Below are 72,089 nucleotides of genomic sequence, written 5' to 3'. Positions count from 1 at the left end.
TACTGTCGTTTCCTTTAATAGCATGAACAGACAAACGCTCCTTAGACCAGTTCTGGAGTTCTCTTCTTGCCTCATCTCTTTCTCTTCTTGCCTCATCTCTTTCTCTCCTGAGATTGGCAACCTCTATGGCAATGGAAACCTGCTGCCTATGTAATACTGGCGTGTCACTTAGTTCATAATGATCAGAGGGCTGAGGAAGTGAATCCACAGTGAAAGGGGCTTCAGGATAAGCTGTATCAAAATCTTCAGGAGTTTCAGTAGGTGAAGCCTCTGTAGGTGGCTTTATTCGCTGCCTTTTTGCTGGCAGTGTTACGGCCTATAGGATTTTGGACCCCAAAGCAAAAGACTGGAGAGAGATGGTCGATAAACAAAAAGATCTGGCGTGCGGTGGAACGAACAGCCGACCCGGTGGACAACCCTCAGGAGCTGGATGGTCCTCTTGTGCCTCCAGGACCACCCTCTCAACCTCCCACCTGGCTACTCCCACCACACAGGAGGATGGAAGAATGGTTCCTGCGGATGGCTCCTCAACCGGAGGAGCGAACTGACGTGACAGGGCATCTGCCTTGATGTTCCGTGAGCCTGGCCGATAGGTGAGGGTGAAGCTGAACCGGCCCAGAAAAAGTGCCCATCGAGCCTGGCGAAAGTTGAGCCTGCGAGCAGAACGGAGATAAGCTAAGTTTCTGTGGTCCGTCCATACCACAAACGGATGAGTTGTGCCTTCAAGCCAGTGCCTCCATTCCTGCAGGGCTAAGACTACTGCCAGAAGCTCCCGATTTCCCACATCATAGTTTCTTTCTGCCGGGGAGAGCCGGCGGGAAAAGAAGGCGCAGGGATGCAACTTCTGGTCGGAGGCTGAGCGCTGGGAGAGGACTGCCCCTACACCAGTGTCGGAGGCATCCACTTCGACCACGAAAGGGGCTGAAGAATCAGGGTGAGATAACACAGGAGCAGAGGAAAACAAACACTTCAACATAGCAAAAGCAGCCTCAGCTTCAGATGACCACACAAAGGGAACTTTAACTGAGGTGAGCTTGGTGAGTGGGGCGGCTGCTCGACTATAGTCACGAATAAACCTGCGGTAAAAGTTGGCAAAACCAATAAACCTTTGGAGTTGCTTTCTCGTTGTAGGAGTGGGCCATTCGGCCACTGCCATGACTTTGGCAGGGTCGGCTCTGACCTGTCCCTTCTCCACCACAAAACCCAGGAATGAAACAGAGGAAACATGAAAGGCACACTTCTCAGCCTTAACATAAAGTCTGTTCTCCAGGAGTCTCTGCAGCACCAACCTCATGTGTTGGACATGTTCTTGGGGGTCACGAGAGAAAATGAGGATATCATCAAGATACACAAAGACAAATCTGTTAAGCATATCACGAAGGACATCGTTAATGAGTGTCTGAAACACAGCAGGGGCGTTAGTTAACCCAAAAGGCATAACTAAATATTCAAAATGTCCCAGGGGCGTCTTAAACGCAGTCTTCCACTCGTCTCCCGCCCTTATCCTAAATAGGTGGTAGGCATTTCGGAGGTCCAACTTAGAGAAGATAGTGGCTTGATGGAGGAAACCAAAAGCTGAGTCTATGAGCGGAAGAGGATACTTATTCTTTACAGTAATGTCATTCAAGCCCCTGAAATCAATACAGGGGCGTAGAGTCTTATCCTTCTTGTCAACAAAAAAAAACCCTGCCCCCAATGGAGAGCGAGAAGGGCGAATGAGACCAGTAGCAACAGAGTCAGTGATATAAGTCTCCATGGCCTCCCTCTCCGGCTTGGAGATATTATAAAGTCTGCTCGAAGGCAAGGGAGCACCGGGGAGCAAGTCAATGCCACAGTCATAAGGTCGATGAGGTGGTAGAGACGGGGCACGATCCTTGCTGAAAACCTCCTGGAGGTCATGATACTCAGAGGGAACTGACGTGAGGTCAACAGGTCTGGGGGGGGGAACAGGTTTTGAAGTAACAGTGGTGGGTATGGCAGAGTGTAAACAGTGAGAGTGGCAGAACAAACTCCAATTGACGATGGATAAGGTGGCCCAGTCTATGCGTGGGTTGTGGAGTTTAAGCCAGGGGAGACCTAACACCAGCGGAGAAAGGGGTGAGGGAATGAGATACAGGGAAATGGTCTCGTGATGATTACCTGAGAGTAACAATGACACTGGGGCAGTACGGTGAGTTACACGGGCAAGAAGCCTACCATCAAGTGAACAAATGTTCTTGGGCTCGGGAAGGAGTTCTGAGGGGAGATTAGACTGGAAAACCAGGTCAGAGTCAATAAAATGTTCATCAGCCCCTGAATCAACTAAGACTTGGAGAGGAAGGGAAACTTGAGAACTAGAAACCGTTTAATTGGAGATGATTAGCGTGGGAAGGGGAAACAGAAGTATGGCTCACCAGCGCCCCTCCCCCGGCTGCTGAGCCTGCTCTTTTGGCCGAGCGGAACAGTTGGCTCGAATGTGGCCAGTCTGACCACAGTATGTGCAGAGCCTCTGGAGGAAACGGCGTTCCCGTTCAGCAGGTGAAAGCCTCATTCTCCCCAGCTGCATAGGCTCCTCTGGGCTTAGGGATGAGGAGACGGTGGGTGGGTCCCGGTAGGAGAAAGGCTCCAGGCGTTGGTGAGGAGGTGCAGACTGTCCAGGCGGACATGGTGACTTGGGTTGGGAAAAGGGGAGAGGGAATCTCTGCCTGTCTGTTCTCTCCCTACGCCTCTCACGGAGGCGATTATCTAAGCGAATGGCCAAAGAAATTAACTCCTCAAGGGACGAAGTCTCATCTCGAGCAGCTAGCTCGTCCTTTAACTCCTCGTTTAATCCACGGGAAAAAACTATCTGTAGAGCCGTCTCATCCCACCCGCTCTCTGCTGTGAGAATGCGGAAATCAATTGAGTAAGTGAAGACTGACTCAGAACCCTGGCGTAAAGAAAGGAGCCGATTACCGGCCTCCTTACCCTGAAGCGGGTGGTCAAAAACTCGATACATCTCGGTCTCAAACACAGGAAAGGAGTTATAGATAGCTGGGTTACTCTTGGCTATGGCTACCACCAATGCAGCTGCTTTACCCGATAACAAACTCATAACGAAAGCTACTCTAGTTCTGTCAGAGGAGTAAGTTAAAGGCTGCTGATCAAAAACTATGGAGCACTGGTGAAGAAACTGACTGCATGTCCCTGAATCACCTGAATACCTCACAGGGGTGGGGATGAATGGTTCACGGGGTTGGCCGGGATGAATGACTGGAATCTCAGGAGCTGGAGGCGGTGGCGCAGGAGCTGGAGCCCTCAGAGTGTTGAGCTGGGTGAAAGACTGGTCCAAGCGGCCGCTGAGTTGAGTGAAACCGGTATTAAGGTTGTGGAGGGATTCCATGATACTTTGTAGGGCTTGTTCGTGCTGCCCCACACGAGCTCCCTGTGTCGAAATAGCTTGCTGCAATCTCTCAGTCTCTGCGGGGTCCATGCTTTGGCCAGATAATTCTGTTACGGCCTATAGGATTTTGGACCCCAAAGCAAAAGACTGGAGAGAGATGGTCGATAAACAAAAAGCTTTATTCAAGCAGAGAACAAAAAAATATGGCAGTGGAGTCAGGAAGTTGGCTGGCAAAAATCCAAACAATAATCCAAACATCGAGGAGAGCAGCGAGACACACCGGAGGGTCGAAACACAGAGGAATTATCTGGCAGGGAAGTGGAATGAGGACCGGGCTTTTATATCTACAGGTAAAGAGGTGAGTGGAAACAGGTGTGCCTCGTCTGCTACTGGGAGGAGCCAGCCAACTCCCTGTCACACACCAGCCCTGCAGAGGAAAACAGAGAAGAGAGGGGTGAGACAGGAAATAGCACACAAAAGCACACAACAAAAATACAACTAAACAGAATCATAACAGGCAGGACCTCATGCTGAGAAACAGCATCTCTCCTTTGGTATCGCTTTAGCCTCTTTGAGCCTTCTGAAGATGGTCATTGTGGGAATATGGATGGGACATCATCTGGATGCTCGCCGTCATTCACATGGTATCCTTAAACCATGAAGGTAGGTGTTAGCCAAATACAGAGACAAACTTGACAGTTTTTTGGTTAAGTTCACTGCGCCTATAAAATATGTAGATCATAAAATAATTACCATAATGACTGTTTTGATAATAACCCACCCCCCCCATTTCGCTCAATATTCACCAATTTTAACTTTTAAAGGAATGGTATGCTCATGACACTCATTTTTAAATAATTACCATCCGATAAAACAGACCAGTCTCTGCCAGTCTTTTTTTTTTTTTTTTTAATCCGACGACATTATCAGTGATTTTAAACTGATTATATACCGAAATAACATCAACACTGTGGGCGCCGCCATTTTCCGGACGTGACGTAAACCATGCGTTTGGTTTTCGAAGACACGTTGATATCCATGTTATTTACTGTAGTTTCTCTCTTCAAATATGCCTCACTGTATCGCGAAATATTGCCACAATTCTGATAGGAACAATCCACGGAATTCTCGGTTCCATCTGTTGCCAAAAGGTAAGCGTAAGAAGTACATTCGGAGGCAGTGGCTAGCGAAATGTGGCCGGCCCGAACCGAAAGATTCACAGGCTCATGTATGCAGCGAACATTTCAAATTTCCGGACGACTACTCTGAGAGTATGATAAAACATAACATGGGATTTATGGAACAACCATTACGTAATGGAGATGCAGTACAATCGGTCTTTCTGGTGTCATCACCGACCAGGACACCAGTTCGGTCAGTTGAGAAATCGCCCTCTGCAAGTGTGAAGCGACGGAGGAGCAGAAGTAGTGCTCGGAGTAAGAATAAGGTATGTTATAGCGCATTTCCATTGCAGCGGCTAGCCCCGTTTTAACGTCCTTTAGCGTCCAGGCCAGGACAGTTTTTGGTGGCCTTTCCATATAGCGTAGTACCGGCTAGTGTGTATTTTCCGGCCCCATAAAATCGTGATTCTATGGCCAGGGACAACGAAGCTGAGTATGCTAAACTAGAGAGGGAATCGCTAGCAAGGGTGGTACTACATGCATACATATACAGTAGTATCTTATATCATCTTCCTATTATACACACATGCATTTCCAAACATTTGGACTACCTATGTTGCAAATGTATTATCTTTTCAATTTACACACGGCATCTATTGCACGTCTGTCCGTCCTGGGAGAGGGATCCCTCCTCTGTTGCTCTCCCTGAGGTTTCTCCCATGTTCCCTTTAAACTGTGGGTTTTCTTCGGAAGTTTTTCCTTGTACGATGTGAGGGTCTAAGGACAGAGGGTGTCGTATTGTCATACTGATATGTATTCCCCCATCCAATCTCTTCACATTGGTCAAAACTTCTTCCTCTGCTGACGAGTCCGAACTAAAATACTCCGCCATGTTTCCGTGTGTTGACAAAGTGAACGCATGGATGACGTCACGACCATCACGTGACTACTGAAAATGGCAAAAATGGCAGCGGCCAGACGGAATATACAGGTTTTGATAAAAAAGAGCTATAACATCATTATTTACCGGGGAATATCGCTGATTTCTTCAGGGTATGGTTTAAACATAATGTTTCACTAAATACTGACGTTTTGATTAATTATCTAATGAGTGGACCATTCCTTTAAATGAATTGATAAGTTTTCTTCAGTCTGAGCCAAATGAGCTGTTCTCTAATGTCACCCTGTGTGTACAGGCAGCAGGCTGATTTCCTTGGTTTGTCCGTTTTTTATATTTCAATGCAGCATCTACTTCCACTTCTTAAACTTTTAACATTACATCTATTCACTTCAACGATTGATATTAGCCTTGTTAGCATCATCATTTACCTGTGATGAAGTGTTTACCACAGACGTACACGTATTGACTGGGCGGGTCCCATTGATTGTGATTTTCGTCCTCTCTGTGAATAGCCTGAAGCCACAGAGCTCTTCTTTTACTGTCCCTTTTTCTTAGAGGAAATACAGAAAAACGTAATTCCGGGTTCTTTTTTATGTTTGAGGTGCAATACACGACACAGCAGCTTTTTGGCATCATAAAACAATTATTTTCCGCCTCGCTCGTGAGAGTAACAGCTGGCGAAATGACAGCCCCGCCTGCTGCTTTTAATTTAACCAGCCCGATCGTCGTTTTCCAATGATTTAACGTAATAGTGTAAGGATTTGCAGTACTCCATTCCTTCTGCTTCCCTTTTTGTTTGTTGTCTGTCTGTCTGTGTTTGTCTCCCGGGCTGGGCGTGGCTGATCTACTTCTGGTTCCTGCCAATTCATCTCCGCAGCTGCTTCTCATTCATCCCGATCATCTACTCATCCACACCTGCTTATTAACCCGGTCTCCTCATCCAGTCTTCACCAGTTCGTCGTCAAGATTACACTGAACCCATCATCACCTCCTCCGCTAGCCACGTCCAGCCACTTCCTCGTCGGATTCATCCGCTCTCCACGCTACCTGCTCCAGCCTGCTCGCTCCCCTCGCTCTGAAACCCCTGCTCGCCACACTCCTGTCTGGTAGGACAAACACTAACTCTTACTACAACCTACTCGCTCTCGGGAGCGTACAGACTCAGGCTCAAGCCACCTCTCATCTGCCTGGCGATATCCCCAGCTCACTCCGGAGCCTCGGCTGAGGATCTCCATTCCCTAGTTTTTGTATCCCCTTTCCTGGACTATATTACACAGTTAATATCCCCTGTCACGATTAGAAAATAAACCTTTTGCTACAAACTCCTGTTTATCTGTCCGTGTTTGTATTGTGGGTTCAGTCATGAAAAGCGATCACGGAGCTTAACAAATAGTTTGCCATTGTAATCGGGCTCTTTGAAGATCCAAAAATCTCCGGTTTTCTTAAATTTCTGATTGGATTGGCAAAAACTTCAGAATTTGTATTGACCGCCGTTCAACTGACAGTCAATTGTTTTTCCCCAAAAGTGGGCGGAGCCGGTATTTTTGCCCGGAAGTGACGCATTTGTTACTCTCATCTATACATGAAACACACACACACAAATCTACAGACTTACTCCAAACTACCAAATATATTAATTAACACACTCTCACTCTCATATACTCTTTGACTCTATTTTGGCCTAGTAGAACAATAAGCAGCAGATCTTAGATCTGCGCATGCGCAATACGGGTCGGGGATTGACCAACTGCCCACTGCTCTGCTGTCTGTTAACGTTGTTAAGAGTGGTGGGGGCGGGGAGGGAGCGGATCAACAGCTTGAGCAGCTGTCAACTCAACATTGTAAATAACCAACCAAAAATGATCGCCGGTTCATCTTGTTTTTGGCGTGAGAATGGGCTAGTTGCGCAAGATGGCGTCTATCAACTTCCGGCGGCTGGGTGTGCGGTTGTAAACTTCCGGTCTACAGTAGAGCGGTAGAGGGAAGAGCGATAGATAGCGTATAGATAGCGAGAGAGATAGCGTATATTATATAGGCACTATTTTACACTCGATGTCTCCAAGACCTACCGAAGGTTAACATCAGTGATGTACATCGGCTGGTACAAGCGGCAGGCTCAGCCCCGAGGATCAAAAGAGAAAAGGGGTTCAAGATGTAGCTACATATCCAGCTACGTCGACAATTATGAAGGTAAGTGACAAACAAAGCTGTAGTTACTGGCTAACTTTTACAAATTGACAGTCTTGATACAGTTTAAAGCGTTTTAATGATGTACTATTACGTTTTTTTGGATAACATGAATGATATCCAATTCCCCACAGTTTCAAACAAAGATCTACCTTCAGGGAGAGTGAGCATCAGGGCTAGCTGTTACAGGTCCATGAGAAAGCATGACAAGCCTCACGATCTCAGAGTAGGGAGGAAAATAAAAAGTGTTATCGGTTTAAAGCCTCAATCAGGTTCATGTTCTGGGGTTTTGATGTGGCAAGAGTAGGTAACCTGTGATTTAGGATTCAAATAAGCCCAGCTAGCTGACGTGTTGCAACAGATTACATAGTGACAATACATTTGCTCACATCAACTGGTAGCTAGCTATGTGTGTGTACGTAGCATGAAGGGGCTACAGATTTATTTTCATTTTGTAACCCTCTCGTGTAAAATGATAAATACATTAGCTAAACCCAAACTTAGCTTTCATCAAAGATTCTGAATGAGAGGTTGAAAACCGTCTCTACTTTCATGGAAACCCCAGAAACTGGTTGTGACGGCTACTGTTCTTTACTGAGTGGTTAGTATAATCCATGTAGGGTCCAATTATTTGTATTGGCCAGTGTTCAACCCAGTCTCACGGCATTTCGTGTTCACCAACACGATTTTTAATCTAATGATTCGTGTTCACCAACACGATTTGCCCCTTTTTTTTGTGTTGCACAGCACGATTTTAAAAGCAATGTATTTCTACTGCCTGCAGCACGTCTTTTTCTCCGGTCGGGTCGTGGGAGACCGGAAGCTGTGTGGTTCATAAAAACATGTTCTTACTAAATATCAAGCCACAATTATTGCTTTTATTTTAAATCGTATAATTTCGGACTTTTGTTGCCGTCTGTGAGGAAAATAAATGGGGCTCAGAGCCTCAGAATACGGAAATCTGTATTTTTAAATATTTTTTCCCTTCTAATTCGTTATTCTTTTAAAAATAATACACTGTTATTTACTCACCAATAACACACAATTATCCTTGCTTTTATTTATTGGTTTAATTCCATAATCTTGGGCTTTTTTGGCGTCAGTCAGGAACTGAATTTCAAAATAAAAATAACCGGTAACAGACGTAGGCCTATAAGGGACATTTCGAGCATCATTGCGATTGTCAACATTTCTGAGTTTAGGATGGCCGAATACACTACACTACCCATAATCCCCAGCTATCGTTTAGGACTACAGTCCCCGTAAGGTTACGCAGAGCGTCAAACAGCTGTGTGAAATGGAACGAAACCACGCCAGACTATCCAAAACTGGAATCGAACGCCCCCCCAGATACACATGCTGGCTATTGTGTTTCGCAAAATGTTCTATGGGATGTCTCTACTGAACGTTTTCGTTTTATCCCACAATTAGAAGTTGCCAGTATTAAACAGATTGGTGTTATCAAATGTAAAACATATAATTTATAAATGGGTGAAAATCGCTTGTGTCCATATTGCGCAGCATTAATATATACCCACATGACAGCTCATTGTTACTTTGTAATTCTACTCCACGACAATTCAGAGGTTAACCTGGTATTTTTACTCCACTGCATTTATTTGAGTTACTTTGCAGATTCTGATTAATTATGTGAAATATAAACAACCCTTAAATCAGACTTTAGTTACACGTGACCTGAGTAAAATTCAGGTAAGGTGATTGTCAAGTGCCAACAATCAGGAGAGATATTTGATAGTTGGTGCTTGAGAAGACTAAACATGTATCTGCAATTGACATGAATGGAAACGAGTAATAAAGTATATTAATTACTCGTTATTCTCTACTAATAGTTAATTAAAGACTGTATATTATGGCTATTTTGCACATCCCTTTCAATATTTTCAAAGGTTTATTGGCATATCATATACACAACTACGGTGTAGTTATGCAATGAATGAAACACTTGGGTCACAGGTTCCTCAACAGTGCATTACAAGACATCTATCAATATGTGTGTACCTCCACCATTAAATATATTCATATTCTGCACATTTCTTATTCTATCTACATACATAAGAGTATAATTCATATGTATAATATCAGTTAAAATAAGTGCTTCAACATAGTTAACATTGCAGGAAAGCAATATATTAGAAGTACTTTGTCAGGCTTAATATTTATCTGTAGATAGATACCCCCAAAGTTTTTTTCTTATTTAAAAGAAGACTTTAATCTGTTATTTAATGTTTAAATAAAGGTTCATTCGTTTTTCTGTTTTGCACCTCCTCCTATTAATATCTTTGTACATCTTGCACTAAACTGTTTTATTGTAGAGATCACTTATAGTATCTTCTTGATTTTTTATATTCTATATTTCTATCACAGACCTTCTACTTTCCCCCTATGAAAGTATGTACTCATATTTTTATTCAAATAATATTTGATGAAAAAAATATTAAGAGTACATTATTGTTTTTATGTGTTATATTTAGTGCTGTCAAAATGATTGGCAGTAATTAATTTTTTGAATTAATTGCGTTAAAATATTTAACGCATGTGCAGAATGGCCCGCCCCATACGTGCCACCAGTGGCAGCGCCAGGGTATGGCTGGGGTAGGCTACACCCAAACCAAGAAATGGCTTAGCCCCACCATGAAAAATGATGTTAAAGTAAGCAAAATAAAGTCCGCCAACTTGCGCGGAGTAAATTGCACAGACAGCAGTTAGTAAGATTGATTTCAGTAGCCACGGTTTTGAAAACCTTTGTCACGTAGTGATCGTCTTCTCAGTAGAACATCTTTGATACGGCGTGGTGTTGCAGGAAGTCCCGACGGAGATGACTTTTGCTGTAGTACAGGGCAGAGCCATATAATAGTAATAATATGGCTCTGGTACAGGGGTGCACATAACTGGTATGCAGGTTATGTGCGTAATCTGAAATGCGTACCGTCACTTGTGTCACAAAGCGCATTTGCGTACCGACGTACTTGTGAAGCTTTTCCAGAAGGCGGTTAGATCACCAGACGACAGAGTTGGTCTCCGTGTGCACAGACAGGCTGCTGTTAACGTCGGTCTGTACAACGGAACTGTGCCAAAACTACGCCAACCGGCTGCGGAGGGAGACTCCCCCCTTCACTGGAGAACTGCGCTAAAACAGCTGATCAGAACGTTCACACTCTGTGGTCACGAAGTACTCCACTAGCCCCCCCCCCCCCCTCTGTCGACTTTCCTGAAGTGCTCCCCCGTTGATAGAAATCAACACGTAATGAATTAAGACCCCACGGTTTGATGATTGATAGGTGTGTGGGCTGTCTTTCATTTTGACACGCAGAAAAAATGTTATAATAAACATAGATACTGTATGTTAAATGGATATATCCGCCTTCTTTCATTTATCTTTCCATTCCCAACAATATACATAAATAAATGGCATATTTTGGACATAGTTCGAATGGTGATTAATCATGATTAATTAATTTTTAAGCTGTGATTAATCTGATTAAAAATGTTAATCGTTTGACAGCCCTAGTTATATTATAACACATAAAAACAATAATTCAATAACGTGCTTTAACCACTAGGCGGTGCACACAAGGTACACACAGCCATAATAACTTTGTATTATTAGTGTAGGACACGTTTTATTCATGCTTTCACATTATTTTACAGCATATTGCTATACTATTTCAGACTCAGTATTTACATTCTTACATTCAAAGAAAATCAGTAATATCTTAAACTACAGTCCTTTTTATATCAGCTGTTTACCGTTATGGTGTAAATATAACCTATCTGTGAAGTAGATCAAATGTAAAAGTCAGCCGAATTAGTGTTGATACTGCAAGGAGACGTATTGTGTGAAGAGAAATTGAAGATGTTGTTTAATTGATATATTTATGATCCACGTCAAGTATTCAGTTTCGGCGGCATTTCTTCCAGTTTTTCCAAAGGTCTTCTCATCAGGGCTCTCTAAATAAAGAACTACGGCAGATCTGTAATATGTAATGCAGCCGAACCGTGTATTACAATGCCGTTATGTGATGACTTTCAAAGAGAAAAGCAAGAGCACTCGGAATTAAGTATTTTATTCTTTTAAAATGTTTTCCGGATTTCATATAATATAAACACCAAATCCCAGCATGCATTGCGGCTAACACATCCAATCAGCGAGCTTAAAACCATAGCTGAGGATCTTGGGTAATCGCTCGAAATGCCTACGTCTGTTTCCGGTTATATTTATTTTGAAATTCAGTTCCTGACGGACGCCAAAAAAGCCCGAGATTATGGAATTAAACCAATAAATAAAAGCAAGGATAATTGTGTGTTATTGGTGAGTAAATAACAGTGTTATTTTGAAAAGAATAACAAATTAGAAGGAAAAACAGATTTAAAAAATACAGATTTCAGTATCTTGAGGCTCTGAGCCCCATTTTATTTTCCTCACAGACGGCAACAAAAGTCCGAAATTATACGATTTAAAATAAAAGCAATAACTGTGGCTTGATATTGAGTAAGAACATGTTTTTATGAACCACACAGCTTCCGGTCTTCCACGACCCGACCGGAGAAAAAGACGTGCTGCAGGCACGAAACACATTACCAGTAGAAATACATTGCTTTTAAAATCGTGCTGTGCAACACGAAAAAAAGGGGCAAATCGTGTTGGTGAACACAAATCAATAGATTAAAAATCGTGTTGGTGAACACGAAATGCCGTGAGACTGGGTTGTCTTATAAGATGTATGTAGATAGAATAATACATGTGCAGAATATGACAGTTTAATGGTGGAGGTACACACATATTGATAGATGTCTTGTAATGCACTGTTGAGGAACCTGCGTCCCAAGTTTTGCATTCATTGCATAACTACACCATATTGTGTATGATATGTCAATAAACCTTTGAAAATCTTAATCTTGAAAAGGATGTGCAAAATATCAATTATATACAGTCTTTAATGAACGATTAGAGATTAACGAGTAATGAATATGCTTTATACGGATCTGCAGATAAATATGTAGTCTTCTCAAGCACCAACTATCAAATATCTCTCCTGATTGTAGGCACTTGACAATCACCTTCACTGAATTTTACTCAGGTGTAACTAAAGTCTGATTTAAGGGTTGTTTATATTTCACATCATTAATCCAAATCTGTAAAGTAACTAAAATAAATGTAGTGGAGTAAAAACACCACGTTAACCTTAAAGAAAGCCCTCAGGATTATAAAAGACCCCCATCACCCCAGCCACAAACTGTTCTGTCTGCTGCCGTCTGGCAGGCGGTACCGCAGCATCCGGACTAAAACCACCAGACTCGGGGACAGCTTCATCCCACAGGCCATAAGACTATTAAACACCTGAATTTAGAAACAACATCCATAACATTCATCTGGCTGCTACTTAGAAATTATTTATCTAATATATCATATTCACAATGTAGTGACTGCTTTTTTGTCTTTTGTTTTCTTAGTTATGTTCTCTTTTATATGTGTGTGTTATGTGTTATGTGTAACGTTGCTGCCTTCTTGGCCAGGTCAGCATTGAAAATGAGATTGTATCTCAATGCTTTTATCTGGTTAAATAAAGGTTAAATAAAAAATAAAAAAATTCCAATCTGTATATTACGGAGCCCTGGAGGGTTCATAGAGAGAAAAATAAATAAAACGTGGCCACGCTTTAGTAACTCGTGCGCACGAGTTACTAAAGCGTACGCACGAGTTACTAAAACGTGCGCACGAGTTACTAAAGCGTGGCCTCGTTTTGTGTGTGTGTGGGCATTTGTTTATGATAGTATCGTTCGTTCCGGTTAGTTCAGGACTATAGCACATCGAGATTAAGATTAAACGAATTTATTTCACTTGGGAATACACATATAACTATGGAGAACCAGATTTGTGTAAATTACTGTTCGTGGTAATTTGAAAACAAATGCCGGGGGTGTCGGGGACACACAAACACACCGAACGCGCACACACAGAGCGGAGCACACACACACACACACACACACATATCATGCGCCCCGGTGACAGGACATCTCCTTCATAAAACGAAGGGGAATGGAATACTCTGGTAGTTCGATGTGTGTAGAGGTGTGTGTGTGGTTAAACGTAGCAGCCTCGATCTCTATTCAGCGGTTCTAATGAAGGGCAACGCAGTGAAGTAAACAGTAAAATGCACCGCTCTTTGCAGCTGGTGCTGCTCTTCTCAGATTCTGCTGAATTACACATTACTGCCTCCAGTGCCCTGTACGACGAAGCCAGTTCAACAGACCCTGGATATGTTTGATTTACCCGGCTTAACTAACCCTAACAAACGCGATGTCGCTAAGCGGTCCTACGAAGCTGGTTATTAACTCAGCAAATCAACCAGGGTTTCTCTGTCCGGTTGAGAGTGCGTTCACGTGAAAGAGACGAGGTTGCCAACATTTGACCAATCACAAACATGGAGACGCGTGCTGACAGCGCAGCGTCATACTTCATGAATGAGTAGTGTAAATAGCAAATCCTGCTTCGTAGTACAGGCCACTGGTGCCACAGAGATTTCATAAAGTGAAGGATGTTTTCCTTCTATAAAACAGCTGTGGGCAGCAGATACTGTCAGTCACGGACAGGAATCCCTCAATTTAAATAAAACGAGGCCATGCTTTATTAACTCGTGCGCACGCTTTATTAACTCGTGCCCACGCTTTAGTAACTCGTGCGCACGAGTTACTAAAGCGTGCGCACGAGTTACTAAAGCGTGGCCACGTTTTATTTATTTTTCTCTCAATGAACCCTCCAGGGCTCCATAGTATATAGACTCTTATTGCACTATTTCATTATTTTTTCTGTGTATCTGTTTTATTGTGTTGCACTGTTGGAGGAGCCTGCGACCTAAGGGGGGGGGGGGATAGGACACGTTCGATTCCTGTTTTGAATAGTGTGCCGTCGATGGGTTTCATTCCATTTCAAGGTGCATTTTGACGCTCCGTGTAAACTTCACACACTGCCACTCCAACATCCAATCACAGAGCTTGAGGACTGATCACGGGGTTTGTCAAGCTAAGCACATGGTGTAGTCCCAAACGATAGCTGAGGATTCTGGGAGGAGACATCACAAAGTGAGTCTGACACACCGGGGACACAGAGTGATGTAGAGGCAGGCCCGGTTCTACGGGGGTGCATAAGGGTGCATTGCACCCTCAGTTGAGTCGTTATGCACCCTCATTTGAAAAACGAAAAGTGAAAAAAATTCTAAAGTGAAAAATATCACATATATAATAACAATAATAATAATTGTAGTACTAACAAGAATAATAATAAGAATATAGTCAATGATGGACATCAGAAAATGGTTAAAACAACCAGCTCTTATCGCCAGCAGTAACACTGCATCTACTGCAGGTAATAACAGTTCAGATCATGGGGACAATACGTTACCCGCGGCCACTGTCAAGTACCCAACTCGCCTGTACAGTGGGGTAAGGCGCTCATTTTGCAGCTCATGGTTTCAAAACAGAGATTGGCTGGAATATTCATGTGAAAAAGATGCCATCTTCTGCTATGCATGTAGACATTTCGGTTCAAGTACGTCAGATGCCTTCACCACAACTGTACCAGAGTACCAACCACTGTCTCCTGGTACTCATCTGAGTAACTCACTCACTAAAAATGAAATACTATATGACAGTAAAACAAGAATGCAGTTTGAAAGAGGAGTGATTTGTAACATATCCATAAAGAAAAAGTAAATATGTTTACAGTTGTGTTTCATATGGGTGTTGAGATGTATCCATAGATCTCTTAATTTTGCTCTCAAAGTGCACCAGATTGATGCTTTTAACTTCAATATTTAAAAAAATCTTCCCGGGGGAGCATGCCCTCGGACCCCCCAAGAGGAGGTGAGGTCCCACCCCCCCACTTATAAAAATAGCACTTTACCCCTGCACCCTCTCTAATCTCAGATGCACCCTGAGTCATTTTGTTCTGGAACCGGGCCTGATTCTGGGTAGTGTAATGTCTTCTGCCATCCAAAAACTCCGAAAAAATATTCGTTTCTCCGAATCGAAGGGGAAAAATACAAAAGCATTGTACACAATTTAAACCAATCAATGTTGTGTAATTAACAAGGATTATTTGGTGTTTTTGAGTTGATGAGTAGTGCAGATATCACTGTAAAATCAATCGACAGTAAGGAGAATACTTACTTCCGGGTGTAAAATTCTCCGTTATCCAATGGGAATGGACGCTCGTAATACAATAAAGGGGACATGATCATTATCTTTTAAATAACGTTAACTAAAGGGAACAATCTGTTTGACACAGCTGAAGCTCTGGCCTTCCGTAAAAACTAACTAATTTATTAAAAATCACAGTTTTATTACACACAATGCACTGTTTTTTGAGAACAAAAATTCGTCATTTTTACATTCTGACGAAAAATAAAAATGATTATGAATACAAATAAAATAAAAGAAGCCTCCCGTGAGTTACTACAAGCTATAAAGTAGATTTTAAAAACGTTTTATAGAATAAAAGCCCACTGCGGGACATTGTAGAAATGCGTGTGTGCACCACGACAAAAGAGCCTCACTCACTTTACATTGGGGTTTTTTGCTTGGTGCCGACACGTAAATGTAGCAGAATGCGTGACTCCACCACGCAATGCGGTGTTAAGGAGTCGTGGTGGAGTCACGCATTCTGGCGAGATCAGGTTGGTCCTAAATGTAAAATGACTGACATTTTTGTTTTAAGAACTGTTCACCTGTGTAGATTGCAGTGGCAAAGTGTTCCTGTGTAGCTTGAACAGCACTCTGCAACCACAATGTTGCACTGCTGTTCCAGACCGCACACTACTCCACACTCAACCTGGCTGCTGTACTCCCTGGCTGCAGTCGAATAGTCCAAAGATCAGCTCCTAAGTTCTAACCCTATCGTCTATTCCTTGACCTCTGAGTGAAACGTCACAGGGTTAAGGGATAGTGGACAGGAGAATTCAAAAGGACTTAGGAGAAGAGACTGCGGTACTTTAGAGAATCCGAATGCACTTTCACTATCCGACGTGTTTATGATGCGCTAGCGGACGTCATGAATGTGCGTCTGCTGCTGTGGGGGAACTATGGAAACTACAGTTTTCTATACAGCGGACTACAACATGGATGTTTAATAAGAACGAGGGACTACTATAAACTCATCTTGAGACTCTGCACCGTGCTCTGATGCTGTTGCTTTGCTTTATGAACGTGGACAACAGAGAAACATATTCTTCATGACCAAAGTTGGAATTGAAATAAAAAAGGAAAGTGAAACTTATGCTCGTCACCCTCTCCCTCCGGTCCACATTAATACAAATGATCCCAATACGTATGATTGTATGAACTAAAGATCTTAAAATAAATACAAATGTATTTATTATAAACGTTAGTCCTTAACATCTATCACTGTGTATATCACCATTCAAACATCTTTTAAAAGTTGAACAAACTCCACACAGCTCAGTAAAGACTGTGAAATGTTGACTTTATTTGATAATTTCAGTAAAAACTAACGTTCATATTTCTCTTTTTGATTATAATACTGATGAACGTTCAAAACAAAGCACTTTGGCAACTTACCACCTATGTTTTAAAATGCTTAATAAGCACCGTAACTTTCATGATATCATTTCTCGGTCATAATCGGTTGTTTCCGTGAACGGCCGACTGTTGAGTGACGGCAAATACTGCGGCTGCATGGCATTGTGGGGCAGCATTTTCGCTTCTCCTGTCGGTTAGGGAGGTCCAGTGGTTCCTAAGCTAAAGGAGGTTATAAAGGAAGTTTGAAACCTCCTTTCCTATCATTCTCATCATTCTAGAGAATTCGAACGGCACTTATCATGGCTGCCACTGAGGGACTTCCGGGTCATTTCACTCCTTTAGGAAGGTTCCTAAGCTAAATGGACTATTCGACTTCAGCCCCTGTCAGCTGCACTGAAACAGAGCAGCGATGGCACAAGCCAAGAACCATGGTAAGTACAGTATGTGTTCACAACCAATCCACGGTTTAATGAGTATTTCCTTTGTGCCAAGAGCTGATTTAGTATGTTGCATCAATGACCTTTTCAATTAATTTGACAATTCTGTTGTGTAATTAATAGGGTGTGAAACCAGGCAGAGTGAGTGACATGGTGTACATTTCCACAAAGCCAAAGCAGTTTACAGTTGCTGACGGTGTAATGTAATATATATTGTCCTAAGTAATTGTATGAAGCCTGCTACAACTTTGTGATTGTTGTCTGAGTGTAAGATTGTTCTTAAAGTCCTAATTATCATATGAACATGTTCAAAGGAGTACACGTTACAAGGCCGTGCGGGGGGAGCTGCCAGACCCAGATGTCCTCAAAGTCAGCGAGGCATACAAGGACTTCTCAGCAGACATCGCACCACGAAAAAAAAAAAAATGGCTCACTACTCAACACAACGACTAACACTCTTTCAGAGGATATGTTGGAAATGCACACATTATATATATTTTTTGCATCTACTTTCTGGATATTGTACATCTGTTCATCCAGGCCCGGAGTGGCCATCGGGAGGACTGGGAGGTTTCCCGATGGCCTGGCCTGTTAAGTGGCCTGCTGGCCTGAGGATTTTTTTTGTACACGTATTGTGAACGCAACGCTGCGCAAATGTGGGTCTGACTCTGGTCTGACTGCCTCACAGAGGGTGACTGGCTGTCTACATGATGTGGCCTGCCGACATGGCCACTTTCATACAGATCATACTCTAATGCCCTCGATTGGTCTCTGTGTGTCATTCAAGCTCGGGAGGGTGTGTGTGTGTGTATGTGTGGCGCGAGCGAACGAGAGAGAGAAAGCGCGTGCACCGGTTACGTGTATTGTTGTTGTTAGCATCTGGTGCTAGCTAGCTGCGCTAACGGATATAAGGAGCTGTTTCAACAACAAGGTGGGGGGAGAGTCATCTGCTGTCAGACTGAGAGATAACTACAGCTCAGGTGAGGTAAAGGACTCTCTGAGTGTTAACTGTACATAGTTAACATAGTCTAAGTTCTCAGTGGGTCTCAAACAGTTTGGTCACCATTTATGTAAACACATATTTCCATTTGAGGGTGGAGTGATTAGTAAAATAAGCATGAATAATACAAATAACATGTTAACTAGGTGAAAAAAGGTAAGATAAACTTTTAAAACTTGTTGAGAGCTAAAACTAGTCTTTGCTGCTGCCTCAAAGAGGAGCAGGGGGGAGAGGAGGGAGACAGGAGAGGCTGATTCAGGAGCACAGACACAATCACAACTATAAATGAACCAAAAACAAATACAAGTTTCAATGTTTTTTCATATTGGATATGCTATGTTATTGGTTATGGCCATGTTCTTATGATTTTATGATTATTTAAATGTATACAGTTATGTTTCATATGTGTGTAGTCTCTTTATTTCCCCCTCAAAATGCACCAGATTGATGCATTTAAATTAAAAAAATCTTACCGGGGGAGCATGCCCCCGGACCCCCCTATAAGATTTGAGGTCCACCCCCACTTAAAATATGTTCAAATGAATAGGTTCCTAAATAGATTTGCACATTTTTTTTACATAATAACCCATGTCCATATGTTTATTATTGGGTAGTAGATTTCAACTAGACTAGAGGGCTATCACTATGGGCAGCAACGCTGTAAATATTGACAAATAAATCCAGCAAAATGGCATAAAAAACTGGTAGTGGCCTGGCTGGGTGTATAATTCCCGGCCTGATTTATTGTCCCAGTCCGGCACTGTGCTCATCTGTTATATAAACTAGCATTACTTAAATATGCAGAGACTAATTGAAATGTTTAAATATGTATTTGTCCCCCCGATATAACATCAACCTATGTTTTGTTTATTAAATGAATCTGTAACATGTTATCATATTGTGGATTTATTAAATTATGTATTTTCCTTTGTTATTTATGTGTGTGTTTGTTTTGAGGATATAATTCATTAGTACCTAAACATAGTATAGTATAACTGCTTTTTGTAAAGAAATACACAATTGGTTTGGGAGCAAGACATCTTTTAATCGTTGTTGCCCAGGCTTCCCGAAATGAATGGAAACTTATCTCCCGATTATAACATTGTGTAACTTGCTGCTGTTAAATACCGTCAAACTATGTGCAATATGTGCTTTATGTGCAATATATACTTTATATACATATGCCATCTTTAATAACTGTAACATATATACCGGGCTGCTAAATCCTAAGAACTGCTACAGGATTTGATTTGTAGATTTGATTTGATCACAAAGGGAGTCGGAAACAGGCTTCTAGTTATTAGACTTTAATAACTCTTCTTATTCACAGATGATCACAGGTTCATGTACAGCTTGTGGGTTCAACCTCACACTAACTCCCACACATACCCATATATATATCAGTGTCTACATCACAACTTCCCGCCCTCCCCCGTCTGCTCCCCCAACCACAGGCCCGCACCTCAACCAGCATCACTGTGCAGCTCTATGATTGGCAGAGAGACGGGGGATGCCTGAGTGACACCCTCAGCATCCTATACAGTATTTTTGAAAATTATGTAACTTTTTATCTTTTTTTTAGCATATTGTTTATTATATTATAACTTAGTACTTTATTAGCATATTGTTTATTATATTATAACTTAGTACTTTTTAATGCATGTAAGATATTCAACACTAAGCTGTCTGTGGCTCTTTCCTGCTTCAACGCTGCAAATTTCCCCTCTGTGGGACTAATACAGGTATTCTGATTCTGATAACGGGACGAATTTGTACAAAGGGGCACACAGCAATGTAGTGCCGACTTTCTTACACGCTGGAAGGCCAATCGCTTTTCTGTACCCCAAAATCCGCTCATTCTTGCTCTCGGTGTGACATAACAAACTGTCAAGCTGTCATTACATTACATTGCATTTAGCTGACGCTTTTATCCAAAGCGACTTACAATAAGTGCGTTCGACCAACAAAATACAAACTTGAAGAAAACAGAATCATATAAGTACATCAGGCTTCATAGAGCAACAACATTTCAAGTGCTACTCAACTGGCTTTAGATAAGCCAGCCCTTTATTAGTATATAAGTGCTTTGTTAATAGTTCTATCGCTCGAAGTGGAGTCGAAAGAGATGAGTTTTCAGCTATCTGCTGTCCTGATGTCAATGGGGAGCTCATTCCACCATTTTGGAGCCAGGATAGCAAACCCACGTGTTTTTGCTGATGGGAACTTGGGTCCCCTTCGCAGCGATGGTGCAGTGAGCCGTTTGGTTGATGCAGAGCGGAGTGCACGTGCTGGGGTGTACGGTTTAACCATGTCCTGGATGTAGGAAGGGCCAGATCCATTCGCAGCATGGTACGCAAGTACCATTGTCTTGAAGTGGATTCTAGCAGTTATCGGAAGCCAGTAAAGGCAGCGGAGGAGCGGCGTGGTGTGGGAGAATTTAGGAAGGTTGAAAACCAGACGAGCAGCTGCATTCTGGATGAGCTGCAGAGGTCGGATGGCACATGCAGGTAGACCAGCCAGGAGGGAGTTGCAGTAGTCTCGGCGTGAGATGACGAGAGCTTGGACCAGAACCTGCGTCGCTTTCTGGGTCAGCTGGGGACGCATCCTCCTGATGTTGTAAAGCGTGTATCTGCAGCAGCGGGATGTAGCAGCGATGTTTGCAGTGAAGGACAGGTTGTTATCTAGGGTCACACCCAGATTCCTTGCAGTCTGAGTCGGGGAAACAACAGAGGTGCCAATGTTGATTGTTAGGTCAAGAGTGGGATAATCTTTTCCCAGAAGGAAAAGCAGTTCAGTCTTGTCAAGGTTGAGCTTGAGGTGATGATCAGACATCCACTGAGAGATGTCAGCTAGACAAGCAGAGATGCGTGCGATGACCTGGGTCTCTGAGCAGTGAAAGGACAGAATTAATTGGGTGTCGTCAGCGTAGCAGTGGTATGAAAAACCATGCGGGCTAATGACTGATCCGAGCGAGTTTGTGTACAAGGAGAAGAGGAGGGGACCAAGAACAGAGCCCTGAGGGACTGTCAAAACTCTGTACTCAAACCGGAAGTACTCAGCCGCCGGAAGTTGATAGACGCCATGTTATGCACAGAGCACAGCGTGAGAGCGTGAGATTGAGAGTGAAAGTGTGTGTCATACGCCATATGCGTGAGAGTTGGCAACCCTGCGCATACTGTTAGGCTTTGACAGGAACTTCACAGTAAGATACAAGTGAAAAATAAAAGTGATGGAACATTTACCAACGTTATAGTATTGGTAATGTTTCACAATGTGTGCATGTCAGTGGCGAACCGTGTCTATCACAACTGGACCTTCTGTAGACACACACACACCCTCCGCCGCCACCGCCGCGCCCCCCACCGTTATAATGTCCGTCTTCTCACTGAATTGTCGTCTTAAAAAGGGTACTCACAACAATTCCGCGACAACATCATCTTCACCTGTTGCACTTGCCATTTCAACGTTAAAAACAATAAAACGGCATATGAATTGGTCGTGGCATTAATCTAGATCCTCTGTCTCGAGCCAGTGAACTACGGGGCCTTCTAGAATACCCTGGAACCGAGGAAAACTCCGAAAGAATGCGCCCATTGGCTACAAATCAATATATGATTGGTTGATCAAACTGTCAATCCAAAGGTACGCTCTCTTTCAGTGCAACGGCCAGGGTATTCTATCAAGGATATAGAATACCTTGGTTGAAGGATATTATACCCAGAGACCCAGAAAAATATCTGATTGGTTGCTTTTTTTTCCTAACACAAAACCACTGAAATGCGTAGTGCATGGACCGAGAAGGACAAACAAATCAACGTAACACTGTGATATTACAGATCAACAACACAGATACGATTCTCATTTATTCATTTTACATACATTTTATTTATATAATTAAATCGATTTTTTGTTTGTTTTTTCTGAGCAGGGGCGGACTGGCCATTGGGAATACCGGGAGTTTTCCCGGTGGCCCGGTGCTCTGCGTGGGCCGGAGTGCCAACAAAAAAAAATCCTACCGGCCCACATTTGTAAGTGTTCCGGCCACTCCCTGGAGGGGTGTGGTCCACACCCCTGCGCTGGGCTGGGCTGTTTTGATAGGTTACCTATGTTCTATCTATCAGATAGTTTCACTTTCACACATCAGGCCCGTAGCGGCTGTCACTGCGCAGTGAACGATCAGGAGTGAGTGACTGAGAGACCTAGCTGGCAGTTGCTCACAGATGGATAAACAAGCTCCAAAGCGTAATGGCGTTTTTGTATAGTTTGTGTATACAGTATACAGTATTGTAGTGAGCCCTGGGTTCAGAGGGAAGGGCTTGCATAGGGAAAAACCCCGTTTTTGGCATGGAAACGGGGTTCAGGGGGTTTGGCTGTACCCGTTGGATAGGAAAGGGGGAAGTGACGTCTCAGTGACTCAGAGGTCGCACGGCTGTGGAGAAGAACGTGTTGCCCACATTCTGTTACTGAGTTTAGGCTAGTTAGCTAGCAGGTTTATTGTTTTGGGTGCAGTCATTTTTGCCTCCACTTGCTGTTCAAATACATGTTGAAAGAAAAAGTAAATCTGTTTACAGTTCTGTTTCATATGGGTGTTGAGAGATGTATCCATAGATTTAGTCCCTAATTTTGCTCTCAAAGTGCACCAGATTGACGCATTTAACTTCTTCCCCGCATGCCCCCGGACCCCCTAGAGGAAGTGAGGTCCACCACCTGCCCACACCCCCTGTTAAATTGTCTCACCCACATTGAGGATGCTTCCTACGCCCATGTTTTATTCCATGCGTCAAGTCAGACAAATTGGGTCAACATTTTATTGCATCAATGATCTGTTAACATTAAAATCAATAAATATATGATGTAACTATCTTTGCTCTAAGCAACTCAAGGGCTCAGGTAATGTGATTACTATATGAATAATGGTCAAAAATAACATTAAATGCATAGGGTTTTTTGATAAGTAACATACTTTCGTCGCCGGCCGGCTGATACATGCCGCGCATTAAAGGTGACCTATCATGCAAAATGCACTTTTGTACGTCTTTTATACATGAATATGTGTCCCCGGTGTTCCAGGGAACTCACCAAGTGTCAGAAAACACAACCCTCTCTATCTTCCTCCATACCCAAATCTCTTAAAAAGGGGCTGCAACGGATCTGATACAGACTGATCCAGATTTGAACACTTCTCTGACGTCACAGAAGTGGCGCTACGGCTATTGGGCCAACTCCACCAATCAGGAGGAAACAGCCACGGACATTGCCGTTAGTTAGCGCTAGAGACGCTGTAGTACATATGCCAGGCCTGTAGACGGTGCTGTTCTCACAGAATCAGCCCATGCAAAGACACTGTTAAATTGAGCGAAATAATGAATGGCTAAAATGCATGATCTGTTTGGTATTTTGAAAAATAAAAAGTATAAATATGCCTTACATAGGTATGGTCATACACTATATTATTAAAATATAGCATGATAGGTCCACTTTAAAGAGCCTGTGACTGCATCCCAACAACTGTTGTGCAAGGAAATATTGGGCTACTAGTAATCTCGAACCGTCAGTTTAAAAAAGAAAAAGCGATACCGTTCCCTTAAATATCAATAATTTCGAACATCGCGGGGAAATTCCTTCGACTCATTTTGAAGTTTTGCGGGAAGCCGGAAGTGACGTCAATGCGGGAACGCATCGAGAGCCAAACACGGACAAAGTGTGTTGTCATGCGTAGAAATGGTGAATTACTGAGATTAGGCACGTTAATAACGTTTTAATGAAGTTGACTACAGTATATTCATATTTGTCAGTGCTTTCATGTCAATTCGGCGACATAAACATAAATGATTGTGGTGAAGATGATGATTACATTTGGATTAAAAATCGGGAGTGAGAGCTGCTGAATTTCCTCCCGTCGGATGTGATATAAAAACAAATCGATTATTTTTGTGGTTGTAAACTCAAGTGGATGAAACTACATTTATTAGTGCTTTCATGTCAATTCGGAGAACATATGATACATTAAATGATCGTGAGGATGATGATTAAAAATCGTTTGTTTGAGCCGGTCTGCATTTCCTGATGAGAAAACAAACCGATGCTTTTTGTAGTTGTAGTACACCAACAACATGGATTAAACGTGTGGTTTTTTTACCACAATGTTGGGGAAATTAATGGATAAAATGCACGGATTATTATTATTATTCCCACTCCGATCGGGACACTAGGTCCACCGTTTCCCCGCAGCGAGGCTCCCCCCGTTGACAGTTTATGTGGGCTGGGTGCAGTGGCGGACTGGCCATCGGGACGAATCCCGATTGGGCCGGTACCGAAGTGGGCCGGTCGGATAAGTAACTAGCACATCCCCCATAGGCGGCGCGTGAGGCACAGGTTTGAGAAGGCTAAATAACTTATTTTACCTGCCGCTGCCCGCCTCCGGCGTCTATAGAAAAGAGATCAACTCAGTGTGCGGAGTTTAAATCTCTCAAGTCATATTACAGGATAAAGGAAATACAGTTTAAACTGCCGTATGCAGAGAAGACGCCGACGTGTCGCACTTATCATTCATATTACATCATCAATCAGATCATCGATCATATAATATCATAATATATCATATATTTCCTTATCTGAGTCAGCTTCTCCAGCCTCATCTGGCCGTGCAACACTCACAGTGTCACAGACTGTATGCAGAAGTATTATTTTAAGCAACACATTATGTTGACGAAACACTCGAGACAAATGTAATTAAAGTCAGATCCACTCGTGTCTTAGACGTGAACGCGCTCTCAGCTGGAGAGAGAACCCCTGGCTTGATTTACCGAGTTGATAACCAGCGTCGTAGGACCGCTTAGCGAGATCTCGTTTGTTAGTTTGTTGTTGTTAGTTTGTTTGTTACTCAAACATATCCAGGGTCTGTTGAACTGGCTTCGTAGTACAGGGCACAGGTGGCTAGCAGCGCTAATGTCAAAGACACAGACACTATACATTATATTTGTATTTTACCAGGATGCAGTGACACAAATATTTACATATTTACATTTACTATCTACAGCACCCGCCGCCCCTGACATCCCCCACTCCCCCCGTTGACAATTTACTAGCGGTACCGAAATGGGCCGGTCGAGAGTCCCGGGATGATTTTTAGTCCCATTCCACCACTGGCTACATGACCATATGATCGCCCATATTGACGCACCTCATTGTAAACTTCTAACAGATGCAACATAAACCGATCCTTCAGCCTCATATGAGCTCTCAGACACGTTCAACATTAACCTGTCATCGCTGTCTGAGCTTGCTGTTGTGTGCGCCGTCGTGCGTTTACATCTGACTGTATATATATAAAGGTTTACATGCAGATGCTGGGATCCTGGACGGTGCAGCTGGAGCGCTGTGCCCGCAATGACGTCACCCATCATTTGGCGGGACTTGAAGAATCCGCGAGAAGATCCAGAAAATTGTCAACATTTAAGGGCAGATTAATGGTTATCAAAGTACAAATATCCAAAATCAGTTCAGTAACGGTTTTCAAGGGGACAATATGTACTCAAATTGATGGGTTTGGATGATGGGGGAAAACCGTGTCACAGGCTCTTTAAGTGGGCCTGTCTGTCAATTAATCCCCGGGCCACTTTTTCCCCCCAGTCCGTCACTGTATCTGAGTGTTCCAGGGTATTCTTTGAATACCTTGAAGGCCCTGACGGTTCGCCACTGGTTCATGTTGATATAAAGTTATTTCATTTGGAGGAATAAAAAGTGTGCAACCCTCTGACCTTTGACTGTTCTTCCTATGTTTGACGTGTAAGTGCATTAGCACATTAATAATGCTCTATTTGTTTAACCTGTTCTACACCACACCCCTGATACTGGGGGGGAAAACGCGTCATCTGCAGGTAACAGCGTCTGAGGGAATCTTAATATTCAATAAACTATGAATGTTTTATATCCATGTAATGGGAAGAAACTCAGCTAACTTATCTTATTTATTTTTTTTTTTTTTAAAACCCACAAAGCTAGCGCTGAGCCTATGAATTAGCCATGAGCAAAAAATGCTAACGGCGTTTTGCACAGAAACTCACTCATAACACCCTTATTACTTATCATAGCTGCACGTCCAACTCATCAATCTGATCGTGAGGAGACACATAATCGATTGGTACCTACATTATCACTCCATGATAAGAACTCGAAGATATTAACAAGAACAGACATCAAAACATGTGGCGCTAGGTAGCTAGAAACGACAAAATGGCTCACCTTTGTCGTTGTCTGGTCAAAAGTGGTCTTCAATGGCATTAAAACGATAAAAACGCTACTGAAGTTAATCCATAGGTTAATTCAATGTGTCTGTGTCCCTTTGAAATGATTTCTGATAATCCATATGCAATAAACTTGCTTTTCCGTTTCCAGATGTCAGAGCGAGAGATAGGTTCGCTCTGATGCAAACCTGCATGCGCAAAGCTCCCACCTTTTTTTGTTAACATTGGTGTGTATGTGGAAATCCCCGTTCGATTCTAGTAGCTCTAACGGTCAAAAAGAGATGTCAATCACCAAAATCGACAAATGGGTTCCAGAGAAACGGTAAAAACGCCCATTTCCACCCAAATCACCTCAGAGGTGGAGTTTTGTTTACTAAACCTCTCTAAAAAGGTCACATGTCACTTGTTTTGCATCAATCTTGATACAGGGTACTTTTTATATGTTTTACTTTGGATTCCTAAAGCTTTTAGTCTACCTTACCATCATCCAAGGGTAGTTTTCACTATAAGTAAAACATAATTTTTGGACAGACACTATAATTTACAGTTTTGTACTATGTTCAATCTGAATTTTCTTTAAAATACAAAACATCTATATTGATTCTGACTTTTCTACATCCAACTCACAGGTTTACCATTACGTTGAGAAAAAAGATTATTAATTTAACCCTTTTAGAAGGGAAGATATGGTCATTTGTTCTGGAAATGTCATTGTGGAGCCTGAGACCTGAAAAACAGGCTCAGTGCTTAACAGGTTAACTGCTGAGAGTAGCAGTGCAGGAACTCTCAGGTAGGCTGACCGATGATTTGGAAGAGATGGTCATCTGATTTTAGGTGTCAATGAAGACTGATCTGGCTGGCTGTCAGCATAGATGGCCTACTGATGATCTGGCTGTGCATCCGCAAATATGGCATGGTGAATGCTTTTTTCTAGGAAGAACGTCCTGCAAATGGCAAGGTGCAGGGGCGGACTGGCCATCGGGACGTTCGGGACAAATCCCGATGGGCCGGTACTGAAGTGGGCTGGTTGGACAATTTACTAGCGGTATTTACTTGTGGTACCGAGGTGGGCCAGCGGTACTGAAGTGGGCCGGTCGAGAGTCCCGGGCGGATTTGTAGTCCCAGTCCTTCCCTGGCAAGGTGAGACATGTTGACATGTTGAGACATGGCCGAAGGATGTCAGGCTTACTGGTCAACAGGTCGACTGAAGGCTCACAGGGTTCAGAAAATACAAGATCAGTCAGAAAGTAGGTGGGCTAGCTGGCTCAGGGAAGGCAAGGCAGAAGGCATGATCCGAATGGCTACCGAGGCCATCGGCTTCCTCTACTGCACATTTCCTTAGATCAATGTTATGCTTTTTTATTTATGCATTTCATATCTAATCATTAGGTAGATTACTTAAAAACCAAAACTGTTTACTGAAGTTGAAGCTGCCAAACCTAAAACATACCATCCAGGCCTGCCCCTCCCTACACGCAGATCACGCAGACTGCGTGGGGCCTCATCTGAAGCGCAAAGGCGGCGAAATTCAGCGCGCCACAGTTCCGCCGCTGCGAGGCTCCGGCGCTCACAGTTCACGCGCGTACTCCACTAGCACTAGCTGGATTTAACTATAAAAGGCAACTTGGAAATAGGCCATGGATTTTGGGTTAGAGAAGTTTCAAAATATGATCTTTTGAGAAGTAATTGAATAATAGTTGTTTTTTTATGCAGATAAATCAAGAGCACACAAGTACCAGTAAGTTTGGTAACGCAAATAACCCTTTTCCTGTTTGACGCCACCTTCCTTTGCCCCGAATTCCACAGAGATAAAACATCAATGTTCCATTATTCGTTCCCAAGTTTTCTCCAAAATATATAAATACAGGTGCCCAATTTAAACTTGCATTGGGGTTCATGTGATGCCAATGAATTGTTTTGGCTCACTCAAACAGTATGTCATCCACACAGAGGTGGCCGGAGCAGGGATGGGCACTCTTACATCTGTTGCTGGTAGCATCTTTCTCTCAGGCTGAGGAGCCAGTGTGCACACAGAGAGGGGACCCTGAGATCCCTCAGATGTTTAAGGATGGGGACATAATGTTGGGGGGAATCTTCTCTTTCCACAACAGCTGGAAGAACAGACGGGATTCCTACATGGACAAACCACTGCCACTGCAATGCACCAGGTAACAGTATACCATATCAATATTCTGCTTAAAATGTCTGAAAGGGTATAACATTGAATATTTAAATGAAGATTTACTCCTGTTGTGTGTGATTTTAGCATCAAATACTTCCATGTACTGTGCCACTCTTTCTACTGCATGGACCTTTTGTAACTAAATATTATTAACTGTTTGCATCAAGCTTGGATTTCAGAGGGTTCCAGTTTGCCCAGGCTATGCTATTTGCCGTAGAGGAGATTAATAACAGCACGGACCTATTGCCTGGCATCTCTCTGGGCTATAGGATCTATGATTCCTGTGGCTCAATTGCCAAAAGTGTGAGGGTTGCATTGGCCTTTGCAAATGGTAATGAAGTTGTATCACAACCCTCTGAAGTACCATGTACAAGACCTGCCCAAGTGCAGGCCATTATGGGAGAAACTTCTTCCTCTCCTTGCATGGCTATGGCTACTGCCATCGGACCCTTTCATATTCCAATGGTGGGTAAGATTGTTTGATATTATTAATATTCTACTATTGCAACTATGTATAGCAAAAGGGATTGTAGTTGGCTGAATAACTACTTTATATTCTGAATCTTTACCTTGGGATATAACTTATTTTTTTCTTTTAGATCAGCCACTTTGCTACTTGTGCCTGTCTCAGTGATAAATCCAAGTACCCATCCTTCCTCAGAACAATACCCAGTGACTACTACCAGAGCAGAGCCCTGGCACAGCTGGTTAAGCATTTTGGTTGGACATGGGTTGGAGCTATGAGAACAAATGATGATTATGGAAACAACGGTATGGCCACATTCACAGAAACGGCCCAGCAGCTTGGCATCTGTCTTGAGTACTCTGTGTCCTTCTTTAGAACCGATCCACCAGACAAAATACAAAAGATAATTGACATTATCAAGGCTTCCACTTCCAAGGTGATCTTTGCTTTCCTCTCTTATATGGATTTGGAAGTCATACTCCATGCATTTTCTCACCACAACTTGACTGGGTACCAGTGGATAGGCTCTGAGAGCTGGATCTTTGATTCTCAAACTGCAGTCGTGGATAAGCATCACATTCTAGACGGTGCTATCGGCCTGTCCATCCCCAAAGCACATGTCAGTGGCATGAGGGAGTTCATGTTGGATGTGAGGCCGCTCAATGTATCTAGTAATGAAATGTTTACAACGTTTTATGAGACGTTATTTAGTTGTAAGTTCAAGCAGTCAAAGTCTTCATCAAGAAATGAGAAAGAATGTACTGGACGTGAAGATTTGACTGAAGTGCAAAACAGCTTCACTGATATGTCTCTGATGCCTATCTTTAACAATGTCTATAAAGGAGTGTATGCTGCGGCCCACGCATTTCATTTTATCCTCAGCTGTAACAAAACATGTAACACCAAGGTGCAGCTAGATCCATTTACGGTGAGTTGAACACCAATGTTACTGAAGTTTTTACATCAAATCACATCAACAAGGAACATGTTTAAAAAAACGTAAATTAAACTTTTGCTGTCTATCATGCTGTTAAAACACTTGGACCACAACACATTCTTCAAATTATGTTCTGCATTGACAGATATTTGTTTTTCAGATTTTAAAGCACATAAGAACTATTCAGTTTAAAACAAAGGAAGGAGAAGAGGTTTACTTCAATGAAAATGGAGACCCAGCAGCAAAGTATGAAATTATAAATTGGAAGCCAAGAGAAAATGACATTGTGGAGTTTGTCACAGTTGGCTTTTATGATGCATCTTTACCTGAAAACAAACAGCTACATCTGCAAAATGAGTCTATAACTTGGACACAGAACTCCCAACAGGTAAAATACTCTAAGATCACTGTCGTTGCTAATTACAGTCTTTTTGTTTCATTATAAATATGAAATTGACACTTAAAACATTTTAATTTTACCTTTATTTAACCAGGATAGGTCTCATTGAGATTAAAAATATTTTTTTCAAGAGAGTCCTGGCCCAAGAATGGTAACAGCACAGTTTCAGACAGTTTTACAGTTACAAACAATTAAAAAGTACACAATCACAACACAGTCATACACCAAATTTAGCCAAAGCATTTACAGACACAGCGGCCTGCTTCAAGGTCAGTTAAAGTTGCTTTGAGTGTTTCTAATGAGACCAGCTCTCTGAGTTTCAGCTCAGTTTGAAGCAGGTTCCAAGCTTGAGGGGCAACGTAACTGAACGCCCTTTTCCCAAGTTCAGTACGGACCTTTGGTACAGTTAAAAGGAAAAAGTTCTCTGAGCGAAGCCGATCCTGTGCATTTTCTATTTATGTACATCCTTAGATAAGGGGGGAAGAGCTAGAGAAAAGATAATGTATGGTTTTTATGGATCAACATTTTAAATAGAAATATGCAAAGGCAACACAGTAATCAAAGGGAAGGCCGATGTTTTTCTTTCTTCTCATAGTCGATTTGATCCCACAGGTGCCCGTGTCAGTTTGCAGTGAAAAATGTCTTCCAGGAACTCGCAAGGTTCTCCAAAAAGGAATGCCTGTCTGCTGCTATGACTGTATAAGATGTGCAGAGGGAGACATCAGCAACATTACAGGTGTCGTTACATAAATGCAAGACAAAACATGTATCGTTCATTTTAAGAAATTGCAGTGGGTTTTTGGGGGATTTCAAACCATGCAGTCCTTTTTAAGAAGAAAAAAACACAATATCGTTACATAACAAATAATTGCAAATGATACATAATATACAGATACTGAGACAGAATTCTGAAGTCAGCTATATAAATATATGCAAAAGTCTTCCTAAGGATTAATGCATTATGTCAAAGCACCAATGTAAAATAAATGTTTCTACTTCAAGTCTAAAAATAAATCATTTCATTATTCATAGAAATTCATAGAAATCCTTTTGAAGAACTTGTGATTGTACAAATAAGCAAAACATGTTATATGCTTATTATGTGCTGTACTATCTTGTATGCTTAGAAAATATGCAACGTAGGGACAAATACAAAATAAAAAAATAATTATACATAATGTTTACCACATTTTTATTTTCTTCAGATTCTGTCACCTGTGTGCGGTGTCACCCTGAGTTCTGGTCAAATGAAAGAAGAGATGCCTGTGTAAAGAAGGAGGCAGAGTTTCTGTCATATGAAGAGATTATGGGAGCGCTGCTCACTGCAGCATCCTTATTTGGAACATGCATCACAGCTGTTGTGGCATTCATTTTCTTCAGATACAGGAACACTCCAATTGTCAGGGCTAACAACTCTGAGCTGAGCTTCCTGCTGCTCTTCTCCTTGACTCTGTGTTTCCTGTGTTCTCTGACCTTCATTGGTCGGCCCTCAGATTTGTCCTGCATGCTGCGACACACAGCATTCGGCATCACCTTTGTCCTTTGTATCTCTTGTGTTCTGGGGAAAACTATAGTGGTGCTAATGGCCTTCAGGGCTACATTTCCAGGCAGTAATAGGATGAAGTGGTTTGGGCCTGCCCAGCAGAAACTAACTGTTCTGGGTTTCACTCTAATACAAGTAATGATATGTATCCTCTGGTTAACAATTTCTCCTCCTTTTCTATTTAAGAATTTTAAAGACTTCAAAGACAAAATAATCTTAGAGTGTGCTTTGGGCTCAGCTTTGGGCTTTTGGTCTGTACTTGGGTACATAGGACTACTGGCCATTTTATGTTTCATTCTTGCTTTTCTGGCACGGAAACTGCCTGATAACTTTAATGAAGCCAAGTTTATAACCTTTAGCATGCTGATATTCTGCGCTGTATGGATCACTTTCATCCCAGCGTATGTAAGCTCTCCTGGAAAGTTTAGTGTTGCTGTAGAGATATTTGCTATTCTGTCCTCCAGTTTTGGACTGCTCTTTTGTATTTTCATCCCAAAATGTTATATCATCTTACTCAAACCAGAGAGGAATACAAAAAAATATATAATGGGAAAGGGAGCCCTAAAATAATTATGGAACCCTGCAATTATATTTGTTTATTTTAGTGTTTCCAACTGTGAATTGTTTTACTGTGTAACTTAGCATATTGAGATGACTCCTTTTAATAGAATGCAATGTACCATCGTTTCAACTAATATGTATATATGCAAATACAAAAATAATACAATTATATGCAGACCCAAAATACCTATCTCCTATGTGATTTCAGATTAATTGCCAGAAATTGTTAATCAAATAATAAAATCAACATTGTCTCGCATAAAACATTTGACTAAACTTACATTTCCTCTTGTCTCTTGAGACTTCTTTTCAAGCAGGAAAATGCCCTTCATGTTATTGATGGTGTATAAAGGGTTGTCATGAGCTCTCAAGCAGATTGGCGTGACCTGAAGAGCACCGACATGTCCTTATTGAGGCCGCTCCTTTTGGTTCTGCTAATGGGGAAGGGGGACTCTGTGTGCCGACTGCAAGACTCGGCACAACCGCCTGAACTGTTCCAAGATGGAGACCTTGTTATTGGAGGCATTTGTTCCTTTCGCACAAGGCAGGATTACGTAATTAACGTAAGTACGGAAATGTAAAAAGTAAGTATTGTTGGGCATATTTGCAATGTTGTATGTTCATTGTACTGTATTTGAGACTCAACACAAATGTATCATTTTGTTCTATCTTTCACAACACCCTAGCTTCAATTTGAGAGAATTAAAATTTGCTCAAGCATTGATTTTTTCTATAAATGAGATCAACACATATCCTGACATCCTCCCTAATGTTAAACTTGGCTACATTATCTATAATAACTGTGGAACTATGGACATACTGAGAGTTGCACTGGCACTGGTGAGTGGACTTAAGAAAGAAGTCAGTGACGACAACTGCACCAGAGCTGAAACGGTGCAAGCTATCTTTGGACATTCAGGATCAGGACCAACTATTGCATTTGCAAAAGTTGTTGGAAGGTTTCACATACCTGTGGTATGTAAAATAAAGGTAATTAAAGTTGTTCTGAAGTGTTTTTTAACATTGTATTAAGTGTACCTTTAACCTGTTAAGCCCTGAGCCTGTTTTTCAGGTCTCTGGCTCGAAAATGACATTCCCAGAACAAATGACCATATCTTCACTTATAAAAGGGGTAAATTAATAATCTTTTTTCTCAAAGCAAGGTAACATCTGTGAGTTGGATTTAGACGTGTCAGAATCAATATAGATGTTTTTATTTTAAAGTAAATTCAGATTGAACACAGTAAAAAAAATTAAATTATAGTGTCCGTCCGTCCAAAAAAAAATTACTTATAGTGAAAACCACCCTTGAATGATGGGATGGTAGACTAAAAGCTTTAGGAATCCAAATTATAACAATAAGTACCCTGTATCAAGATTGATGCAAAACAAGTGCAATGTTACCTTTATAGAGAGATTTAGCCAAATAAACCCACTTCTGGGGTCATTTGGGTGGATTTGACCTATCTCTGGCCCCCCTTGGTCGATTTTGATGATTGACATCTCTTTTTAACCGCTAGAGCCAATGGAATCGAGGGGAGGTTCCACATACACAACACGTTACCAAATAAGGAGTGAGAGTGATGCGTAGCCAAAACCGGAAGCTGCGATAACTCTGGTGGCTACCATTAGCAGCTAATATTATTTCTCTGATTTTTACATAGATATTGAATTATGTATTATCAATAATTTTTTCAAAGTGACAGACACATTGGATTAACATTTAGATTAACCCTCAGTAGCGGTTTTATCGTTTTAATGCCATTGAACACGACTTTTGATCAGAATAACAGCTAAGGTGAGACGATCTCCCGTGTTTGCTCGGTAATGCTACATGTTGTGATGTCTATGTTTGCTTCCCCTGTCGCGAGTTCTGATCACTCAGTGATGATACTAATACCTATATAATCTGTGGAATCTCAGCTTTAATCGGATATCTTGTATGTGCAGTTACGATAAGTAATAAGGGTATATTCACCTTGAGTTCTGTGCCAAGTGTGTTAGCATTTTTTCACTCAGGGGTCATTTAGACGCTTCTTATGTTTGTCTATTTTACTGCAGATCAGCCATTATGCAACCTGTGCCTGTTTGAGCAGCAGAAAAGAGATCCCATGTATTTCAGAACAATTCCAAGTGACTATACCAGAGCAGAGCACTGGCAAAGCTGGTCCATCACTTTGGATGGACCTGGATTAGTGCTCTTGCTGTTGATAATAGATATGGCCTGAATGGCATGGCTTTATTTATCAAAGCTGCACAAGAATATGGAGTGTGCATTGAGTATTCTGAAGCATTTTCATCGTCGGGTCCACCTGATAGCCTACAGAATATAATAGAGATCATTAAGCATGCCACTTCCAAAGTGATATTGGATTTTATGTCTCACAGAGAAATTAAGTTGCTGGCAACTAAGTTGTACAGACAGAACATTAAAGGACTGCAGCTGGTTGGCAGTGACATCCCAGATCCATCCCTCACAGTTTCCAAAAAGTCAGTTTTTAAGGGATTTCTGGGAGGATGTGTTCAACTGCGCCCTGAATGACTCTGAGAGCTTTCTGAATGTTGAATCATATTATACAACTTTTTGAGCGTCCTAAAGCCCTCAAAAACAGGAATAATGGCGTGGAATAATAATAATACCGCCAATAACAATAGGTTCCTCGCACTTCGTGCAAGGACGGCGTTGGGTCCTACCGCTCCGTGCTCGGGCCCTATTGTTATTGGTGGTATTATTATTATTCCACGCCATCATTCCTGTTTTTGAGGGCTTTAGGATGCTCAAAAAGTTGTATAATTTTGCACGGATGCCAGGACCGGTAAAAATAGCAACATTCTGGAGTCAATGGGTTCAAATTGTGCAAAGTACTGGCTAGCGCCACCTATGGCCATTCCCATTTTGTGAAAGATTTACAAAGTTGCAACGTAAGTCCAAATGACCTGAAACTCCTCCTCGGGGAATGATCGGAACAATTCCAATCCCGCACAAGTTCAGCCCCTATCCAATATGATGCTAAATTGCGAAGAACATTTTTGATAGCTCAATCGTGGAGGTCGTAAGCTAACAGCGAATACACAATTTGTCACGATTTACATGTCGCAAATTACTCCAAACTTCTCGCATATAGTTTTTCCGATATTCACGAAACGCTGTATACACATTGCTCTTATGATTGCCTGTCTGCCTGCCACACACACACACACACACACACACACACACACACACACACACACACACACACACACACACACACACACACACACACACACACACACACACACTCAACTTCTGTTAGTCCAACAACGCCCTTTGCTGGCGGCATATTCATTGCAACAGACACCTATACACTCCCTAACCCTACTTTTTATTTGTAGATATCTCCTAAAGCCTACAAATAAAGTGTGAAATGTAGGCCTGTTACACATGTTATTGAGCGATATATATTATACACACTGTTCTGCTTTCTGCACTGACCTCAGCAGCTGTTCTCACTGTAAACATCGCGTCACAATGAAAGCAGTTGTATAATAGATAGCCTAACATCCAGGGGAGATGTGATTAGTGAGTAAACAAATGGTAAAGGGCAGAAACTCTGATGCACATTTGATCATCTTAAATAACTTATAATCACAACGGGAACAATTTGCAGAGCTGTGCTATGTTGACATAAGTCCAGCCATGCATCACACCTCTTTTAAACATCACTGTTTGCTGAAATCGTCTCTCCTCTCTCCTCCACGTCTTTGTACCCTCGGTTATAACTCCTCCAGAGAGACTCCTCCCTCCTCTCTCCTCTAAATCAGGGTATCCTCGGTTACGGCTCCTCCAGACAGCCTCCTCGATAATCGATCCTCGACGAGCCCTTAGAGAAATTTGTTTTCCTTTCGAGACGGCGAGCCAAGATCCGTTTCCGGGTCGCTGCCGGAGGACCTGGGAGTCTGGGACGCGAAAATGATAGAAATCACAAACGGCTCATTTCGGAGGACTCGCGCGCGTCTGCTTGACGCCGGGACTACCGGCTGCCCTCCCCGACAGGCGCACGGACGCGAGGGCCCGCTCATCACTGCGCGCACTTCTGTGACAGTTTTAATTTACAGATGCTTCTGAGCTTAGATTCACTTATTATGTATACAAATCAGTTTATGCAGTGGCTCATGCTCTTGACAACCTGATTAAATGTGAGGAGGGTGAAGGGCCTTTTTTTAATGGGACTTGTGCTAATACCAAACGCATTCAACCATGGAAGGTGAGGAATACTCCTTTGGATTTGACAATGCACCTTTATTTAATTTGCCATTTCATCTCTGCACAATTTCTTTAATAGGTCTTGCAATATCTGAACACTGTGAATTTCACCACAGAGGAAGGGGAAAACGTTTATTTTGACAGTAATGGAGACTCTCCTGAACGATATGAACTTGTTAACTTACAAATGACAAACAAGGGAACCATGGAAGGAATAACAGTTGGCAATTATGATGCTTCTCTTCCAGAAAGTTATCAGTTTATCAAGAAAAACATCCCAGTTCTATGGGGAAATGCACATACCAAGGTAGAGCAGACGCTCCTGTTTACTAACTCACTGATTTACTGAAAAACCATGCCAGGTATGTTTAAGATTTCAACAAAATTGTGTTGACAAATTGTGTGTAGGAGGTTCCTGTGTCAGTCTGCAGTGAGAGCTGTCGTCCTGGAACTCGTAAGGTCCTCCAAAAAGGAAAGCCAGTCTGTTGTTATAATTGCAAACACTGTCCAGCAGGAGAGATCGGTAAAACAACAGGTAAATAAATACAAAATATATCAGTATTTCATGACTAAATGGGATTTTAAATAATATAAAAAAAACATTTTGTGCCTCTGAAACCCTGACATCAATTTAACACTTCATTCCTCTTTGTCCTTTTTTGTTTTGCAGATTCAATACACTGTATGAAATGCCTACCACTGGTATAACAAGCAGGGAGATGCTTGCATACTAAAATAAATAGAATGTTTAGCATGATGAAATTCTGGGATCATTGTTAGTTTTATTTTCCTTGCTGGGAGTTTTTTTTTACTATAATCACAACACTAGTCTTCTACTGCCACAAAGAAACCAACAACTCTGAGCTGAGCTCCCTGCTGCTCTTCTCATTGACTCTGTTTTTCCTGTATTCTCTGACCTTCATCGGCCGGCCCTCTCAGTGGTCCTGCATGCTGCGACACACAGCATTCGACATCACCTTTGTTCTCTGTATCTCTTGTGTTCTGGGGAAAACAAAAGTGGTGCAATGGCCTTCAGGGCTACACTTCCAGGCAGTAATATGATGAAGTGGTTTGGGCCTGCCCAGCAAAGACTCAGTGTTCTGAGTTTCACTCTAATACAGGTTATAATTTGCATACTTTGGCTGACAATAAGCCCTCCATTCCCCTTTTAAAATATGAAACACTATGAGGATAAGATTATTCTTGAGTGTGCCCTGGGATCACCTGTAGGGTTCTGGGCTGTGTTAGGATACATAGGGCTCTTAAATGTGTTGTGTTTTGTTCTTGCTTTTTTGGCTAGAAAGCTGCCTGATAATTTTAATTAAGCTAAATTTGTCACATTCAGAATGTTGATATTCTGTGCGGTCTGGATCACCTTTATCCCAGCATATGCCAGCTCTCCTGGGAAGTTCGCTGTGGCTGTGGAGATATTTGCTATTCTGGCTTCTAGTTATGGAATGCTGTTTTGCATTGTTATGCCAAAATGTTACATCATTTTGTTCAGGCCTGAGCAGAACACTAAAAAACACCTAATGGCAAGAACAGCTAGTAATGATGTACATTATTAACCATTGCCCAAATCAGTTGTAATGTCGTTTTTATCTCAAACAACTAAAAAGAAAAATGTGCTTCTTCTTTTTGTATCAGTGTTTTCCTAATGCAATGTACTATTTGTTTCTATTAATAAATATTTAATCAAATACGATTTTGTACACACTGTTTTTACACATTCATTCAATAATAACAATTACAGATTTCTACAAATGTTTTTATTTATTAATAGTGTATTCATGATAACAAAGCTTGACTTTTAATTGAAGTTTGTGATAGGTATGATAAAAATGATGCCATTAATCATTGACATATCAATCAATCAATCAATCAATCAATCAATGTTTATTTATATAGCCCAATATCACAAATGTTACATGTGTCTCAGTGGTCTTCATAGTAACCCTCGAACCTCCTGGTGGACACCGGTGGTCAGGGAAGCCGACTGAAGAAGGAGGCCTTCAGGGATTTGTTATCCCGGGGGACTCCCGAGGCAGTTGCAAGGTACCGACAGGCCCGAAGGACAGCAGCCTCGGCCGTGGCCGAGGCAAAGCAGCGGGTGTGGGAGAAGTTCGGAGAAGACATGGAAAAGGACTTTCGGGTGGCACCAAAGTTGTTCAAGAAAACTGTCCGACACCTCAGGAGGGGGAAGCAAGGAACTTGTTATGGAAATCTAGGACCCAAACACGGCTGGAGAGTACAAGTCAAGTGATCAAAACAAATAAATGGTGAATCGAGAAAAGCTGTCTTTTGGTTATTTATTTGAAGCTTCAAATACACGATACAATAATATAATGTCACAAGTCGGACAGAGTATAAGATAGTCTGCGCGAGAGTGCGCAGAACAATGAAGAAGCAGAGATTATATAAGAAAAGAGTGGGAATGTTATAACTCTTGTGTTCACACGGTCAGATTATTTATGAGACACCCAGTGGCCTTGAGCAGATAGCATAACGGTTCTTGTGTGACTCCCAGTCGGCTAAAACAGCTGTGGCCTTGCAGAGCCTGGGAATAATCCATAAGAGAATATAATAATAATAATAATAATAATAATAATAGAAAGCACATCAGGAAATAAGAAGCATTTGGTTTAAGCATATGAAAGATATAATAAGGATGATATATTAGAAACATTTCCACTACATTCTCCCCTTTTGATCATACTTGATAAATAAAAAAAACAAATGACAGGATAGTCTGATATAACACATCAATGAATACACTCCATCGCTGGTTTAAGTAAACACATCACAAATATATCATAGAAAACTGGCTGTTTTTGTGGAGGACAGACTCCAATATAATGTAAGCATAAGAGAGGAGATACACACATGATTATATTGATAAATCGGAATCAGACTCTTCTGATTCTAGCTGGTCTATCTCACTGTGGCGCAAAGGATTGTCGTGTAATGGAATAGTAGTGTAATGGAATAGTAGTATACTGAACGAAAGCTGAGGATACCATGCTGGAAACGCACTTCTTCAGTATTGGGATAATCAGACAGGTACAACTGATTAATAGGCCAAAAATGATCGCATTCATGTCGGCTAACAGGTCGTTGAGATGCAGCACGGTGTCAGTGATGTTCTTGGTGGCGTCGGGAATGTAAGTGCAACAGGAGTCACCGATCACATGACACAGGCCACCCTTTTGAAGCGAACAAAAGGTCAAGAGCAAATTGGTGCTGCATGAGCATGTTCCTAGAGGCTATTATGAATGGGGGCAATGCCTGGAAGCCTTGCGTCGTCTCGTAAGTCAGATTCTCTAGCCGGACGTGTAAGGTATCTATTTTATGGGCATTGTTTACTGTACCCCACCATGGGAACAGGCCACCCATGAATTTAGCTCCAGCGGACGTCATATCTCTTTTTACCTTGTGGTGGTCGGGGTGTTGGAACTCTGGGTAATGATGTGTCGTGTGCATTAAGGATGTGAGTACAGTGACTGCTGGATTCAAATCCACTAGAGTGCATGTACCTATCCAGAGGGGAGCCAGAACTTGATAGAGCTTGTTGCCGCACAACCAAACGTAATCTTCTGGCGCGCTAAACCCAGCATCACTGGGCCACGCCAGTTGGAGGGAAATATGGTTAACATCAGGGAATGCTACGTTAGAAAGGATTCTTTCAGGGGCACCGGATATGTGACAATACGAGATTTTGTAAGCACCGTAACTGCACGTGTTCCGTAGGATACGGGTACAACCAGTAGTAGTGCCTAGGAAAAAATAAGGTGGTGTAAGAGACGTTTTGTGGTAAACTCTCTGGATGCATAGGCTGTGTTTCATCCCTCTCAAATGGCTGGGGTGCACATGGCTGACGGGTTGGTACTTTGTGTATGTGGTGTCAAGCGTGGATGCACGCAAAGAGGAGTTAGACCGATTACTGCATGGTGGGGGAAGCTGCCTAGCATAACGCCACTCGGTTACGCTGTCTTCACCCTTGATGGGCCTTGTCAGAGCCATAAACGCACAGAGGTGTTCAACCTGGGTCAGAGAGCGCGGACGAACTGGCACGGACATTGATGAGTCCTGGGGGAAAAGGGTGCATGCATAACATGACCCATTTTGTCCTGCGGCCTGCAAGAATTATCTCAGAGTGTGCCACCAGACGTTACCGGTGATCCCATTACTGGTCTGACCCATATCAATGTTGCTATGGTCGTTATCGCCTATGTATAGATTAAATGTAGATGTACCTATGGATGTCAATAGTGGCGTCAAAGGTTGCTTACGCTTTTCCGGGGTCTGAGTTTTGGGCGCGATGTCTATGTAAAATGTGCCACACGGGTCGGCGCCGGATACATACATACAGACAACAAAATAAAATAAATGTGGTTCGCCCTGCTTTCCCCATGTACCTCTTAGATACCTCGATTTTGGCTGACATGCTGTGTGCTGACCCTGGATACATAAAATATAGGACTAGTCCTAACACAATTATCATGGCAAGTATGCAGAGGAACCATTCTATGAGTGTCCAGGCTCTCCAGCAGTATTCACATTGCTCACGGTTGCGTTGTCGTCTCTCCAGGCGAGCCCTCATCACGAGGGGGAAATGTTCCATGGTGTGTGTGAGTGTATTCTCTCGGTAGATTTCGTGACACGGACAGTCAGACTTCGCACACCGATAACACAAACGAGGAACCAGAGAGCATATGGAACCGCTCAGCTGGCACTCGCTCGTGACACCTTGTGTGTAGTGTGTTTTGGTGTATGTAGTGCAAGTGTGGTGCTGGTGGTGACTAGGACACGTCACTTGTTGTCATCTGTTGGTGACTCGGACATGTCACTTGTTGTCATCTGTTGGTGATTCGGACACGTCACTTGTTGTCATCTGTTTGTGACTCGGACACGTCACTTGTTGTCATCTGTTTCTGTTGGTGACTTGGACATGTCACTTGTTGTCATCTGTTGGTGACTCGGACATGTCACTTGTTGTCATCTCTGTTGGTGACTTGGACACGTCACTTGTTGTCGTCTCCTTCTACCGTTTCTCCTTTCCTGTGACTACGACCTTGCAGTGGCTGGCGTGGACCCATGTAGCTCTCTCGGCGACCTTGACCGCTGTCTGGGTGACGAGAAGCACCTGGACCGGGCGGAAACACCAGGGACCTTGCCAACGATTGGATTTCCAGCTCTTTCTCCGGAAATCCTTGATCAGCACGAAGTCGCCGGGTTGGAGATGGTGAAGTGGACCAGTGGCAGTCGCTAAAGTGGATGATAGGTTAACACAATATGACAACATAGCATCCTCACACAAAGTTGTGGAGGGAAGAGGACATCCTGGAGCCTTGAGTCCAATCTGTGGAGGAGCCCCAAAAAGGATTTCAAATGGGCTGAGTTGACTCCGTGTTCTTTTCCGCATCCGCATGTACATCAGCACAATGGGCAGAGCTTGTGTCCATGACAGACCTGTGTCTGCACAGCATTTTGCTAGTTTGTAGAACTGGTCTACCAGAATGTTGCATAATGCAGATTAGGCATGCTTCACAGTGCTTTTGAGCTGTTACTGTGAATCCCCTTGTGAACCACTCCTGATTTATAGACTCTAACATCCCCCCTTTTGACACATGATCCCACCCATGTGTCAACTTAGCGAAATGAGGGCAAAAATGTCTGGGAAGACATGGATTGGAATTTGGGCCAACCCAGATGCTGGATTTTGGGTCAAAAACAGCCCCAGCAGCCTTCCATTGAGCCTTCTCAACTGGCGTAGCTAGCTGTCAGAAGTCAGTGATGACATTTTGTCAGTGAAGGAGGAGACAGGGATTTTAACAAATGAGTGTGCGTGAGGTGCGAGAGGAGTCAGAGCAGCTGCCTTTGCGGCTGAGTCAGCAGACGCATTTCCTAGGGAAACTGGGTCTGTACTGCTTGCGTGTGCGGAACATTTACAGACTGCAACTTCAGATGGGAGCAGAATGGCGTCTAGTATGCCTGCAACCAGTACATGGTTAAGTACTGGTTTGCCATCAGATTTCAGAAATTGTCTACACTTCCAAATAGCCCCAAAATCGTGTACTACCCCGAAAGCATATCGTGAGTCAGTGTAAATAGTCACGGTTTTGCCTTCTGCAAACGTGCAGGCTTCAGTTAGTGCGATGAGCTCTGCTGCTTGTGCTGATAGGTGACATGGAAGCGGTCCAGAACGGAGTACAGCAGAATCTGAAACAACAGAAAAACCCACCCGATTAGTGCCCCCTTGGTCGCGAGAGGCAGACCCATCAACATACAAAATGAGGTCAGCGTTGGTCAGAGAAACGTCTTTTAAGTCCAAACAATAAAAACCTGTCTGTCTTTTAAGTCCGGTCTAGGTGTGCACACCATGGAAAGTATGTCAACCGTCTTCAGGCAATGTTCAAACTAAATGAAGTCTCTCCTTTTGAAACATCATGTGTTGAAATAAACACCTGCAGTTCAAAAATAAAAAATGAATTGCCTAATATTTTTTGTTGTGGAATCAATTAATTTCTTTCTTTTAAGGCAAAAACATGAAAAAGCTAAGAGAAAAACCCTATTGAATACAATATTATTTGGAGCAACTTAATTTATAAATGGTTGTCAACTTAAAAACATGTGTTCATGTTCAACATGTGGTAATTAAGTACATACAATTTAAGATTATATTTAAATCATACGGTAAAACAAGTTGGAACTTTGGAGTAATCAACTTAAAAACTTGTGTTTATGCTACCAATTATTAAGTAAGTGGTAATTGAAAACACCTCTGATTGTAGAGGAAAAGCCTTCTCCCCTAACCCAAATAACTTTGTTGCTTTAACAACATTTCAATAGAAGTTGTCTTAACTCAATAACCATCGATGCAACCTATTGCCTTGATTTTCTTTGTTAAGCCAAGGCATTTGTTGTTAGAGTGTACGTAGACTGGGCCTCCCATATAACCTGGCTGAGCCGATATAAAAACCAATCAGCAAATAACTTTTCAATACATTATTGATTACTATTTTTGAGGTACTTTTAGGTTGAAAGTGAACATAAGTCATAGGTACATGGTGTACTTTTCCTTCACTACATGTATGTAATACCTTTAGTTACTTCACAGATGTGGATGAATGATGTGAAATATAATCAAGTGTTAAATCCGACTTTAGTTCCACCTGGAGTAAATCCACAAGCTACCCTGCAGTCTACAAAGTACTTCAGACTAGCTGCACCTTCACCAGCTTTGAGAACACTTTCATGATTAATCATTATAAAACATATATATATATTATTCTGAAATGGACCAATCTGCACAACGACTACTTTTACTGTCTTTACTTTCACTATATTCTGATAATACTTTTCTACTTTTACTTGAGGAACATTTTGAATGCAGGACTGTTACTGTAACACTCTGGTACTTCTACTTTTACTCAAGTACAAGATCTGAGTACTTATTCCACTTCTGGTAGTGTATTAGTCTGAATTGTAGCTACAAAATCACACAGAGCTGCATAAAAATAGAATAATATGTACACGTGTGTACAATGATTTGTAGGTAATTTTGACTACTCAAGACACCTCACTTATACATCTTCAAAGTATTGGCTTTCAGAATATTAAACTTGTTTCGGCAAATTCAGATGATAAAATACAACTTTGAAGCTTGTAACGGCATAATTACAAGCAGAGAACGGACTAATGTAACATCACAGCAAGCATAACAACAGCCGTGTGTTATGAACACATACGCAAGAATGACATCATCTGTTGCTTAGTGACAGGTTTTGGCAGAGCAGCCAATGATGCAATACGCTGATCTGAAAGCGCTTTCCCCTCTCCTGAAATGACATGACCCAAAAATGTAACTGTTCTTTGTACATATTGGACTTTTTTTTACCATTTAGCCTTAACACAAACGTGTGAATGTGTAAGGTTTACCATTATATTAAAATGTGAACAAAAATTGACTGTCTTTGTGTACCGGAACACTGGAAAAAAATGCATTTGAGACATCTATGGCAGTAAATATGTTGCAGAGGCTGGAACTTGGGAAATAATCAGATAAGAATTCCGGACGAGCGTGCATGCACAGCTGCATTTACATCGTAAATCCTGGACAAATCTCCACTCGTCAGGAGGTTTGTCTCTGATCTTTTTGACAGGAAACACTGGAATCGTTACACGGAATAATGACCCCTTGTTTAAGCAGAGAGGTAAACACTGGCCGAATGCCATCAACAGCTTCACGTTTCAATGAGTACGGTACGGAACGTGGACATTAACCCTACGTCATATCTGTGAGCTGCCCAGAGTGAGTATGGCACATCTGAAAGCGCGGCAGGAAGCTCAGAGATATGAGAATTACCTTATCCTCAACCAACAGCAATCTACGCAGAACGGCTACGTTCGTGCACATTTTCATTTGATACACGTCACGTGACATAGAGTACATGACATATTCTGTGTGTGTAGGTGCCCAATCAGTGACTGACTCCCAATCTTTAACGATTGGACCCAAATCCCTCCATCTATCAGTGGGGCCCCCTGGCTAGTGAAATGTGTGGACCGCCCCTGGGATTTGATACAGCTGGTTGTGTCTTGTGTGTGTGTGTGTGTGTGTGTGAGTCTAACAGAGATAGCGCTACCCAGCGAATTCCAATACATTTTTTAACATGAGCTCATCATTCACACATTCTAACAGTAAAACTCTCATCATAGCATTTACACGGATCTTTCAACCACGTTAGCAGTACAATGCAAAATGAGAAGCCTCCACACAGCAGGTGGGAAAACACGTTGACCAGTCAAACGCAACAACGCCTGAGAATCAGGATATGTCAGCAGCCATTGATACACATTCACCAGTTATTTATCATCAAATGACACTTTTTTGAACCATCGTAGGAGATGGCTGTCGGACTTTAAGACCCTCGTTTGTGGAAAAATGAGGTCCAAGCCGAACCGGAGAATCAGATCTCTGCCCAGTAAATGTATTGGGCAGGCAGATGATAAAATAACTGTTTTTTACTGATGTGGGAATGGATGACTGTCACCAGCGTTATTTTTACTCTGAAGTGGTACAGAAACTTCTCCTTTACAGTTACCCAGCACATGAATAAATCACTAAATTTGCATTCAGGCAAATCTACCCTTTTTTACCAAAGTCAGTGTGGGACATGTCTTAATGCAAACATTCACTGTCATATTTCAAATATGTACCCTTTTTAACCACAGACATGTCCTCTAATTCTTCTAATTTCTCAATAGCATGTATGATGCGTGTGTGTGTGTGTGTGTGTGTGTCACTTCCCTGGTTAGATGCTGCTGGCATGGGTTCCGTCTCCCCCGACCGAATTCCTTCCTCCTCCACTCCCTCCCTCGACTGTCAGTTTGAAGAATTGTCTTTGTTGTGGTCCGATTTATCCGATCAAAAGTTCTTTTTCTGCTTCTCGTGTGGGCATTCAGCGATCCGATGACCCGTCTGTCCGCAGTTAAAACAGTGATTGTAGTTATTGCGGTCTTTTCCCCGTCCTCTGCCTTTTCCTCCCCGGCCTCGGGAACCCCCTCCTCTGCCCTGGCCATCAGTTTGGGTCCAGGTGGTTGTAATAGCCTGGACCATGGTCAGCTGGCCGGGGAAAGGGGAGCATGTAGTTATTCCTTTTTGGAGGTGTTCTTTTCTGTAGAGTTCAGCTTTCTTCGCGTCTCTTTTCTTTTTCTCTCTCTTGTCATGGATCTTTTTCAGTCCTGCTTCTTCTTCTTCATCTTATTTTCTCTGTCTCTCTTCGTCTCTTTCCCCGCTCTGCATGTCCTGCTGTGCAGCTGCTCCAGCGGCGGCTGGTATGTTGACCTCTGGTCCAGCAGCAGCAGCCCCTCCAGGAGCCTCCTCAGCAGGTAGCAGACGGGGGGAGGAAGGGGGGAATGGGGAACTTAGGTGAGGGAGAGGGTCCCGCACGCCTGAAAACAGAGGATAAAGGGAAGCATGTGGTTTATATTGTGGAGGTAACACAAAACACTTTTTATCTTCCTCCTCACTCTTATCCTCAGCCTGTATCTTTTTTATTGCCGCGGCCAATTGCCTTCTTTCACGGCACTCTGCTTCATCCTCCCAGTATTTTAAACACTTTCTATGAGTGTCCAATTTTTCCAAGTCTTTCACTTTAATTGTATTCTTCTTTTTCATCCCATCTCCATACTCTTGTAATTTATCTCCCAGGTTTTTGATTTTTAATTTACTCAAAGAACCTCCCTTAGGAAATCCGAACATTTCCGTCCATATATTTAATTTAGACAGACTTTCTTCACCATATTTTGCTCGCATGACATCCACAATCGGACCCTCAGGAGGCTGTACAAACCCCCTCCCCTGCTTTGCTCCCATAACAAAGTCTTTTAAAGTGTTACCAAAACACTCCGTGTTACAAAAACACTATTTTTCATCCGTCGATGCCAGATATTACAAATATCTCTGCTTTCGAGCAGTCCCTCTCATAAATGTCATGGAGTTTAATTACGTTTAACTTTAAACAATTTAGACTTTGTACATCTCACCCAGTATTGAAAGCCCCTTTTAGTTCGTTGGATCTCGTGAAGTCAATCGGTTCCACCCCTCGCGCTGGTCCCCTCGTCCCGTACGTTTTTTGTCGGGGTAGAGGAGGATCCAAAGATCCCGGAGCTAGCAGCCACCAGCGTCCAGAGGTGTTCCCAATCAAACATACAGAGATCCTGCCGACAACACCACTTGTTATGGAAATCTAGGACCCAAACACGGCTGGAGAGTACAAGTCAAGTGATCAAAACAAATAAATGGTGAATCGAGAAAAGCTGTCTTTTGGTTATTTATTTGAAGCTTCAAATACACGATACAATAATATAATGTCACAAGTCGGACAGAGTATAAGATAGTCTGCGCGAGAGTGCGCAGAACAATGAAGAAGCAGAGATTATATAAGAAAAGAGTGGGAATGTTATAACTCTTGTGTTCACACGGTCAGATTGTTTATGAGACACCCAGTGGCCTTGAGCAGATAGCATAACGGTTCTTGTGTGACTCCCAGTCGGCTAAAACAGCTGTGGCCTTGCAGAGCCTGGGAATAATCCATAAGAGAATATAATAATAATAATAATAATAATAATAGAAAGCACATCAGGAAATAAGAAGCATTTGGTTTAAGCATATGAAAGATATAATAAGGATGATATATTAGAAAAATGTCCACTACACCATCCAAGCTATGTACAGTAAGGATAGGACGTTGTTGACCTCAACTGATGGAGTGTTAGGGCGTTGGAAGGAACACTTTGAGGAACTCCTGAAGAGGCAGAGCTGGAGTATGACGGGGGATCAACACCAATCTCCCGGGGGAAGGTCACTGAGGTCGTCAAACAACTCCACAGTGGCAAAGCCCCGGGGGTGGATGAGATCCGCCCAGAAATGCTGAAGGCTCTGGGTGTTGAGGGGCTGTCATGGTTGACACGTCTCATCAACGTTGCGTGGAAGTCGGAAACAGTACCGAAGGCGTGGCAGACCGGGGTGGTGGTTCCCCTTTTCAAAAAGGGGGATCAGAGGGTGTGTGCCAATTACAGAGGCATCACACTACTCAGCCTCCCCGGGAAAGTTTACTCTAAGGTACTCCTCAGATTGAGGAGGAACAATGCGGATTGCGTCCTGGTCGTGTTACGACGGATCAGCTTTTTACTCTCGCAAGGATCCTGGAGGGGGCCTGGGAGTACGCTTATCCGGTCTACATGTGTTTTGTAGACTTGGAGAAGGCGTATGACTGAGTTCCCAGGGAGTTACTGTGGGAGGTGCTGCGGAAGTATGGGGTGAGGGGGTCTCTACTCAGGGCCATCCAATCTCTGTACTCCCAAAGCGAGAGCTGTGTCCGGGTCCTCTGCAACAAGTCGGACCCATTTCGGGTGAGGGTTGGCCTCCGCCAGGGCTGCGCTTTGTCACCAATCCTGTTTGTAATATACATGGATCGGATTTCGAGGCATAGTCGTCGGGAAGGGGGTCTGCAGTTCGGTGGACTAAGGATTGCACCACTGATTTTTGAAGATGATGTGGTTCTAATGGCTTCATCGGTCTGCGACCTTCAGCACTCACTGGATCGGTTCGCAACCGAGTGTGAAGCAGCTGGGATGAGGATCAGCACCTCCAAATCTGAGGCCTTGGTTCTCAGCAGGAAACCGATGGACTGTCCACTCCAAGTAGGGAATGAGTCCTTACCCCAAGTGAAGGAGTTCAAGTATCTCGGGGTCTTGTTCTCGAGTTAGGGAACAATGGAGCGTGAGATGGGCCGGAGAATCGGAGCAGCGGGAGCGGTACTGCAGTCGCTTTACCGCACCATTGTGACAAAAAGGGAGCTGACCCAGAAGGCAAAGCTCTCTGTCTACCAGGCCATTTTCGTTCCTACCCTCACCTATGGTCATGAAGGATGGGTCATGACCGAAAGAATGTGATCGCGGATACAAGCGGCCGAGATGGGTTTTCTCTGCAGGGTGGCTGGTGTCTCCCTTAGGGATAAAGTGAGAAGTTCGGTCATCCGGGAGGGACTCGGAGTAGAACCGCTCCTCCTTCGCGTCGAAAGGAGCCAGTTGAGGTGGTTCGGGCACCTAGTTAGGATGCCACCTGGGCGCCTCCCAAGGGAGGTGTTCCAGGCACGTCCAGCTGGGAAGAGACCAAGGGGTGGACCTAGGACCAGGTGGAGGGATTATATCTCTTCGCTGGCCTGGTAGCGCCTTTGGATCCCCCAGTCAGAGCTGGTTGATGTGGCCAGGGAAAGGAAAGTTTGGGGCTCTCTGCTGGAACTGCTACCCCGCGACCCGACCACGTATAAGTGGGAGAAGATGGATGGATAGAAGATGGATGGATAGAAGATGGCGCCTGCCCATTAAGGGCTTTGTAGGCGAGAAGAAGAATTTTAAATTCTATCCTGTGTTCTATAGGGAGCCAGTGTAAGGCAACCAGAACAGGAGAAATGTGGTCCCTTTTCCTAACTTTAGTTAGTACACGTGCTGCAGCATTTTGAATCAGCTGAAGCAACGTAACTGACTTCTTGGTACACCCTGATAATAAAGAGTTACACTAATCCAGTCTGGAAGTAACAAATTCATGGACTAGTAACTCTGCATCGTTTTGAGGCAAGATATGCCTAATTTTGGCAATGTTGCGTAGATGGAAGTAGGCGGTCACAATTTGAAATAATACAGCTCAACACTACACAAACTAAATTGTATTTATTCATATGCCTGTGTTTGGTGGCCAATGTTTGATATCCTCAGATCTCACAGTAAATTCAAGTTGCACCTATTCACACATAACATCCATTACTATATTTATTCCCTGATTTATTTCAAGAAGGTTAAAGTTTTCATTGACAAATATTTAAATCAAATAAATAACAGTTCAATGCAACAGCAGTGGATGCAGGAGAGATGAAGGGATATTACATGAATTCGTGTCCCCTTCAAACTTGAAGCTCTCAAGTTCAAAAATACAATGATGCAATACACCAGAAATAAAGGTAACACTTGTACATAATTAATAACAACACAGAAGAACAACAATGAAAGATAAATGAGTCCCCATCTCTTTAAAGCAATACTTTATCACCCAGCGGCTTGACTCCAGTGGGGAAACTCCTGCATGGACACTGGAGGGTAAACATTGCAGATTGCTTCATCCTTTTACACAACAACAGGAACAACAGGTGGCATATCGCTTCAAGCTGAAAAATAGGGTCTGAAATGATTGACAATCGTGTCACAACATGTAAATGTGACATGTTAAATCAATTAAGGATTTGTTTTGATCCTTCCCTTCCTTCCTTTTTTTTAACTCTCCTGTTATCCTTGGGGTCAATTTGACCCCATTCAATGTTTAACCTATCTAAGAAAATGGTTCACATTATTTTTTTTTGCTTAGTATTTCATGACTTTTCCTAATTTAGTGAGGACTAATGGGTAAACATAAAATGAACATGAAGATCTTTTTTAAATGTCCTGTACGCAGTTTGTACGCATTGGTGTTCCTTGGTGTCAATTTGACCCCAGGCTCTTTTAGTAGTATAAAACATAAAAAAATATCAATATTTTACACATATTTGTGTTGATTGTGTAGGATGATATCGAGGTGACCATTACATGCAAATGTATCATTGTAAAACAAAACTACCCTCTGCTTTAGTTATTGGGCCTTTAACAACATCAAAAATATCTTACTTTAACATTTTATTTCAGTCGGTGAGATTTAATGGTGATTTATATATTTTTTCGATAGTCACATAATAGGAATTATGGATGTATAAAGGGGTCTGTAGGGGGGAAGGTTGGGGTAATGTTTTATTGAAATGGTCATTTAGGTAGTCAACTAAGATACCTAAAGCACCAGAGACTTTGGAGTCAAACATTTGGAATATGATCATTGTCTTGATTTTTAAACTACTGGGGTCAAATCAACCCCAGAGGATAAAGGGTGTGAAGTAAATCTGAGGATAACAGGACGGTAAAAGAAAACAATAGTTCCTGTTTATTCTAACACCAGGCCTGTTTGAAACCACATTAGGAGCATTATGGCATTTTACATAATTTAATACTAATTGGCTTGCTATTTCATCCCTTTTCATTCATTCAAGTTTTATTTTGAGTTTTCCTGAAATTGAAAAAAATGTAAATAATAAGTGAAAGGGCCATTCAATATTATGTTTCCCTCATAATTACACCCTACAATGTTCCTGTAGTAATTGGGAACAAGTTGTTTTTGTGTTAAAGTGAAAATATGATCAACTAACCAGTTCATATATTTCTGAAGTAATACAAGTTAGTTAGATCGCACAACCACTGCCAACATGCACAAAACCAATACAAATGGTATGATCTGTCCACCCAGCATGGTGAGTCCTGGCGGCGAGAAGATAGGACATGTTTGCAGACCGTTTTCTTGTTTCTGACACTTTGGATTTAGTCAAGTGGATGGATCAAAATGGAAACTGACCGTACAGCCCCAGGTTAGAAGTACAGCGGAGCGGACACAAACGTGGTTAATGCAAATTATAGGCCAACACCAAACGACTCTCAGAGTTTCTCCAATTTGGTCATATTTGGTGTATTCCTGCCAATCCTGACACTTTAGTAGTTTACTTGTATAACTAATGACTGTATGGACCTGGTAAAAGTGAATTATTGCCCCATGTTTATTTCTTTCATCTTGGGAATCAGATGCAGTATTTCTTTATCGTTCGCATTACATGTGAAAATTGTGAAGATATTATGCCTGTACATGTTACAGTTTTACTTTGAGTCATGACTTGCCACTCCGCCAAAATAAGGATAAAGGGCTAAGAAACAGACAAACAAATGATTGTGTCAGGAACTATGACTTGTGATACAGAAAGAAATACTTGGATAGAAGATATGGATACTTCATTTTGCATGTTGTATTATCTTTGATTTGCTTTACACACCAAAACCTTGACTTCAATCCCTGGGGCCCTCTACTCTGTGTCATGTGCTTCATACCCTAAAGCTGTCTAGAATAAGAGCATTGACACATTGAAAAGGTTTAGGTTTGAATATAAAAAGTCTCATAAAGGCATTGAGGCCAGTCTGCAGAGCGAAGCAATGCCTCTACTGAAGCTGTTATTCCTGGTTCTTCTTACCAGGTGGGTGATGCCTGTGTGCCGGCTGCAGGGGAGGGCACAACCCCCCGAGCTGTCCAAGGCTGGAGACTTTGTCTTAGGTGGCATCTTCACCTTTCAAACTGGATACAGAGGCAGCATACCCAGCTTTCAAACCTTACCTGATCCTCCAAAATGCCTGTAGTGAGTATGTCTTTCTTATTTTACGCGTTTTCTTGTTCAATACATTTTTGTGCAAATAAAATAATTTAAATAAATGTCTTGTTTTTCTAGCATCAATGTAAGAGAATTCAAATTTGCCCAGACTATGATCTTTGCAATTGAGGAAATAAACCAAAACCCTGCTTTTCTTCCCAACCTGGGCTACAAGATATTCAATTCCTGCGGAATGACAAATATGATTAAGTCTGCGCTAGATTTAGCCAACGGGCAGAGGGAAATCATAGAGGAGAGGAACTGTACAAAGGCTGACACTGCTCTGGCTATACTAGGCCACTCTGCCTCTGCACCTACAGTGGGATTTGCTCGGATTATGGGAAGGTTCCAGATACCAGTGGTAAATATTTTACTTTTATTGTCTGCATATAAATAATTCTAAAACACACAGAATAAGAGGATGTTTCTGAATCAATGTGATTCGATTAAGAGGTTGTTTTAGAAATATATTAAATTCTGTATTTTAGAGGGCTTCTCGATTAACTTGTCTTATAATATAGATCCTTAATATTTTTCATTATATGACAATGTTATATGATGAATTTGTAATCAACATTATTCTGTTCTTTCTAACTTTCCTTCGCACAGATCAGTCATTTTGCAACCTGTGCATGTCTCAGCAACAGAGAGGAGTTTCCATCCTTTTTCCGAACTATTCCCAGTGACCTCCACCAGAGCAGAGCCCTGGCAAAGCTGGTCAAGCACTTCGGCTGGACCTGGGTGGGGGCAATTAGTAACAAAAATGACTATGGTGTCGACGGTATGGCCTCTTTTATACAAGCTGCACAAGAAGAGGGGGTGTGCATTGAGTATTACGAGGCATTTGATCAAACAGGTCCTCTCCATGACTTAAACAAAGTAGTTGAAACTGTGAAGCACTCCACCTCTAAGGTTATTGTGGCATTTATGTCCCACAGAGAAGTTAATGTGCTGGTGACTGAGTTGTACAGACAGAACATTACAGCACTGCAGCTGGTTGGCAGTGACGCCTGGATCACAGATCACTCTCTGACTGACAGCGAGGGTCGCAGCATCCTTGTGGGCTCACTGGGCTTCGTTGTGAGCAAAGCTCAGATCCCCGGGCTGGAGGAACACCTGAGGCAGATCCATCCCTCACAGTTTCCTGACAGTCATTTTGTAAGAGATCTCTGGGAAGATGTGTTCAACTGTGCCCTGAATGACTCTTCAAACACACAAAAAAAGCCATGCAGTGGCTTTGAGAGCTTGCAGAATGTTGAATCGTATTTTACAGATGTTTCAGAGCTTAGATTCACTTATAATGTATACAAGTCAGTTTACGCAGTGGCTCATGCTATACACAACCTTGTCACATGTGAAGAGGGGAGGGGCCCCTTCTACAACGGGAGCTGTGCTGATACTAAAAACATTCAACCATGGCAGGTGAGGAAAGAAAACTTTAATTGATCTTTTGAAATTATTTATTTGTATCCCAAAAAACTAAGATGGAATTTGAAATAACCCAAAGCCCCCTCTTTTCTTTGCAGGTGCTACATTACTTACAGAATGTAAACTTTACAACAAGTCAGGGGGAAAGAGTGACCTTTGACCAGAATGGAGATTCGCCTGCAAAATATGAGCTCATTAATTTACAACATGTGACCTCAGGGACCATACATTTTGACACAGTTGGGATTTTTGATGCCTCTCTGCCCCATGATCGTCAATTTATAATGAATGGCATGAAGATAGTGTGGAAAGGAGGAAGTCACACGGTACAAATTCATATTATTTTATACTCACATTTCTGGATTGTTAGTCATAATGCAATACTGCATAACATTTAATGTTCCACATAAATGAAGCTAAGCATAACTAGAATGATACATATTATAATGTTTCCAAATTCAAATTACATGTAAACAACAATAAAATAAAAAAGTGTACACACTGTAAGTCACATACAATTCCTCCACATATTCATGTGCCAGGTGCCTGTGTCAGTGTGCAGTGAGAGCTGCAACCCGGGGAAACGCAAAGTCTTTCAGAAAGGAAAACCTGTTTGCTGTTATGACTGTATACCGTGTGCAGATGGAGAAATAAGCAACATCACAGGTTTGATCTAGAAAAATACTGTATCAGGATTTGTGCTTTTCCCTTTCCATGATCAGATTATGACCTAATTGTTTGTCTCTTTCAAAAACAGACTCGATGGAGTGCTTCAAATGTCCCATTGATTATTGGCGAAATACCAGAGGGGACACATGCATCCTGAAGGAAATAGAATTTCTGTCTTTTGAAGAGATCATGGGGATCATTTTAACATTATTTTGTTTGATGGGGGCGATTTTTACAACTCTTATAGCATCAGTTTTTGTTCACTTCCGGGAAACTCCCATTGTAAGGGCTAACAACTCTGAGCTGAGCTTCCTGCTGCTCTTCTCCTTGACTCTGTGTTTCCTGTGTTCTCTGACCTTCATCGGCCGGCCCTCTCAGTGGTCCTGCATGCTGCGACACACAGCATTCGGCATCACCTTTGTCCTCTGTATCTCTTGTGTTCTGGGGAAAACTATAGTGGTGTTAATGGCATTCAGGGCTACACTTCCAGGCAGTAATATGATGAAGTGGTTTGGGCCTGCCCAGCAGAGATTCAGTGTTCTGGGTTTCACTCTAATACAGGTTATAATTTGCATACTTTGGCTGACAATAAGCCCTCCATTCCCCTTTAAAAATATGAACCACTATAAGGATAAGATTATTCTTGAGTGTGCCCTGGGATCACCTGTAGGGTTCTGGGCTGTGTTAGGATACATAGGGCTCTTAGCTGTGTTATGTTTTCTACTTGCTTTCTTGGCTAGAAAGCTGCCTGATAATTTTAATGAAGCTACATTTATCACATTCAGCATGTTGATATTCTGTGCTGTCTGGATCACCTTTATCCCAGCATATGCCAGCTCTCCTGGGAAGTTCACTGTGGCTGTGGAGATATTTGCTATTCTGGCCTCCAGTTATGGGCTACTATTCTGTATTTTTATCCCTAAATGTGTTGTTATTTTACTCAGGCCAGAACAAAATACCAAAAAGCATTTAATTGGCAAAACAAAAGATATCCACCATTAATTGTACAATGTTGTGACGACTTCCATTTAAACCATGTTTTGGATTGTTAATTAATGACTCAATGAAATATTTATTTCCCAACCAATTACTTTCTTTTTTGAGTCTCCCAACTTAATAACACCATTGCACGTGTACATGTTTATTTGTATTAGAACATGTTTGTTAAGCAAATACAAATAAATTATTTGAAAAATTGTTGAATTTGACTCCAAACTGCCATGAAATCTGTATCTTTTAAATACCTTTAATCGTCAGATTTCTGCTGCCATCCATAGCTCAGAAAGTTTAGTGATACATTGTTGAAGTGTGATTAAGGGATATGATCATACCTTAATAGAAAATTACAATTTTTATGTATGTTACTTCACAAAATCAAGTAAATAAAACATGATTGAGACACGAGTGCAGAGCCTGGTGCATGTGGTTGTGACGGACAAGAATACAAACCTTTCCTAAGTGTAACCACTATGAAACATCCTACATGGCTCATATGATAAGTAAATACATGATTTATTTGAATTTACTCAGTGTTTGCAGGCATTTAACCATCACATGCATTAGCTATTTAGTGCTGTCAAGATTTTTTTGGGATAAATCTATAATAAACATTGTATTTCTGCCTCCTATTCGAATTTCCAAGCATTTCTGTATAAGTCCTTAGAACATTTGGATCCATACCATTTGTTACACTGTTTTCTGTGGCAAATCTAAACATTTTTGACCAGAATTAATAAAAATGTTAAAAAAAACTGCAATACTAAGACATTTGTCGGTTTCTTCAAGAATAAAATACATTTCGCTAAATAGTTTTTTAGCGCTTCTGTTGAGGAAACTGCTCAAAAACTCCCTTTATGGACAATAATCATAGGAGAATTAAGCTAATTGAGCAAAATAACACATGAATCTACACCAATCACTGTCCAAAACTGCATTCGATTAGCATAACGTTGCCATGGCTGCTAAGGGGAAAGTTGTTTGTATCCAGAGAACCCATTTTCATTAGGATAGCTTGAGGTTAAAGGTTGCAGGTCCCCTGTGAATATATTGCCAATTCAGAGAGATGGGTCTGTCTGCAGACCGCAGCAAGGAGGCGTTTCCTATAGGGGCGTTTCCTATAGGGGCGTTTCCTAACTTTTTTTATCCAGCTGCTTTTATAAATCCTGCAGAAGAAGTCATTGTTCTAGTGATGGGAATTCCGGCTCTTCTTGCTGAGCCGGATCATTTGGCTCACCAAGAAGAGCCGGCTCTTTCGGCTCCCAAAGGGCTCTTCAGTTTACCACATATTATACCTTTTAATTAAATCAAATGTAGCGCTGTTTTGACTAATGATTTATATGTGTACACATATATCACTTAAATTATTCAAGACATCCTTTGTACTAAAGTATTCAAAAGTAAAAATTACATGTTTAAAATAAATTATTTGCTGTGGCCAATTGTTTTCATTGCATTTACAGACCCGTGTAACTCTCTGATACCACCCAATTAATGCATTGACTTGCTTGTAGAACCACGCTACACAAAACAGATGGCAACACCTATAAAAACTATTTTAAAAAAGGGGCTACTGTATCAACCTATATAAATTATATAAATATAGTTTTTCTCCCTGCAGGAGAGGGGAGCGTGCTTTGAGATCAACTGCTAGGCTGCAGCGGGGAGAAGAGGGGGACAAAAAGTAGGAAGAGAAGTAATGGGTCAGAAACCCTCCTTTTTACGCAGCGGTCCAGACATAGACATCATAGCGACGGCGACATATATTCAGTTGCCAGTTACTTTTGGCATTAGGGCAGGGATATCTTTCAAGGTTTGACATAATGAATTGTGCTACTTTTAAAGCAAGCAACGATGTTTTCAAATCTGTAATCAAAAAGCTCCTCAAAAACACTATAGAAGCAGTTCCTGCCGTTGTTACGTTAGTTCAAACAGTAACAACGGACTACTTTTATTAGCGGATGCATGTCAATTTAAATCAATACAAAAAACTATTTTTTAAATCAATAAAATATTTTTCTAAATCCATAAAAGCATTTCAATTATTATTGGGAGTCATGTCGTTGCTTTGTTGAGAATGTGGCCATGTGTAATAAGCGGGATAATGTCCACATTGCACATTGCATAATGTGCCTTCATGCCGATCTAGATCCCTCCGCAAAAATAAACAAAAACGTCTCGTTCGCGGGCGAGAGCCGGCTCCCGTCGTTCACTATAGGAAACGCCCCTATAGGAAACGCCCCTATAGGAAACGCCTCCTTGCTGCGGTCTGCAGACAGACTCTATTGAATTCAGACACTCTGCACCAAAATGTTGCTTTACTTTGGATTTTTTTTTGTTTCTACGGAGGGGGCGTGTGGCGCTCCCGGTCGCCTGTGAGTCGAGCTCATTCTTTGTAGCGACAGCCAATCACGTTCACGTCTGCTACCAAGATTCTACCAAGAATTGAGAGCTCTGGCCAATCAGCGGCCGTATTGCTCAATAGAGTCTGTCTGCAGACCGCAGCAAGGAGGCGTTTCCTATAGGGGCGTTTCCTATAGGGGCGTTTCCTATAGTGAACGACGGGAGCCGGCTCTCGCCCGCGAACGAGACGTTTTTTGTTTTGTTTTTGCGGAGGGATCTAGATCGGCATGAAGGCACATTATGCGATGTGCAATGTGGACATTATCCCGCTTATTACACATGGCCATATTCTCAACAAAGTAACGACATGACTCCCAATAATAATTGAAATGCTTTTATGGATTTAGAAAAAGATTTTATTGATTTAAAAAATAGTTTTTTGTATTGATTTAAATTGACATGCATCCGCTAAGAAAAGTAGTCCGTTGTTACTGTTTGAATTAACGTAACAACGGCAGGAACTGCTTCTATAGTGTTTTTGAGGAGCTTTTTGATTACAGATTTGAAAACATCGTTGCTTGCTTTAAAAGTAGCACAATTCATTATGTCAAACCTTGAAAGATATCCCTGCCCTAATGCCAAAAGTAACTGGCAACTGAATATATGTCGCCGTCGCTATGATGTCTATGTCTGGACCGCTGCGTAAAAAGGAGGGTTTCTGACCCATTACTTCTCTTCCTACTTTTTGTCCCCCTCTTCTCCCCGCTGCAGCCTAGCAGTTGATCTCAAAGCACGCTCCCCTCTCCTGCAGGGAGAAAAACTATATTTATATAATTTATATAGGTTGATACAGTAGCCCCTTTTTTAAAATAGTTTTTATAGGTGTTGCCATCTGTTTTGTGTAGCGTGGTTCTACAAGCAAGTCAATGCATTAATTGGGTGGTATCAGAGAGTTACACGGGTCTGTAAATGCAATGAAAACAATTGGCCACAGCAAATAATTTATTTTAAACATGTAATTTTTACTTTTGAATACTTTAGTACAAAGGATGTCTTGAATAATTTAAGTGATATATGTGTACACATATAAATCATTAGTCAAAACAGCGCTACATTTGATTTAATTAAAAGTTATAATATGTGGTAAACTGAAGAGCCCTTTGGGAGCCGAACGAGCCGGCTCTTCTTGGTGAGCCAAATGATCCGGCTCAGCAAGAAGAGCCGGAATTCCCATCACTAGAACAATGACTTCTTCTGCGAGGATTTATAAAAGCAGCTGGATAAAAAAAGTTAGGAAACGCCCCTATAGGAAACGCCCCTATAGGAAACGCCCCTATAGGAAACGCTGCGGTCTGCAGACAGACCCATCTCGTATTGCTACCAAGAATTGCTCCCGCAGCAACCAAGAAATGACCAATCAGCGTCTCCGTAGGCGGGGCTACTCTGCGGACGCCGCGAGCGAGAGATTCACTTTTTCCCAACATCACGAAAGTAAGTACATCATCCTTTAACTATGTTGTCAATGCTTATAAACTGTCATATGTATATGTTAACTAAACAACATGTTGCACAGGGACATTTTACTCATGACTAGCGAACCGGACATGTCCCGCCGTAACCTTTCCATGTATGTGATGTTTACCGGTGTTCCGGTTTAACTGGTTCCCCGATCAACTGGTTGACAGATGTGGGGGCGTGGCCTTCGACTGAAATACACATTTCGATCGCTTCTTCTGTCGTCTACATAAATCTTTTGGTATATTTGGCTGGATAGGAACACTTTGATGCACATTCAGTACCAGTGTGTGAGGTTGTGGTTACGATAATAATAATAATAATAATATATTTTATTTATAAGCGCACTTTTCATTTGCGTAAACAAAACTCAAAGTGCTACAAAATTAAAAATTAAAAAGGGTGAAACAAAACAACAATAAAAAAAAACAAAAAAAACAATTAAAACAACATAATAAAAGCTGTGACATTCATGCCCGCATGGCATAATGTGGGGGATTTAAAAATCTAGTTAAAGGCTATTCTAAAAAGATGCGTTTTTAGGCCTTTTTTGAAAGCCTCCACAGTCTGTGGTGTCCTCAGCTGGCTTGGGAGGGCATTCCACAATCTCGGAGCAGCGGAGCAGAAGGCTCGGTCTCCCATGGTCTTCAGTTTTGTCCTTGGTGGGATGAGGAGGTTTGCCTTTACTGAACGTAGGTTCCTCGTGGAGGTTTGTGGGGTGAGCAATTCCTTGATGTAGGAGGGAGCATTTCCATATATGCACTGATGAGTGAAGAGGGTGATTTTGTAGTCAATCCTGAGTGAGACCGGGAGCCAGTGCAGTGATTTGAGGATGGGTGTGATGTGTTCGTACTTCCGCACTCTCATCAGGATCCTAGCAGCTGTGTTTTGGATGTATTGCAGCCTCTGGATGTTCTTGCTAGGAATCCCAATGAGAAGTGCGTTACAGTAGTCCAGCCTGGAGGAGACAAAGGCGTGGACAAGCTTTTCAGCATCTGGCAGACTGAGTGTGGGGCGGAGTTTCGCAATATTTCTCAGGTGGTAGAAAGAGGTCTTGCATATTTGCTTGATGTGGGCCTCAAAGGTCAGGTGAGGATCCATTTTAACTCCCAGATTGGTAACCGTTGTTGAGAGTGGAATGTTCTGACCGGAGAAGGTGATGCTGGTGATGGCAGATGAACTGACCTGATGTGGAGTGCCAATAAGAATGGCTTCAGTCTTGGAGCTGTTTAGCTGGAGGAAGTTGTGCTTCATCCACACCTTTATCTCCTCCAGGCATCTGGTTATTGTGGATGATGGCAGAGTTGCAGAGGGGGTTGGGTTTGCTCTGATGTAGAGTTGTGTGTCATCAGCATCGCAATGGAAAGATATTCCATGCCGGCTGATGACACGACCAAGGGGGGATATGTATATGGTGAAAAGGGTTGGGCCAAGGACTGATCCTTGGGGGACACCGCAAGTCACAGAGTGAGTTCTTGATTTAGCCGCTCCCAAGGTGACGTGCTCAGTCCTCCCGGTGAGATAGGAGGTGAACCAGTTTAAGGCAGAGTCAGAGAGTCCAATTGTAGTGTGAAGACGGTGGAGTAGGATGTCATGGTCGACGGTATCAAATGCTGCAGTTAGATCCAGGAGGATGAGGAGAGATGGAGATCCGGTGTCAGCTGTCATCAGCAGGTCATTGGTCACCCTGACTAAGGCAGTTTCTGTACTGTGGCCCTGGCGGAAACCAGACTGGAATTTTTCAAATAGTTTATTCAGTGTTAGATGTTCCTGGATCTGAATGGCAACTACTTTCTCCAGTACCTTGGATAGGAATGGCAGGTTGGAGATGGGTCTGTAATTGGCTAGGACTTCAGGGTCTAAAGTGGGTTTTTTGAGGAGTGGTTTGATGACAGCAGCTTTTAATGGTGGTGGAACATGACCAGACTGGATGGACTGGTTTATCACTGAAGTGATCAGCGGACTTATGGCATCAATGTTCGATTTAACCAAAGCTGTGGGAAAGGGGTCCAGGGCACAGGTGGAGGGTTTCATCTTTTTGATGATGGCCTCAACTTCATGCTGCGAGATGTTAGTGAAGCAGCAAAGAGGCTGGGTCGGTCCAGGCTGGGGGTTGACGGTTAGGACTAGCAGAGCAGCGGAGTTTGTGAGGAGAGAGCGGATGGTCTCTACCTTTTTCCTGAAAAATGTGATGAAATTATCACACTGTTCCTCTGTGGTGTCTTTGTGTAGCGGAGTCTGAGGTTTGAGGAGATGGTTTATGGTGGAAAAAAGTAGCTTGGAGTTGCCAGGGCTATTGTTGATGATGGCGGAGTAGAATTTTGACCGTGTGTCTCTGAGGGACTTTGCGTAGGCATTTTGGTGGTCCCGGTATGCCTGTCTGTGAACAGAGAGGCCTGAAGCCTTGAAGCGCCGCTCAAGGACACGCCCCGCTGTCTTAATTTTCCTCAGCTCGCAGGTGTACCAGGGGGCTGACCGTGAGAAAGTGACTGTTCTAGTTTTGACAGGGGCGTGGAGATCCAAGAGACTGCTCAGAGATGTATTGTAAAAATCCACAGATTCATTTACCTTCTGTAGGAGTTATTGTGGAGAGATGCTGGAGATCCGAGGTCATGGTGTCCGGGTTGATGTTTTTCAGATTTCTGAAACGGATTTGACGCTTGGGTTTGGTGTGGGGTAGCAGCAGTGGCAGCTCCATTGAGATGGCCTTGTGATCCGACACACCTAGATCGTAAACGGATAGTTTACTAATGGGGGCAGAGTTTGTGATTACAAGGTCCAGTGTGTGTCCCCTAGTGTGTGTGGGGACATCAACATGTTGTGTTAGGTTGAGGCAGTCCAGAAGGTGTAGGAACTCGGCTGCATAGTGACAGGAGGGGGTGTCAACGTGAATATTGATGTCTCCTAGTATTATAATGTTGGCAGAGGTAGCGCAGAGTGTACTGAGAAGATCGATACGATGGCGATATCCGGACGCGAACAGCGAGGACTACAAAAAGAAAAACGAGTTGACATGGGCATGTCTGTTCAAAACATTGCGAGCTCCAATAAATCATTTAAACCAGCTATTGTTGGCAGACTTATTACTGAATATCGTTCTTAATGTGATACCAAGTCCATCTGAGACCTGTGTACACCTTCAGACAGCCTCCAAGTGAAGCACACGTTGTTTACTCACAGTTTGAAAGCAGAGTGGAGAAGTCTTCAGCTGTGTTAAGCTGTGATCCGCTCGAATAAATCCTTAAAACCAGATATTGTTGCCCGAATTATCACTGAATATCGTTCCTAATGTGATACCAAGTCCATCTGAGACATGTGTACACCTTCAGACAGCCTCCCAGTGAAGCGTACGTTGTTTACTCAGAGTTTGAAAGCAGCGTGGAGAAGTTTTCAGCTGTGTTAAACTGTGACCCTCTCAGGTAAACTGTGATTCGCCCAGGGAAAATGGGATCCGCCCAGATTAAACTGTGTTACATCTTCTGTGGCTATCTACCAGCGATCATGTTTAATATGAAAGACACACACATATACATCCCTTATAAAAACGGCATTCTGCAGCACTCATCCAGATCAAATGTGACTGTTAACTCGTTTTGCAAAGATAGCAGCAGAAATGTCATTGCTGCATGTGCAGGGATATTTAGACTTTAAAATTCTGATGGGTCATTAATCTTGGTCTCGGCAAACAATATTAGGAATCTTCTATTCCAACTACATAATATTCAGTGTCCATCGACATGAAAATAACAAAAAAGTTCATGCTGGACTCAAACCCAAGTCCCAACAGCGAAAGTCACTCCAGCCCTGCACGTTATGAGTGCGCCACGGATCAACACGACATATTGAACCACCACACTACAATATTTTAGATTAACCTTGTTAAAAAGTTCCAGAAAAATGCAACCCGACCATAATTTATAATGTGAGCGAATGTATGTACACTTTAAGCCATAATATACATATTATAATATAGTATACTGACTGAGGTCTGTATCAAGCCTCATTAAGACCCGCCGAGATCAGATATCCTTGTTTATACAAGTATAAACGGGTATCAAATCGACATCATATTAATAACGATATGTGATACAAATGTAAGACTGACAACACGAATAGTTTGTAAAGGATTTATTGACGTTAGAATTATTAACAAAGCACTTATATACTAATAAAGGAATGGCTTATCTAAAGCCAGTTGAGTAGCACTTTAAATATTTTGGCTCTATGAAACCTGATGTACTTTATGATTAAGTTTTCTTCAAGTTTGTATCTTCTTGGTCTTATGCACTTATTGTAAGTCGCTTTAGATAAACGTGTCAGGTAAATGCAATGTCATGTAATGTAATTGACGTGAGTGTTTTGAACACTGTTATTTTATTTTTGATTCTCTGAGAAGTATCGTGTTGATCTGTGGCGCACTCATAACGTGCAGGGCTGGAGTGACTTTCGCTGTTGGGACTCGGGTTTGAGTCCAGCATGAACTTTTTTGTTATTTTCATGTCGATGGACACTGAATATTATGTAGTTGGAATAGAAGATTCCTAATATTGTTTGCCGAGACCAAGATTAATGACCCATCAGCATTTTAAAGTCTAAATATCCCTGCACATGCAGCAATGACATTTCTGCTGCTATCTTTGCAAAACGAGTTAACAGTCACATGTGATCTGGATGAGTGCTGCAGAATGCCGTTTTTATAAGGGATGTATATGTGTGTGTCTTTCATATTAAACATGATCGCTGGTAGATAGCCACAGAAGATGTAACACAGTTTAATCTGGGCGGATCCCATTTTCCCTGGGCGAATCACAGTTTACCTGAGAGGGTCACAGTTTACCTGAGAGGGTACAGTTTAACACAGCTGAAGACTTCTCCACGCTGCTTTCAAACTCTGAGTAAACAACGTACGCTTCACTGGGAGGCTGTCTGCAGGTGTACACGTCTCAGATGGACTTGGTATCACATTAGGAACGATATTCAGTGATAATTCGGGCAACAATAGCTGGTTTTAAGGATTTATTCGAGCGGATCACAGCTTAACACAGCTGAAGACTTCTCCACGCTGCTTTCAAACTGTGAGTAAACAACGTGTGCTTCACTTGGAGGCTGTCTGAAGGTGTACACAGGTCTCAGATGGACTTGGTATCACATTAAGAACGATATTCAGTAATAAGTCTGCCAACAATAGCTGGTTTAAATGATTTATTGGAGCTCGCAATGTTTTGAACAGACATGCCCATGTCAACTCGTTTTTCTTTTTGTAGTCCTCGCTGTTCGCGTCCGGATATCGCCATCGTAACCACAACCTCACACACTGGTACTGAATGTGCATCAAAGTGTTCCTATCCAACCAAATATACCAAAAGATGTATGTAAACGACAGAAGAAGCGATCGAAATGTGTATTTCAGTCGAAGGCCACGCCTCCACATCTGTCAACCAGTTGATCGGGGAACCAGTTAAACCGGAACACCGGTAGCGGATTACATGTTTCGTCAATGTAATGTTGACATATCTGGCTAAATAACAAGCCTGTTTATGACATGACCCAGTTTAAATTAAGGACTAACATAACTACGAGCTAGAGAGAATCTCGGACGGGACCGTACGGGAGCGAGCGGAGCTTCTTTTATTGCCTTTTTTTACAGCTTGTTTATTAAATATTTATTATAAATTACATATTTCTGTTTTTTAAAATATGACTATTTTCTTATTCTCTAGATCAGGGGTGGGGAACCTCCGGCCCCGAGACCATTTGGTTTGCCCTCGAGGTAATTTATAAACACATGCAAAAAAGAAAAAAATTAAAGAAATCTAGACCGCAAAATAATTAAACAAGCGAGTGCCTGTTTTTCCTGGCAACAGTCATGGTCCTTGAACACAACACGAGCCTAACGTGTCATCACGTGGTATATGTCTCGTCTGACAGGGGTGCAGTGTTGACGGAGAGCACCAGAACGCTACTCCGAGACTTCAAAACATTGCAGTACCCATAAATCCGTAGGCTACACATGCTGCAGTGTTTGCGTGGCTGTGTCTTTAGTTGTAAGCCCAGTCGCGATCTGTTCATCTGTCATTCTGATCATACAGTCAATAACTGTGTTGTTATTAGCATCTGGTTAGCTAGCTATGCTAACGAATATAAGAAGCTCCAACCAGTGAGGTAAAGGCACATCTTTATATGATCATTATACTTATCAAAAAACAAGATAATAAAGTAAACGGGTATAAAATACTATATGACAGTAAAAAAAGTTGTTATTAATAAACAAGAATACAGTTTGAAAGGAGAGTGATTTGTAAAATATCCATAAAGAAAAAGTAAATCTGCTTACAGTTCTGTTTCATATGGGTGTTGAGAGATGTATCCATAGATCTCTTAATGTTGCTCTCAAAGTGCACCAGATTGATGCTTTTAACTTCAATATTTAAAAAAAAATCTTCCCGGGGGAGCATGCCCCCCGGACCCTCCTAGAGGAGGCTAGGTCCCCCCCACTTAAATCATGTCCACATGGATAGGAAACTAAATACATTTGCACACATCTTGTGTCCATATCTTTCTGTTTTGGTGGTCATGCAACAACTGTGCACGTGAATGCATGCACGAGTCAGGGTAAGATATCTGGATTAAGAGGTCGCTTTTTCTTTGCACAGCATGAAAGAAAGGCCAAATTAATGGGCTGTGATTTTTAAGCAGAGGTCAATAACTTGTACGGCCCTCTGAGGATGTTGAAAAAATTGAAATGGCCCTTGAGAGGAAAAAGATTCCCCACCCCTGCTCTAGATGGAACCACGCTTTTGAAAACGGGACGGTATTCTCAACTTGACAGATACTTTGGAAGCAACAAAGGTCAAGAAGTTCTACGCACAAACTGGCTCCAGTGTGAAGGGAGGGCACCGCCAAAAAGAAGACCAGCTTTCCACCCCAAGGTGATGACTGAGACCACCATCCAGCTCCCAGAAGTGAATGTTGCAACTGTCACACAATGGTGAGTAAATAAGCATACTACATATAGTGCAAGACCTGTATACTTACTCTGTAATACTTACCCAATAAAATGATTTACTGTTCAAAATAATCCCAACTCTTTTTCATTACCCTGGTGCATGCATTTGTCACCACCCGCTTGGACTACTGCAATGGTGTCCTGTTCGGGGTTCCCAACAAAACCCTGGACAGGCTCCAGTATGTCCAAAACTGTGCAGCTCGGGTCCTCACACATACAAAGCCGTGGCAGCACATCACTCCCACCCTCATCCACCTCCACTGGTTGCCGGTCAAGTTCCGCATAACTTATAAAGTCCTCCTCCTGACCTACAAGTCCCTCCATGCCCTTGCCCCCCAGTACCTATCGGACATCCTCCACCCACATGCCCCACCCCGGAACCTGCGGTCTTCAGACTCTGGCCTGCTCACCACCCCCCGCACCAAACTGAGAACCTTCGGGGACAGAGCCTTCAGTGTGGCAGCCCCCACCCTCTGGAACGCTCTCCCTGCGGAGATTCACAACATCCCCACACTGGACGCCTTCAAAAGGGCCCTCAAGTCCCATCTGTTCATCAAGGCTTTCGGCCCTTAAATCGATCTGTTGTTTTGTCTGTCTGACCTTTGTTTTGTTTTGTTTTGTGTGTGCTCGCCCTATTCCTGTAAAGCGACCTTGGGTCCCTTGAAAGGCGCTATAGAAATCTCAGTTATTATTATTATTATTATTACAAATATTCAATTTTGTTCATTAATATTGATTGTTTCATGTTTGTGCAGGCTCAGCAGGCGCTACAGGTCTCAGGAACAGCAGGTCCTGAAGCAGGATATCCCCGCTCCTGACGCTCCCATGGCAGGACCTGAGCAGCTTCTTGTGGCAAAGCAGAAAGGGACATCTCTGTTTCCTGGCAGTCTGGCTGAGCCTCACGCCTTTGTTCTGCCACCAAACACTGCTGGTGAGGCAAAGCTCCAGAACAGATCCCAACCAGTGGCCATCTCACAGGGCCCCCCACCACCTCCATACTATGCTCTTCCCTTCCTTGCACCGACTCCACCCTTCTCAACACCATACATGATGGTACCATCTGTGCAGCTTCCTCAAGTGCCTGGACCCTCACAGGTTGTGCCTGGAAGCTCTCAGATGATGCTTCTCAACATGCCATTGCCATTAGTTACTCAGGCGCTAACATCCGGTCAGAGTAACGTGCAGTACACCACACAGCAGAACAGGGAAAGAAAAGAGGAGAGGGAGCCATCGGGATCAGGCAAAGGAAAATATGTCAAAAAGACAGACGCCATCATTTGCAAAAAGTGCAACAAAGACAGGAAGCCACCAGCCCACTTACAGTACTTTGGCAATTGGTACTGTAAAGAGTCCGAGAGCCAGTCCTATGAGGGATGGAGGGCTGTGCTGGAGCAAAGAGGGTATGGGGGAGAAAGAGAGGGGATGCACCTTAAAGGACCTCATGTTGTGAGCCGGTGCAACTTTTTCACTTTGTTGTATTTTGCACTGTTTTTATTGTATAGTTTTATTTTACACTTTACTATACATATTGTAAGAATTGTTGTTGTTATTATTACTGTTGTTTTAAATATATAAATACATATAAAACAAGTATGGATGTTTCTGTTTTGAATATTTCATCATCATATTTCACTTTCATTATTGTTATATTTACTTAATACTTTGTTCTTAAGTTTTAATACATTTATTAAAAGTTGTAATTATAATAATAAATGCACAACATAACAATAATCCTCATACACATTTGGCATAGTACTTATATTCTACGTACTATTCTATATGAAGTGCATCTATAGAAGTACTGTACAATGATGTACTTCCTTGCATGCTCCTTAATACTTCACTAAATTTCAGAGGCAAAGATTTGACTCTTAACTTAATTGATTTGATAACATGAGTTACTTTGAAGATTTAGATTCTGTTACAAAGTACAATCATATAAACAGACAATGAATCACGAATGATTATGGTGAAGAACTTAAATGATCCATTGATTTACCCAAAAGTGTGGTAAAATAATAAATAAGCTCCACCTTTACATTTATTCATGTTCTGACATACAAGGGATTGAGCGGGATTCGAAACCGGCTCGCAGGGTGTATTTCGGCTACTTCACGGTTATCAAACAGACTAACACGCTATGTCCTTGGCACAGTGGGTTGTGCGTTGGTGTTTGGATCTGGGGGTCACAGGTTCAAACCCCACTGCAGTCATGTCGTTGTGTCCCTGGGCAAGACCCTTCACCCCAAATTGCTGCTGTGGGGATGGCCCACAGTATTGAGTATGTAAGTCGCTTTGGATAAAAGTGTCTAACATGTAATAATAATATTGATCATCACATGTCATATCAATGGATTTCTTATTTATTTGTTTAGAATTATATCAGTACCTTTATTCTAACTTCAAAGTTAACCTTGATAAAGCGTCTTAAAGACAGTTAAGGAACACTGTATCAGAGGTTTAAGTCCGTCTCAGTAAAAACTGATTGATTGTTATTAGAGGACAAAGGCCCCTTGTGTAGTCCTGTCAGATTTAATCGGAGGATGTCAGGCGTAGGATTTGCTTGTACCGCTGATAATTGACCAATAAGTTGCCACCTACACCTGAGAAGCAGACAAGAAGCTATAAAACACATGAAGCAACAATCTTTGCTCTGCCAAAGGCGAGGCTCTGAGATGACAACAGTCACATTTGTCTACTTAACACTGTTCACTTGGATAGTGTCATCTGGCACATGGCTCAGACTACATCCGTTTGCAGAGCGCAGTCAGTATGGTCGTGATGAAGAGAAAAAGGGCTGCAGCTCGAATGCATCATACAAAATGGCTGTCGTTCATGATAAAACAAAACTGATACTTACTTGGGAGAGGTGAGTACATGTTTGCCAAATTGCAGTGTTTTCTGTTATTCCCTTCACTTATATCTTGCTCATTAACTAGCTTTTTGTTCTGTCAATGATGTGTATACCCCAGTGTGGTTTCCATTTATTACAATTACAGGGGCCTAAACACCATATTGAGAGAACCCTCAATAGATAAATAGACAATAGACAATAGACAATCTCTAGAGGAGTTTTGACGAATCAATTACAATTTGAAGTCACTCTAATGAAATAATACAATGTTAAATATGTTGTTTTAAATTGCTTTTGTTTGTCAAATGGCAGTTGAGCTTATGCTTGGCTACACATGTTGAACAGTTCAGTGATTAATGCATTGTTTGACTGTAGATAAGGGTAACATTTGCTACATAGTTGTATCACATACTGATGTTTTCTTTATTTTTTAGATCTACTGAAAAGAGTGTTGCCTCTGAGAGGATTTTAACAGAGGACAGGTTCAAAAATAGTGCCCTTATTCCTGGTGCTTTGAACAGCATTGTCTTAAATGGTTGTGTAAACCTGTTGCAAAAAGTAAAGGAACCTGTGAAGCAAAACAGGCATGTCTGCAAGAGTAAATTGCAACAGTTGTTGGTGTATTCCCTGTCTAAGAGTAATTTCCTGCTACTTAAAGAGAAGGTGAGCACCAGAGTTACAGAGTGTATTTCTACTACACCAATTTATAAATAACGGTTTTCATTATTGTGTTGTTTTTTTTGCAAATGTTCTTTATACAGATAAAGACTGGTAATCAGGGCACACATTCAAATAATAGCAGTTTGTGTCCCTCATCTGTTCTCCTGAGTTATGTGGCTCACTGCTACCACATCATTACCTTTGTTAAAGCGGAACACACATTGGATTATATTTGCATCTGTAAGGCATGCAACCTTGATGTCAAAATCTGGCAAGTTTTTTTAAACAGAGAAATCGGACCTGCATAACAATAATTTCCTATCTTCATTCTGTGTGAAAGCCAAGTGAGCCTGATGTCCTCAGAAAAGTTGAGGAGGCCGTATGCCAGGATTTACTTTGTGCAGGTGCAGATTTAACCTTTCTGTCAGAGATTAAGTTTGGAGAGGAATATGAAATGAGACTGACATGTATAGAAGAATAGTATTTTAAGTATGGGCATTCTTGATACTCATATTCTTGCGTAGTACGTGTGTATTGTGATGTAGAATATAATGTGATCAAAATGTTTTGCTAATTCGAGACATTGTCCAGATACAAATATACACATCAATTATTTGAAATGTATATGCAATGATTGATATACTCAATGTTATATATCCAAAATAACGACGACACTAATACCAAATTAATCTCCTCACAGGATAGTATGCATTGTAATACTGCCCAACTGTATTTGTAATGTCTGCAGTAACTTACTGTCATCTTGTCAACAGATGCTTTCTGCACAATACCAAGCACTTCTGCCACAAGCAGGTAATGGTAAAAAACAAAAATGTAATTTGTTTCCTGCTTTTATTTCCTTAAAAATGAATAACTTGAGTTTTGTTCTGCCTCAGATTGCATGAAATGTACTGTTTACTCAGGCAGGATGGCGATTGTGCGGCCTTCAGACACCAACAGATGGGTTGCAAGATATGCTCTGGCTGCTGTGGTGCTACTTGGAATCTACCTGGCGAGAATACAAATAATACCAAACCGAGTCAGTCCTGCTCATGGCAGTAACTCAACCATGATGATGCTTTTTACTGTGACATTTCACTGTTTTGTACCATCAGGTAACACCAGTCAGCCTTCTGACAGGTTAGCTGTCCGGATCTCTCTCATGGTGTGCCTCTTTTGTGCTCTGGAAATAACTGTACATGTGTTAATTGACTGCAGGGCAGCTCATAGTGTCATAAGATTGTTTTGTCCCATACAGCAACAATTTAGGGTTCTGCCTGTTACTGTGTTTATTATCTGGTTGACTTTGAGCTCTCCTTTCCCAAATATGAACATAAAACACTGGTCTGAGGACATGCTTGTTGAGGGAAGTGTGGGTTCATGGGCTGTGTTAGGGCAGATAGAGCTACTGACGGCTTTGTACTTGGTGTTCCTCTCTCTTCCCAGTTTGCTCAAATCCATCCTAACAAGATTAACATTCCTGAGTGTTCTCGTACATGTGCAACTGGTAACCTGTGTACATAATTCAAGGGTAGCAACTAAATATGAACTATTTATTAAGATCACCGGGTTAATTTGAAAAAATAATATTTATATAGGAAGTTAGTGTCCATTAACAGCTGAGGAATAGTTGCTCTTGGTAAACACC

The 72,089-nt window shown here is 42.1% G+C and overlaps 2 protein-coding genes, 1 long non-coding RNA gene and 2 pseudogenes across 3 annotated transcripts; all 5 read left to right on the top strand.

Moving 5' to 3' along the window:
* The first annotated feature begins 28,785 nt into the window (after positions 1 to 28,785).
* On the top strand, positions 28,786 to 32,906 carry LOC117457433 (extracellular calcium-sensing receptor-like). Its single transcript, XM_034097522.2, has 6 exons — positions 28,786 to 28,976; positions 29,158 to 29,455; positions 29,590 to 30,384; positions 30,554 to 30,781; positions 31,406 to 31,529; positions 31,999 to 32,906. The coding sequence occupies exons 1-6, from the start codon at positions 28,867 to 28,869 to the stop codon at positions 32,904 to 32,906; spliced, it is 2,463 nt and encodes an 820-aa protein (XP_033953413.1). The 5' UTR covers positions 28,786 to 28,866.
* Positions 32,907 to 33,256: 350 nt separating this feature from the next.
* Positions 33,257 to 35,485, top strand: LOC117457015 (extracellular calcium-sensing receptor-like; annotated as a pseudogene).
* Positions 35,486 to 37,134: 1,649 nt separating this feature from the next.
* Positions 37,135 to 38,708, top strand: LOC139432855 (vomeronasal type-2 receptor 26-like; annotated as a pseudogene).
* Positions 38,709 to 53,067: 14,359 nt separating this feature from the next.
* Positions 53,068 to 56,069, top strand: LOC117457449 (extracellular calcium-sensing receptor-like). Its single transcript, XM_034097549.1, has 5 exons — positions 53,068 to 53,331; positions 53,580 to 54,392; positions 54,497 to 54,724; positions 54,941 to 55,064; positions 55,156 to 56,069. The coding sequence occupies exons 1-5, from the start codon at positions 53,083 to 53,085 to the stop codon at positions 56,067 to 56,069; spliced, it is 2,328 nt and encodes a 775-aa protein (XP_033953440.1). The 5' UTR covers positions 53,068 to 53,082.
* A 9,777-nt stretch (positions 56,070 to 65,846) lies between these two features.
* LOC117457724 (uncharacterized) lies at positions 65,847 to 68,518 on the top strand. The gene is made up of 2 exons (XR_011644260.1): positions 65,847 to 66,909; positions 67,683 to 68,518. It is a non-coding gene; the product is annotated as an uncharacterized lncRNA (long non-coding RNA).
* The last annotated feature ends 3,571 nt before the right edge of the window (positions 68,519 to 72,089 follow it).

This window comes from Pseudochaenichthys georgianus, chromosome 13, assembly GCF_902827115.2.
Source record: "Pseudochaenichthys georgianus chromosome 13, fPseGeo1.2, whole genome shotgun sequence".
Classification (NCBI taxonomy): Eukaryota; Metazoa; Chordata; class Actinopteri; order Perciformes; family Channichthyidae; genus Pseudochaenichthys; species Pseudochaenichthys georgianus.
The sequence above is the reverse complement of the archived record's forward strand: the minus strand, read 5'-3'. Positions and strand labels throughout refer to the sequence as shown.

What these genes read in the sequence shown, in the direction of transcription:
- LOC117457433 (XM_034097522.2), top strand. Translation starts at nt 28,867, where the DNA reads ATGTTTAAGGATGGGGACATAATGTTGGGGGGAATCTTCTCTTTCCAC. An exon ending in GACCCTTTCATATTCCAATG is followed by an intron (nt 29,456 to 29,589) that starts GTGGGTAAGATT and finishes TTTTTCTTTTAG; the next exon opens with ATCAGCCACTTTGCTACTTG. An exon ending in GGACACAGAACTCCCAACAG is followed by an intron (nt 30,782 to 31,405) that starts GTAAAATACTCT and finishes TTGATCCCACAG; the next exon opens with GTGCCCGTGTCAGTTTGCAG.
- LOC117457449 (XM_034097549.1), top strand. Translation starts at nt 53,083, where the DNA reads ATGATCTTTGCAATTGAGGAAATAAACCAAAACCCTGCTTTTCTTCCC. An exon ending in AAAACATTCAACCATGGCAG is followed by an intron (nt 54,393 to 54,496) that starts GTGAGGAAAGAA and finishes TTTTCTTTGCAG; the next exon opens with GTGCTACATTACTTACAGAA. An exon ending in GGAAAGGAGGAAGTCACACG is followed by an intron (nt 54,725 to 54,940) that starts GTACAAATTCAT and finishes TTCATGTGCCAG; the next exon opens with GTGCCTGTGTCAGTGTGCAG.